The sequence below is a fragment of the Camelus dromedarius genome, chromosome 28 (assembly GCF_036321535.1).
Source record: "Camelus dromedarius isolate mCamDro1 chromosome 28, mCamDro1.pat, whole genome shotgun sequence".
Classification (NCBI taxonomy): Eukaryota; Metazoa; Chordata; class Mammalia; order Artiodactyla; family Camelidae; genus Camelus; species Camelus dromedarius.
The window spans coordinates 14,276,810-14,348,639 of record NC_087463.1 but is presented as its reverse complement, the minus strand read 5'-3'; the positions used below and the strand labels follow the sequence as shown (position 1 = coordinate 14,348,639).

Below are 71,830 nucleotides of genomic sequence, written 5' to 3'. Positions count from 1 at the left end.
AAAAGCAATGAAACAGGAAAAGAGGTATGTGTGTGACTCTTGGATCTCTTGTCATCTTGGAATCTGGGTAAAGGCCTAGGAAAGGTACCTAGATTTCTACCGAAGAGCCGGGTTTCTGGAGGAGCTGACCTAGAAGCCACGTGGTAGAGCACGGACTCAAATTCTTCCCTCTTTCCCTATTTTTCCTTCTCTCATTTTAGTCACCTTTAAAACCATAAAGCAACCAACAGTTTGGAAAAAAGGATTCAAGCCCCACAGGCCAGCATGTGAAAGTTAAAAAGTGTTTTTAACACCCAAAATTAACACCTCTGAGGTCAGGGCTGAAAATGAGAAAATAGCCCAAACTGACATCCTGAGAACAAAAACCAATTGAGAGAAAAGATACTGGCACTTGTTCTTACTGACTTTGGGGGAAGGGTAGTTTCTCTAGTTAGAAGTCATTGACCAAGAAAGAACCTATAGTGCCTGCACCAATAAAATGTTAGTCTGGGTAGAAATATGAGAATAGGAAGGAGGAACAAAATGACCAGGCTCTTTCTCTGCAGCCCAGGAAACCTCCTTCTTGGAGAAAAGCAGAGGATGAAGGAGAGAACTAACTGGAATGCTGGGCAACCCCTAATCATCTTTGCCCAGGAAATTCTTTGGCATCTGAGACCAGGGAGAAGGGACTGAACTCCTCTAGGATTGAGGGGGAAAATAAGAGTTGGTGGTTGGAGATAAGGATTAAAAGAGAGACCAGCCCTGAGATTATGCCCGTATCATCTCAGTCCCAGCCTGCCAAACTTAGACGTTCTTTGTCATTTTTTGTCCGGGGGAAGGTTGTCTTCTTGTTTCAGGAATTCCAGTTTGCCAGGTGTCTTATAACCTTTCATGGGAAGAAGTTTGCTTGCCCCATGTAGACTTGTGTAACACAAAACCACATAGTGAAGAAAAGAAATAGTATTCTGGCTGCAAGGAAGTATCCGTTAATGGTATGAATACCTATTCAACAGCTAAATAGTCTTCGAATAGTTAACCTTGCTTCCCAGGCAGCAGGTTTCCTGTCATAATCTGAAAAAATCTTTCCTAGACAGAAACTGGACTCTTAAACTGAAGGCCAAATTCGGTCAAATCAAGGGAGATGGGGAGAACCCCCTCAAGTTGGACAGCTTTTTGAATAGGGCTTTCCAACAGAGAGAGAGTAGGCAATGATGTGCTATGTTCTTGGTTGGCTCAATAGCTGTGGTTCAGCCTGTCCTCTAAGAAGGATCAATGTGCATGGTCCCTGAGAGAGGAGCCAGGCACAGAGAGGCCCCGGGGTTTCCCTTTCTCTTCTATTGGCCAGATCAAAGAACTGGGAATAGCCAAAATCTAAACTAGGAACAAAACAACAGAAAAACCCATCCATACCTTTCTTCGTTTGCCAAATAATTGTTTGCAAAAGTTATAGATGGAATAGCTAAACCGGTATGCAGAGGGAGAGTGGTAAGGGGGATTCTGATTTGAAAGAGCCCCACCGGATTGGAGTCAAGATGGAGGCAGACACCCTGCAGTGATGGTGCAGGCAAAGCCAACCAGCTGGGCCACCACCACCTTGGCTGGCGGAGCCCAGCTTGAGGACAGGTGAGTGGCTGGTGAGTGACAGAAGATTCAGGATTGCTATTTTCTCTTCCTTGCCTCTCCTGTGAGAATCGGGGTCTGCCTTCATGCTGGCACGTGCTTTAGGCCAGGGATCTCAGAGACGTGTTGGGGCCAAGAGAGGGTGAGGCTAGAAAGTTTGGGCTCAGCTCTCTTCAAAGCTGATCATTACAGAGATCTCTTCCTAGAGTGAAGATCTGCCTTCTCGTCCATGACCTTCCATTTCCCAGGCCAGGCCCACGTTTCCCCGTGAGAGCAGGAGTGGAATCCAGGCCAAGCTGAGGGAATTCCATAGTTCTGTGTCTCCAAGGAAAAGGACATTCACTGGCACAAAGCATTGAGTAAAAACCCTTTAATAACAAAATAACATTCACGATGGAGCTACTTCAGTTGTCTGGAAAACTCAGCTTACACTTGATTCAACATATCACTTTCCACAAAGTTTAAAAAAAAAAAAAAGACATAAAATGGCATAACAAAATATACCTTGAGTTTCATAAGACAAGTCTTCTTGGCAAATCCTAGTGAGCCAGACCCATGCGTCTCTCGTAATAAAAAGTGTTGGGCACACTCATGTCTCAGACAATCCTCTGTTTACTCTGGATCGAAAATACATTGGAACTTTGCAGAGTTTACAATATCTGCACCAGGAGGAATAGTGTGTGGGTTTGTGAGTGTGAGGGGAACATTACTGAAACAAACATTGATTTGGTTTATGGCGGAAGAACACATAAAGCTTTCTGGAAGATTAAACACTATTACAATCATGAACTTTCTTACAAAAGCCGACTTAAAATTCTTGTATCCATTCCCATCTTTGGCAGATTAATAAGAGGAGAAATAAAAAAGACTATATATTACAAAGCTTTCATGATCACAATCTACTTTATAAGGCCAAATAAAAACATGTACCTTTGTATTATTAATGAAAGCATGTTCCCAATATATCCTTATTGACAGGGAACAGGAATGCTCTCCTCTGGGTGATTTCCAATATTTTGCAGAGCAGTCTGCAGCTTTCCCGCCACGGCTTCCTAAGCTGTACTCCCATGCAAAATAAAGAGTGCTTGGTCGCTGACTTGGCTTTATGTCAAACATGTTGATTTGGGAAATAGGTATGAAACTTGAGATTGGGTCTCAGAACCCAAAGTTCAGAAAGAACAAGTCTGTCCAATCCACTGCAAGTGAAAGATACTTTTTGAGATATAGAGGCTTCAGAGAATTAGGGGGTTTAAACAAAGATCGTTTTCCTAAACTGGGTTTCAAAACTTCTTATACCCTCTTTAGGACAGACGTAACATTGATGGGCAGGAAAGAGTAAGTGAGCATCATCTCTCACTCTGGGGAGGAAAAACCATGATATGGCTGCACAGCTGATGTTTTGGGGAATGGCCATCTACTTTTGCCCAAATCACTGGAATAGTTGGTGGAGTCGCCCAAGAGAATGCACCAAAAAACCCAGAGAATAATTATTGATGTTGATGCTGTTTGAGTTTCTACTGGGAGAGGCTAAAACTGGATGAATTTGCATCTCCATAGACACGGCTGAGGTCACGAACATAAAGCCAAAATGACTCTTTTTAGTGGAAATTAAAAATGCAACGTTGTTTCCCAATGCTTGTTTCCAAACCCCTCTTGCACGGAGTGATACAGCTGGGTTATGCGGGTCCCAGTAGTGGAATGCAGGTTGCTGAACCCCAACGTGGAAGGACCTTTCTCATCAAATTTGAACTCGATTTAAAACTGACTCATTTTGAAATCCCAACAGAGGTCAAGGTATTTTCGAGGTGCGGTATCTCCCAATAAAACCAATATTACCACTGTCTGAGGCTGAACTGTGTACATTTTCACAGTTTAATGTATACACAACTGTTCCACAACCGCTAATGAACAATTGGCACCCATGCATAAATCAAGTCCATTGAACCAAAGGAGAAGATCTAGTTCAAAATGAAAAATGTTGCTATTAAGACCACAATGCATCACACTGCTAAACTTTTAGCCTCATGCATAAAATTATAGCACTGATTGGCAGTTGCTAATTATAATACTACACTGTTAACACAGAACAATTAATTGTTCAGACCAAGTAGCACAAATGTAGAAAATAATCATTTTTTTTCAACAGAGCAAATGAACACAGATTGTTTCTTCAGCAAAATATGAAACTGTAAACTTTGGGCTCATTCTGCAACTTTCCCCAATCCAGAATAAATAAAATCCAAAGAGGGAAAAAAAAAAAAGAACATACATTTTTTTTTCAAGCGCACCTTTTCGTCTATTACAAAAGCACAACCTAAAACGTATAAAGCTTTTTTTTCTTTTTTCTTTTTTAAATCACAGTTACCAAAAGAAACAGTGAATAATTTATTACATACGCTATAATAACATTACTCTAAACACTATTATCTATGAGGTATATCTGAGAAAATTCGGTAAGGAATTGCGCGGTCTGCATTGCCAACATGCCCAGGTTCATATTAAAGCTTTGGAACCGTGAAGAACTAGAAAAGGGAGAAGAACAGGGGAGGCAGGAGGAGACATAGAGAAAGAACCTTTGGTATTAGTACAAATCTTGTTCTTTGCAGGGTTGCGTTGCAAAGCACCACAGTACAATAAGCCCACCAGTTTACTGTATGGAGGCCCAGTTGAAGCTGAGGTATTCACAGGAAGGATTAAAAAAAGCACAGAGAGGTCCAGACTGGCTAAATCGTTGCTTTGGTTCAAGCAAGGCACTCGTCCCGTGGTTACGTCACACTTTGCACGTGAAGCATGAGGCTGAGGGGGGATTGCTGAGGAAGGGGGGGTCTGCCAACCGGGGATGTTTTCTGTGTTCAGGCTGCCACTGATCTCTCTAGGCTCCCTCTTCTAGGGGTGGGTGCTCGGAAGGCTGCTGAAGGTGGTGTTTGCTTAGAGAGGAGCACCCCGCTGCTCAGTGACCAGATCTTCTTTGCTGTGTTTCCCAGGTATTCTGAGAATTCTATTTCCAATAGGAATTTGGGAAGAAAACCAAAGCAATTTGCTGTTTGGAAGGCTGGCCTTACACGTTTGCCTGGTGTAGAGGGAAGATGGAGCTCTGAGCCTGTTTGGATGGGAAAGGACTTTCACATGTCAGTGTGGTATGGAAACTACAGAGAGGGGATAAGTTTGTCCATTTATCTTCTAAATCCCTCTACTAGCTGCACTCTGTCTAGGCCCGGACCAGATGAGGTTTTTTTTTTTTCACGTTACTTTCATGTTTATTAATCCTTCCATGGAGGAATCACTATCCACTCTTTTTTTTTTTTGGAGCAGATGAGTTGATTGGTCTTTTCCCTTCTTGGCTTCTTTGTCTAAATGGTCTCTTAAAAAAGCTCAAAGAGAACACATGTGAAATGCAAAATACTAGTACTTAGTAAAGAATTACGCAGACTAGAGGCTGATCTTTACATATGTCTGAATCCATTTGCTGAGAATGATTCATTGGCTAACAGACAAATCACTCTTGAAGAATGAATCTTAACAGTGATTTAATCATTTGATGGACTCAGGAGAAACTTAAAAAAAGACCAATTAATCTCACGAGTAAGAAGGGAAGAGAGAAGCAACTTATAAATAATCACTTCTTAAACTGGCGTTATCTATTCCTCTGAAATTTGGGGGACATCTTTTGTTTACAATGAATACTTTTTCAGCATCCAAGGCTTAGGTATCTCTTAGAGATACAGAATAGATATTGATACAGAGTTGATATAAAAACGATATATCAACGTGTGCAAGTCAAATGGAAAAGGAAAAAGCCAAACAGCTTAAATGTCACATGTGCAAGCGGTGATCAAATTCCCCTTCTCTCTTACTGACCTAAACGTATCCATAATAATTAAACTCAACAGACCAAGAATGAACTTTCTCTTCTAGCTGAATTAAAAGTTTATATAGACAACACTCTGGAGCGGGGAGGTTCAACAGTGATCACACTAGACCACTGTGTACTTCCATGGCGAAAACCCCTCCATGAGCCCTAACGTAGCAAGGCTGGCCACCTTTACAAGCAACTGATCATATGTGGCTTTTTGTTGGGGTTCTAACTAGGCAGGCACTGAAATGCCTGTGACTCTTTTTACAGAGTGGAAATGTTAAGTGACAAGCCCCAGGCCCTCCTCACTGCTAAAGGATTGCTACCTTCTTCTTTGCCAAACTGTGGCTCATCTCGGCAGCACTGAGCAATGGGTACAGCACTAGAGTGGAAGGTAGGAGGCTTGTCTGGGCTTTGTCTCTAGAGTTACTTGCCTTGTATAACTGTTTCACTCCTCCAGGCTTCCAGGGGTTGGACTGAAAGACTCCTAAGGTCCCTTCCAGCTCTGCTATTCAATGATTAGAATTTCTATGAGCCAATCATTGGAAATCTTGACTATGATAGCTCCAAAGCGGGGACAGAGGTCGGGGCGAGGACTGAAGGCCACTTCCAACCAGGCTTCTTCACCAATTTGGAATTGGAATTTAAGGAATCCAATTACGGCAGCATCTGAACATGCATCCTGAATGTGTGGAGGGGACAGCAAACAAATGAGAGAAACACAGAAAATATCCCTTTCCAATTAGCAGCCACCGTCACAGAGAGAACGATTTCTTTGGGGTATCTGAGCTGTGGCTGTACATACCGTATGTCAGAGAGAACAGTTAAAATTATAAAAGAGCACAAGCAAAATGCAGACCGCACAGAGAAAGAAATCTTTGGTATCTTTGGTGTCATCAACACGATTAAAATTACAAATGGAAAAAGTCAGTGAGGTAGCCTTCTTTGGTTCTCACTAGAAATAGAAAGTTTTTCCTTTTTTTTTTCTTTTTTCTGCTTTTTTTTTTTTCCTTTTTTGTTTTGTTGTTTTACACACACACAGAGTTCATTCTTGGAAGCAGCTAGTGTCAGGGTTTCTCTCTTTTTGCTGTTCTGATTTTTTTTTAAATTTATTTTTCCAGTTTCTGTATAGAAGCCCCGAAATCCAGGCTGGTGAAGCAGGGTCTCGGCTTAACGTTTTCTGAATGCAGAAAGGTTCAGGTTGAATGGTCACTGCTTGTCCACAAACTTTGCTCTGTTGTTCTGACAGCAAACAAACTGTAGCGCTCTCTGTTGTTTTAAATAAAAAATATAAACTCTATAGTGCACCTTTAGCAGATGCTGAATAAGTTAAATAAATAAGTTACAATATGAAGGCTCTGAGGGCCCCATAATTAAAAGGTGAAACTCGCCTGGTACCAGGTGGGGCTGGGAACTTAAATAATTTAATAACTGTTATTTAAACTATTTTCAAAGTTAATTCAAGAAGGTAAAATATCTTGCTTTTTTTTTTTTTTTGTAACCTGTATTTCTTCCCTGTCTGTAACAGAATTTCACTGCTTTATAAAGCAAACTAAGCCTCAAGGGAATGCTAAAAGGGACTTTGCATCTCTGATGCACCACTGGTCTAGCTTTGATAAATAAGGACAAAGAATTAAAATCAAAGGAAATATGATTAAATAATTACCAAAATCCTATACACTTGTGTGCTAAAAACTAATTTAAATAAGTTAATTACATACTTAGCTTGTTGGGTCATAACCCAAAGGGGTAAGAAAAAAAGAAAGTTTGACTGTCTTCATTTTCTGATGGACAAAATGTACAGCCTCTTTCAATAGTCAATGAAAATAAAGCAGGGAATTATAACCTCTAAACTTTCTCACGTTCATGGAGACCATTTAAATGTGACAAGCATGAAAGAAAATTACCACTTTCCCCCTCTAGCTAGCACAGCCCCACAATTCCATGTCACCATTGTCTTAACCCTGGAAACCAGAGCCCACTTATTCCTCACTAGTTTGCGCTTTGCTTTGCTATGTTTTCCTACTATTTCTTTTTTTTTTTTTTTTTTTTTGGTGTGTGTCCTTTTTCAGGTCTTTGGATTCAGCTTTAGTTATGACAGATCCAGAATAAAGCTATTCAACCGAAGTCCTCAAGCACATATGTCAATCTTACACGGATGATTAACTAATAGCCAAGGTTTCTTGAAAGTTGAGTTTATCTTGGATGTGCCCAAATGAAAATAATTCTGAATAGACAGAATGAGGATGCTGGGGTACTTTTTTCTTTTTCCTGCACTTTAGTTTTCAATGTTACAATAAATAATAAAAACAATGTACATTGTAGAAGTACCACATACATGCTAAAATGATTGTTTAAAATTTATTTATTGTAACAGATGACAGTATGTATGTATGTATGGAGGTGTCTGTGCACGTGTCTGTGCAGTCTAGACACTCACGGGTGATATGAGTTGCTTTGGGGACATCCATGAGAATACATGCTGAAAGATGTATCTACACCTCTACACATCCAAGCTGACAGACTGTATAAGATTCAGGCAAACTCATCTACCAAGGTTTCTGCTGTGTGGAACGCCTGCTGCTAAAGACAGAGCAGAGTGGAAGACTTCCACAGAATGGACAGACCTGTAGCGATGAATTTTTTTTTTTGCTATACACATTTTCCCCACTAAAAAGGGGTTAGCTGGTTAATTCCAGTCAACCAAGCTCAAAAACCTGTACGGAAAGCTTAGGCTCTAGCTTTAATTTGCCTCAGACTTTCAGAGACTTTTTGGTATCTGAGAACAATGAACACTTCTGGGTCCCATGGGATTCATGCAATAGCCCATCAGCCTCAATCGTAAGTTTCTTGTCTACCTGTGTGAGGCCTTCTGCTATTTTAATAATTATTTTTATATTTTATAACCCATTCTGAGACTTTCTAAAACAAATAAACAAACCCTCTCCCTTCCCCCTGCCCCTGGAAAGAAACACATTGCAGGTAGAAAATAGACATGGGACGTCCATATTTAAAGCCGTCGTTAACTTACGACATTGACACAGAAAAGTCGGGTGCACCTTCTTCCTCTAGCACGGATTTTGTGGCCTTATTTGAAAACAAGAATCTCCTGTTGTTTTAGAGGTGACCTGGTCTTAGCTAAATGTACAACATTATTAAGCTCTCCAGTCTTACAGGTAAATGTCGGAACATTACAGGCACACCAGCTCCACCCCTTCTCTGTCTACCATCTTCCACTCTCTCTTCCTGGTTAGGCTAACAAGTCTGGATCACGAGGCAGCAGCAGCAAAAACAACAACAAAAAGTCAGCTCTGATCCGTTAGGAGTCGTGACAGTTATTGTCACAGTCCTTGTGTCTGGGCTTTGGGGTCAACCTTGACCACATGCATCAGCCCTTTTTCTCTACTTTTTCATATACTCCATTGTTCTTCAACAACATTGGAACCCAGCAGATTCTTTTTCTATTTTGAAAGGTTCATACTATACAACCTCCTGAAAATCAAGAGTTCACCGCAAAGGTATACTGTCACGACACTTCGGTAACGGTGATCAGACAGACACTTCTGTAATTCTAAAAGCATTTCAGAAGTGGGCAAGTGCCCCCCTGCGCCAGGTGGTGGTGATATTAAAAAAAAAAAAATCAACTTTAATTTATGGGCATAAATTTAATTTATCTATGCTGGGTAAAATGGTTGATTATCTAAAAGGGATTTATGTTTGTCTTTGAAATACGTTGTCTGACTTACAAAAATGCGTGTGTGTGTGCGGTATCAGATTTACCTCCCTAATTCTGATTTTATTTTAGCTAGAAATAATGATTAGCTTGAATTTCCTAAGCCCACAATTGCCAAGCGCCTGTGGGGAAAGAGATGCTGTAGAGGAGACGCTTTGATTTCTCCAGACAAAAGCGTCAGGCTGGGGCCTTCTTGGCTCATCTCGCCTGCGCCGTTAAGGGGTTCAACCTACACACTATTTAACATTTTGGAAAAGCCTTTAAATACCATGGACAAGTTTTTATTGTTCTTGCTGTTTTCTTTTCCAAAAGAAATATATTGGCTCTTTTTTTTTTTTTAATAAAAACTTCCTAGAATGAACGAAGTATATTTCTAGTACCAAAATCACATTGAAAATAAAAATAAAGCAAGCCTATTTCCCTAAAGAAACAAAGAAAAGTATTTCCCACTCATTGGCCTTTGGATTTCTGTTGTCTCAAGAATGGGAATTTTGTGCAGCTTCCATTTTCATGTTTTATTTTAATTACTGTCACTCTGAAAATGAAATTGATTTCAGAGCAGCAGTATTTTGTTAAACAAAAAAGTAATACAACTCAAATTCTGAATAATTCTCAATGCTTGGCATTGAAACCAAAATAAAACCAAAAACTTTAAAAAAAAATGTATGTTTTTAATCAAGGAAAAAAAAAAGAATGGGAATTTTGGTTTGGAACTGCCCCTGCACACTGCCCTTTTCATTGCTTGTGGCTGAGGCATGCCTGGAATTTTTTTTTTTTGGATTGAGAAAATGGATCCTGAATAATAACCAGTCCAAACAGTTATTTTTTTTTCCCCTGACATTATTAACTGAAAATAAGTTTTTAAAATGCTTGAAGGAAACTTACTGGGTCAAATTCCACTACCTTTCAGTTTGCAGGGTTTGTTTTTTCCTTCCCAATTTTTAACAAATTGAAATTCTGTAGAGCTTCACTTTTTGAAACAGAAAGATATAGGTACACACACGTATTTATATATGTATGTAGAGAATTTTTAAGAAGCAAGCACTTCTCTCTAGTAGCGCATTACCTAGTATGAGACATTTATCAGAAGTCCTTGGAAGGAAGTTCTTGCCTTTCTACATTATGACATCTTCCTCTGGTCACCAGGAACCCTGAGGGCGTGTGTGTGACTATACCTGGTTTGACCAGTGTTGAAATCTCAGGCCACAAAGACAGCCTCTTTTGGTTTAGACATCTTCATAGGATGCCAGAGCCCGAAATGCTGAGATTAAGCTGCCAAAGAATCACCAACCAATATAATCTTGAGAAGAACAACCATTTCCCTTGGGCCACACGTCACAAGGATTCATTTAGAAAGAGACAAGATGAAATTCATTTTTATCAACCGAGAGGCATGTTCCCCTGCTGAAATATGCTCTTCTCTTAGTCATTTGACAGAGACAAAGGGACACAGGACAAAGCCAAGGAATATCCCCAAATAGTATGAATTACAAAAGCCATGGAAAATCACTTCCTTTCATGGCTCCATGGCTGCTGCCCCTGCAAAGGGAGACCCCACGTGGTGGGAGCAAGGAGGTGGCACCATGGACAGTGGGGCTCCCAAAGGCAGGATGCTAGGATTCTCCCCAAACCCTGCTTTATGTTTTCTCTCTAGGATTGAGACACCCCCACCCCCAACAGCACTGCCTCACCCCAGTGCCAGCTGTGGATGCACACAGGCTTGTCTGAACAAATTGGTAATTACTACCCTGAGAAAACCTGATCAACTCATTGCAGCAGGAGTTGGACTTCCCCTCTGAGAAGTCCCTTTGGTGGATCTACTCAATGAGGGGGATCTGGGAACACCCCAATGGGACAGGGCAGTTCCTGGAGAACAGATTCTGGGCTGGCCTCATCTCTGTAACGGGTGGGAACAGACCACTGAGCTTTCCCAGCAGTTACAGAAGAGGAGCACCCCACTGACCATGGCCCAGGTCTGGTGGATGGACCTCACTCACCACCTAGATCATGCTTGAGGCATAGAATAGAGATGACTCAAAATACAAATAAAACTCATTTGTACCATGGATCCATTTATCAACAGGTTAAATGCTGAAAGGCTTGAACTTGACTTTCAACCATCTCCAGGGATTTTCACAGAAATCTGAATACTCCAAATCATCCGCAGCAGCAAACGTACTCTGGGATGGCATGAGAAATGAGCAGAATTCTGAACTGGGTACTTAATAGATGAAGCACTTGACAAAAACAAGACATGAATTTGGACAGCAATAATTTGGGGTTATCACCAATGTCAAGCTGAATCTATATATGTATTCATATATATTATATATATCTTTCTTTAGAAATGCAACTTTACAGCTGATTTTTAAAAAGCTAATAGAAAAGTAGAAACTGACAATTATTTTTACATGTTTCTCCCCACCCCCAAACGAAGCGCTGTTAGGATGTAGCAATCACATGAAGATGAGGCTGTCAATTCCTCTATAAATTCTTTGGTTCTGTGGCTCGGGAGAGGATGTGTCACCAAGACCCCTACCCCTGACCCTCAACCCCCCTTCCCTCCCCTGATGCTGAGACTTTGAACATAGAAGGAACCAAGACTAAGGGTTAAGCAAAGAACATTCAAGGGACAATATTATTCCCCACACTCTGCGGAGCAGAAAGAGAATGGTTCAGTTTCCCAACACCTTAAACTTGGAGTCCACGGAACCTTTTGAGAGATTCCATGTTGGGTAGAAAGCCATAAAACAAAATTAAAGGAAAACAATAAAATCAAATAAATGACCCTTTCCTTTCGTTGCTCAGAAACAAAATTGATTACCTTTACACAGATCAATGGCGCTATTAGTATTTAAGCCAGGCAAGAGGAGATAATGAACTGAAACAAAAGGTGTGAGAAATCCTCATCTTTGGTATTGTAGCTGTTGAGGTTTCTGTTGCTCTGTTCCGTGTTCTTTTGAAAAACTGCATAGGCACAAATTAAAGACAATCTTCAACTTTAAGATTACCGCGTGAGTTGTCAAATGAAGCAGCAGCCACGGAGGCCTTTCCTCATTCCTATTCCTGTCTCAACCCTTTCTTTAAAATCTGCTTCCAAAAAATGTCCCAGAGGTCTGTTTGAACACAGTGTGTTTCGCTGTTTTTCCGTTTCTGGTTTTTTTTTTTTCCTGGCGTGCTTCCTTCTTGTTGGTGGTGATTTTCATTGATTTATGTATTTACTTATTTACTCATTTTAATGGGACAGTTTTGTTTGTTGCAGAAGTAGGTGCAGAAAAAGTTTCTTTGGTTTCGATTAAGTAATTCATTAAAAAAAGTCAGTCTCAAGTGTCTGTAAAGAATCATTGCAGCGTTTGGCTTGCTTTGAACACCCCTGTGGTGCCCACCTGGGGCCATTCACTGGTAAATATGCACATGGTGACCCTTGCAATCTCCCAGGGTTCTGTGGGTGCTCTTCCGCTTGTTGTGGGAAGGTGACAGCCAGGAACTACTCGCTGGGTGGCTTGGCGAACGTCTTTGGCATAGCCGGTCCGCTCAGCCCAATGGTGAGCCAAATGCAAGAGCTGAATGCCATTTGGAGTTGCAGAGGCTTTCTGACTTCTAGAAGTAATCACAGTATTTTTAGGCTAGAAAATGGCAAGTAGTAAATGTCTTTGGTTTGCAGTATCCTGCTTCTTTGGTGTGCTGCGTTTTCTCCAGATTTAGTCAGCTGTTTTGCTAGGATGATTCAACAATGGAAGAGATTCAGGACTACATGACAGTGATGAGTAACACATATGGCGGTTTGAATGACTTCTTTCTTCCTTGCTAGGAAACACTGAAAACACCCCTACCAATGGGATGGACAAGGGAACAACCCAAATCTGAAAGAATGAGAATGTATTATGTGGTGGTCATAATGTACAGTAGGAGCGACCAGGTGATGGGTAACCAAGAAGGATACATTAATGATCTAAAATAATCTAGATCTTTTAAAATGCTGCATTTGCTCCATGTACCGTAACAGTTAAGTTGGCCTCCTGAGTGTGCGTCTGCATTATGTACAAACAGAATTTGTAGCAAACGGCAAAATGTGCTTGAAGCCATATTCCTAATGATTCCCTAATGACTTCCCAACTGGCGTCTTGAAAATCCAGATGCAGTGAATCCAGAACCTTCCTTACTTCTCTGTTTATCTTCGTTGTGCTTGATACTTTGAGCTCAAGTGAACTGATCTGTTGTTTTGTTTTTTTTTTTTTTGATGGATCCAAGACATGTGAGATTTCCAGGAGGTAAGAAAAAGGAAATAGTAAATGAGATCAACTTAAAGCTTTCTAAACCATTCAATGAAAAAGATGCCTGAGTTGGAAAAACAGGTCCTTGGACTTTTTTTTTAACTTCCATATTTAAAACTTGTGCTCAGTAATTGTCCTTCTGATTTTTTTTTTTTTTAATGTTATGGCTGCGAATGTTGGTGTACTATGGTATGATGAGGCTAAGCACTTGGAAAGCAAATGAGGTCATTCTTGTTGCTAGAGTCTCCTCTTATTTGTAGCTTCTTGGGAGCCCAAACTCAAGAGTCCTTACACAGGCCAAAGTCCCACTATTACTCACAGGAACTCCGACTGCAAGAGGTTAACAGGACCCAAAGTGGGACTGTTGACGTTCTAAGCAATCTTAAGCTTGGCTGACACCACAATGAAATTCACTTGCTCCAGGAAGGCCCCATTTGGGTTTCTGGGGTACTTAGCATGCTCACTCAGAGGACAGTGTCCGGTTCCAAGAGACTAATTTTCAGCTTGCACTTGGACTCCATAGCCATTAAAAACAAACAAACAAAAAAGAACACCTGGTCTATGATTACAGCTAGAATAGAAGTTTTCTTTTCAAGAGAATTGTGCTTTCAAATCACCAGTGAAGGGCCCCAGCTAAGAATCCGGTGTCTTTTTCCTTTGTGTTTTCTTTTGGTATCTGTTGTCCTCATTTGGAGGTGACTTGTGCCCAACTGAGAGTCCTTCCATCACGCTTTGGTACAAGTGCTGGAGGTGGACGAGGAGCCCCCTGTGCTCAGATCGTCCTGCCACTTCTCCAGGCTGCGGCGCCGGGCATTCATGAAGAAGTTGCTGACAGTTGTGAGCTCCAGGCCCAGCTGCTGGGAAATGGTGATCTGCATCTCTTTGGACGGGCGTTTGTTCTCCTTGAAGATGGCAAAGAGTGTTCGGCGCTGGAGGTCGGTGAACACCAGGCGGGATTTCTTCTGGGAATTGTTCCTGTCTTTATTTGGTTCTTGCTCTTTGCGTTTGCACGCTGGAAAGGGAAGAGAAGAGAGAGTCAGTGCAAGTCTGAGGACCAGCACCCGGGAAGGTGAGCCATTGAGAACATTGACAGAGTCGTACCAGGGGATGTAAACCGTTAAACTTTATTGTGCAAATTGCCCAGCTGTCAATAACCAGCCTTCCCAGTTCATCTCAGGGTGATGGAAGGCGTCGTTAGTGGGGGAAGGGAGAGAGGAGGAAACAGCAGGGCTGTTTTACACAGTTTCGTTTTGAATCAAACGTGGTTGCTTTTTTTTCACCCCCGACCCCCCAGCACACCCTGAAAACGCTTTATCTCTGAAATCAGGTGCTGTGAAGGGAGCGATGACTTCCCCAGGGCAAGCCTGGTTAGGCAGTTCCTCTTTCATAGTCACCATCTAGAATTGTTTACAGCTGAGCAGAAATTACTTTCTGGAGTCAAAGCTTGAAAGTGCGTAATTTTTCAAAATCAAAGTTTCCACTCATGTGATTCAAATAATTGTTAACAGGATGAAATCAGAAGTGACAGAACAATGGTATCATCTCGACCCAAATCCCCATCTTCCAGACTTTTGAAAAATCAAAAAATAAAATCAAACAGAGAGGGAAAGACTATGAAAAAATTGGTTTAAACAATTCTAATTTGGCTGGAATTATACTAACTTATACTTAAGTGAAGCCAGGGCTGAGGGTCACCGGAAGAACCCAAATTTACAATGACAGGATCTTGAGGCCCTAGATATGTCAATCAGTAGATGCAGTCTCTGATTTCATAGGTGGGTGTCCACATCTGGGTTGACATATGCAGCCAGGATGTTAATTTATGTGTCACTACCTCTGTCATACCCCACAAGTTCCTAGAAGGCAGGGACCAGGTCTGTGTGACATCCCCAACCGGCTTCTTTTTGGAGACATGGACTTAAATGAATGCTTGGGATGCTGATGACAAGTGGTGCCTTGACTCTTTCAGGGAATCTGCATACTTCACAGACAGAGTGGGTCTCAGAAGAGTGACTTGTAAGGGTTAAATAATACAGTGCATACAAATCACGAATTTGAACATGAGAACACGTGTTCAAACCGCCAGAAAGAAATCCCAGCTCTTCCAGGGGTGTTGTGCAGCCTCGACAGAGCTGATCTGGGAAAGGCGAGGAGGGAGCAGAGGCCTGGCTTTGAGCATCCTTCCCTGAATCAAATCCTACTGGACGTTCTGGCTCCAGGTTGACAATCTCTTTGTACTCAACTGACACTCCCCCAAGACCAGCTGTCTGGGGTGCCACCCGGAAGCCTTTTCATACTTCTCAAAGCCCTGGTTTGTGAGTTTTGCTTCTGAGCTTTGGGTCAGGCCACTTTCTACTCTTTGCCTTTTGTAGGGAGCATCAGGTAGAGAGGGGCTGACACAGGTTGAGTATATGCATATGATTTAAGGGACAAATGTTAAAGGTTTAATGTTCAGCAACCTGCAGAGAAAGAACAGATCAATAGATCCTGTTTGTGCCTTCCCAACAGCTTTCCAAAGCCACCAGATTCTACACCAAGAAATGCAAAGTAGTAGCCTGTGGTCTGCAAATGTACGGCACGTCCCAAAGCCCAGAACAACGAGGCAGCAGGGATATAACCCGCCCGGGGTCCTGACAGCTGGCAGTTGCCATCCCATGATTCTTACACACAATAGCGGGTTGGTCAGGAGCTGAAGGAAAATAAAAACAAGAGGGCAAACGCCTGCTGTGAAAGTCCAAGAAAAAAGAGACAGATTGGATGATGTCTGGAAGCTGGTATGAAGGTGTGAACCTCAGAATTGCTGTCAAGGTGCGAGGAAGCCAGCTATTCCCATAGGTGCAGAGTGTAAATGCTTTCAGTGTCAGAACATTACACGGCACAGTCAAATACCCATGTCAGAACAGCTGGGAAATGCCAAGGAGCTCCCTACCGCCTGGGGATGCATGTTAGGTTTCTAACCCACCAGACAGCGTTCATCACTGGTGTGGGTGCAGGGAGATTCTGGCGGGTCCCAGCCACTCAAGGGAAGTTCTGCCCATGGAGGGTGTGAGGTCAGCCCGGGCTCCTGCAGGCTTCTTCTCCCCCCTCTTCTAGAAGAAAGCAGGGAGGGTGTGTAATGGGGCACAGGTGTGTTGCTGGATGGGAGGTTGGGGTGAGGACATGGAAAGCCCTCAGCCATTCTTGACCTTCCTTCCTCTCTTGGGAAGTGGTCCCTACGTGGGTCCCTACTTGGAGGGTGGAGAGCTCATTTCCATTTCAAAACCTAGGAGAAATCCTTTGTTTACCTACAGTGAGGCCACCTATTGAGCCTACCTGTGCCTTTTCCCAGTTTTGGGACAGGAACAATATCAACTCGGATGGAGAACGCTGCCTGTCTCCTGTGGACCACGACCAGGGACAAGCAGGTATACACAGACAGACGCATCTGTGATTAGCAACAGCGGTGACAGCCACTGCTTAAGACTAGCAAGGTCCTTTTTTCAACTCAAATTTTTCAAACCACCGGGTTCCCAGGGTGAAATAATAAGCTCTGGTTCAAGGCACAAGTGCCGGCGCCACCTGCCTTCCCCTCCCCGCCCCCTGAGATCATGAGACGCCAACTCACCTTCTCCCTGGTGGCCACTCTCAGAGGGTCAGAAACAGGACAAAGAAAGTGCCTCTCCGAGGATGTGCCACTTTCCTGGAGCTGATCTTTCTAAACCAGAAGAGAGAGAAGAATTTCTCTCCACCACTGGCCTTTCCCCCTGCTCCCTCCATGGCCAGGCTGCTCCCGGGTGTTCCCAGCAGCCCAGCTGCCCCCAGGCGCCCGGTAACCGGCCACAGCTCTGTCCAACGCCTGCCCACATGGAGACATGCAGTCAGGCGTGTGGTGAGGCTGTAAAGCCAGAAGTCATTCCCATCAGGAGGGCGTTCCAAGGGAGGTGAGACAGAGCAAGGGGCAGTACCAGGGACTTGGGGAAAATATTAATGAGGCCACGAAAAGCGCTGCATCATCTGGGGCTTTCCTTTCACACACAGCCTTGGTGCCAACCACAAAGGTCAGGGACTGTAGTTTCTCTGAAAAGAGTCACTTTTTCTCACCCCTAATTTTCCTTCCTGGGACAAACGTCTTTGGTATTTGCATGCCAAGGGGTGGAGGACTGTGCAGGCAGGAGGGGAAGGCAGGCAGTGTGGGAGGGAGCAGCAAGCGGGACAGGCACAGGGCCACCAGCTGCCAGCTGCCAGCCCACGGGCCTTGCTTTTCTCCTCGGTCTTCCCTGGGAGGGCCCGTGCCTGGACACAGGTGGAGCGACCTCAGCTGTGAGCACCTGCAGGGTCAGGGCGACAGTAACCAGCTGGTTCTGTGAGGCAGATCCAGGTGGGGGGCCACCTGGAACCACACTTCACCTTGATGCTCAGTCCCACAGGTGCAGTGACTTCAGCCCTTCAAGGCACCTGCACATCTTCCACTGCCCATAACTTGACCCTCACCACTGAGTCACAGAAAGGCAGGGTTCCTGTTGGGTCTGGGGGCTGGAGGCCCACAAGGCGAGCTTGAGAGGCAGCTGAGGTCTGCACCCCCGTCAGTGCCTTCCTTTCACAACCTCCTTGTGAGGAACGAGGGGCCGAGCTGTGGATTCCCATTTGACAGTCGGTGAAGGTCCAGTGACTTATTTAGGGTGACACAATGAGACGCAGACCTGGAAACCCCTTCTCAGCCTCTCTGGGTCCTAAGGAGCCCGGGAGGTAAGGGGCACCCAACAGTGGGTCAGACTCCTCGGTCCTCCCTCCTCTGGGGCTGAAACTCCCACCTGTTGGGATTCTGCCCTACAAATTCAGGTCCCTCAGGAGCAACCTTTGCTGTAGTGGGCTGAAACGCTCCCACCTGTTTTTGGAGAATCTGGCTCCATCTCATGATTTGCTACAGAATTATGAGTACTGGAGGGGTCCTGCACACCTGCCTGAATTGACAGGAAAAGAAAACGTCTTGTGTAAATGAATTACAGGCCTCAGACTTGAAACAAAAGATTCTGTAGTTTGTTTGTTTGTTTCTGAGGCAACTGATGAGGGAGAAGATGAAAATGGACGAGGGCAGGGCGGTTTCCATCGGGCCCGAGGTCAAACCCAGCTCTGCCACTCACCAGCCGCAAGGCCTGGGTCTGATCACCGCGCCTCCCCCTCCCTCACGCTGACGGGACCAGAAACGATTGCCGGTCCGTTCCATCCTTCTCACCGATTTGCCTTCCTCTGCCTGGCACCATTTTACTGACTTTTCCAAACCAAAGGCAAATGCTGTCTTCTCAGTGACACCTCTCATTGCTCCTGAGAGGTCAGAAGAATGAAAGAAATTGCCAGCTGTTCCCTGCAAGCTGTTCTTGGATGCGACCCACTCTGCCTCTCAAGTCCTGTGCTGGGCCGGCACCTCCTGGGGGATGATTGCCCCACCTGCCTAGTGGGATGTGGAATTGGGGCTGCTCTTGCCTTCCAGACTAGAAGCTTCAGGGTTAGGGAGGGGTGTCTTTACCCTCCTGGACCGCCTCACAGGGGTCATCAATAATCTGCTGGTGAAGGTGGTCCAAGTAGGAGCCGGGCAGGGCAAGTGTGGGACGGTCTGGTCTCCGGCGTCTGGAAACCCCGGCCTCCTTTGGCTTGTCCTCTCATCTCTGACCTTTTAGATCTGATTTTTAAACTGCCATTTCTCGTTTCCTCTCAACTTGTTGTCTCTTTCTCATGACTCTGGGTCTGTCCCAGTCCTCCAGGAATCCGCAGCCCTTTCCGTTTCTGCCCCAAGGTCCCCTTCCTTTCCTCCCCAAGTGCCCACGCTGCCTCTCCCCCACAGCCCGACATCAGCTCCCGTGTCCTCCAGGGTAGCCCTGGGGTCCTGCGGAAGCAAACTCTTCCTTCCAACCCTCCTCCCCAGAAACCTCAGGAGGCCAAAGGGAGGTCCTTGCAGAGGCCTGTGCGAGGGTGAGGGGCTGAGCCCCTGCAGAGGAGGGGAATTCTGGCTCCACCAGCACAGCCCCGATGCCCGCAGATGCTGGCAGCTGGGCCGGGGGGGCCAACCCCAAAGAGGTATCTGGAAGAAGCACGGGTCTCAGGTGCAGGCAGAGAAGGACGCTTCTCGATGTGGTTTCCGAGAGCCCTGGAAGGCCAGCTCCACTCCCCACCCCCACCTGTTCCCCTCCTGTGCTGGTTGAGGCCGAGGGCCGCCTGCTTCAGTTTAATCAGGTCAGTGGAAGGCTTAACCCCTGCCAAACTGACTGCCTCCCTTCCCCTCGGGAAGAGGGCCTTTAAATCCTCCTCCAAGGTCATTCTGCACCTCAGTACAAATGAAAAACAGCTGTGAGCACAGGCTTGGCGAGGAGTGAGAGGAGGGAACTGAGGCTTCCAGGAAGCAGGTGCCCCCAAAGAAGCAGAGTGGCCCCACCAATGGGAAATGAGGCAGACTAACTGCAAAACTGGCCCCAATTCTTCCCCTCCTGCCACCTCCACCCCCTGCAACGACACTCCGCAGCTCCTCCCACAAGATGGAGTTTGTCTGCCTTCCCTGGATCTGGGCTAGTCTGGTGATCTGCTTTGGCCAGCTCAATGTGGCAGAGGTGACAGCTTATGCCTCAAGAAGCCGTGGGTTTCGTTCATGCTCTTGGAGCTCTGCCTGGCCACCTCCTGACAAGGCCAGGCCAGCCTGGCTCAGCCCGCCTCTGCGGCCCCGGCAGCCGACAGCAGCGAGCCTAGCCGAGACCCCTGGAGCGGGGCCAGGGTCAGCAGAACTGCCCGGCTGACCCACAGAGTCTTGAGCAAAAATGAATGTTTATATTTGCATATTCAAGAGCATTGAATGCCGCTGGTTTTGTGGTTCCAGGCACGTGGCATCTCTGTGGAGACAGAAAACCAAGAAAGACGCAAAGACAAACCAACCGTTGCCTTCCTGCCCCGGTGGTGAGTCAAATGTAGGGCAAGAAATCTTAGCGTGAAGTCAAAACCTGGTTTCAAATTCCATGTTGGCCACTCATCAGCTGCATGACCTTGAGCCTCAATTTCTTCATCTATAAAATGGGGATATGAAAGCAAAACAGCCCGGACACCAAGGTGCTAGCTGTAATTCTTGGCACACAGTAGGCGCTCAGTAAATGTAAATATCCTTCCTTCCTTCTTAGAAAGAGAAGAAAGAAGGTGGTGGATGAGAAAGTGAGGTTAAAGAATCCTTAGTTTGAAGTGATTTGCCAAGACTTACTCAACAGGAGAGGAGCTGCCCAGAGGGCTTATGGCAAATAAAAGGTTAAAGATTTTTGTTTTCTTTGTGAAGTTGTCTCAGAGCCAATTCCCAGCCTCACAGAAAAGGTAAGACTATGATGCGTTTTTACGTATGTGTCAGAGATCCTAATAGGTTTTGGACCACTGGTGTTTCCTAACATCACTAATTTATGTCCAAATACATTCTCCCTATGATGGGTATTGTTAGCCCCTCATAAATAATGCAGACGTGCTCTGTTCTCCTTGCGTTCAGTAAATACTTTCCCTGAATAGTTCAATGTGATCTTGCCAGGGCACCGGGTGGGGGCGGGGAAGGAAGTCATCGGGGTGTGCACTGTCAGCGTGGTCACTTAACCTCCAAGTACAAGGGTTTGAAAACAATGCTGAGGGAGAATCATTTCCATCCTTCGGCTCGAGAGCACGAAGCTGCCCTCTTCCCAGGGCTTGTGCAAAGAGGGAGAGTGACCCCTCCAGCAAGGAGGGCACCCGCGCAGGGGCTGGAGTTGAATCCCCAGTACCTCAATAAAACAAAGAAACACATAAAAAAACACAAGAGTAAGTTCATATTTGTACCTCTAGTCTTTTTCCAAGAAGCCAGTGAGGTTTCGAGGTAAGAAGAAATCAACTCCCTTTTCTTCCCTGGTCTGAAGAGGTGGCCCTTTGTTACTGTCAGGATGGCAAGCCCCTGGGAGACGTGATCACGGTGTCCAGGAGGGCCCCCTTCCTCTGGAACTAATTTGCATATTCAAGAGCACTGAAAATAATCACAGCATCCCTTGCATTCAAATAGGGAAGCAAGAATAGAAGAGTAACATACTCTGATAGTACATATTCAACGTTCAGGAAGCCATCAATACCGATAAATCCTAGCAATGCAGGCTTCTCCGGCCAGCAAAGAGATAGGTGCTGGCACATTGCTACAGGGACACGGAGATGAGGCGTCTGATACACAAGACTTGGGGCTTAGGCTCTAAGCATTGGCCACTAAGGGCCAGAGGGTGGCAGGGGCACTGCTCACTCACCTGGGAGGCGGGCGAGCTTGATGAAAGGGGAGGGGCTACAAAGGACAAGATCTTTTCATCATCATTTGATTATCTTGTGCTCTCTGCAATTTGGAAACGATACACAGTTTGCAGCTAGATGCTCTGCATTTTTCCCTGACCTATTATCAAAGACCACCTGGGTCCAGATGACCACGGAGCCAGGACGGCGACCTTCGCCCCAGAGAGCTAAACTCTAGCTTCCCTCTCATTTCTCCGAACATCCCTGACCTAAGTCAGATGAGAAACTTTAATGGCTTTGGATCCAGGTTGGGACATGGCTTTCCTCACGGACCAGATGCCAGTCCACTCAGGCAGCGGAGCCAGTGACATCCAGATCAACGTCCATTTGGGCGGCCAAGAGCGGAGACAGGGAGGCCGTGCTGCACAAGTGGACTTGCAGTCATTCTCGGTCTGGGGTTTTATCCTTCCTTTCACCCCCTTCTCACCGGACTTCCCTGCCGAGAAAAGCCTCTAAACTACTTGGCAAATTATTCTGGACAGCCAAGGTGCTCTGGGCCGAACAACCCACGTGCCAGTGAGATAGCTCCTGCCTGGCTCGTTAGAGCAAATACTCCAGGCACAGAAAGCAGGAGCAGGAGCGAAAGAGGAGAGAGAGGGAGGAGAGAGGAGTGAGAAAAAAACTGAGCAAGGGACCTCGCTTGTGTGAGCACACACCCCTCATCCTGGAGACTCTGGAAGGGGTCATGTCTAAAGTGCAGAGAAGCCAGGAGCCCCAGGAAGCCTGGCGTTGCCTGCGAGCGCTCGAGCCCCGCCTGGGGCTTCACTTCCGACCTGGGGCACGGCTCTGCCCACCTGGGCATCCCTGCAGTGGTGCCGTCTTCCTTCCATTTGGGAAATAGGGCTGATAAATGACGACTCTGCGCTTCCTCTATGCCCCGCCCCTGCCTTCACCTGGGCGTTGGGAGGGCTGTAAGCAGGTTGGTCGTGACAAATGTGACAGCAACTCCCCCACGTCTGCTCGTTGTCACGTGAAAGGCAGCCAGCCAGCCACCATTCCCCGTGCCTGAAAGACATTCTCTGAAGAAACAAGTTTCATTTCCTACCCCTATTTTTCTCTTCAATACAAAGTCACTGAAGGGGACTCAGGAAATGGGGTCCTTAAATGTCTGACAACTTGTTTATACAGAGGCCCCGTGTGGCCCCAGAGGGCGAACTCCGGGGGGGGGGTTGCCGGGCCTCTGCCCCCCTCTGCCCCTCGCTCCTCCAGCCATCCGGCCCAGCAGGCTCTGCCTGTGGCTGGGGCTCGCCCACCAAGCGTGGATGTACCTTCTCCTCTGCTTCCTGTTCTGCAGAAACTCTGGGAGTGAAAGGGGAGCCCCAAGGAATAGGTTTCTAACAGTAGATGTTCCAGGCCAACAGGTAAAACCACTGAGTCCTAGAATGGCAGGACTTCAGCGACTGTTTAGTCCTCTCCTTTATTTTAGATACACAAGAGTCCAGACTCTTAGAGGTGGTGATTTGCACAACATTGACCACAGTGAGTCAGTGACAGAGCCCTGAGAACCCAGATTCCCTCACTTCTAGTCCAGTGGGTCTTTTATTTCCCTCTAGGCTATTAGAATAAATCTTCAGGGGGCACCCAGCCTTTGAAATCACAATTTCTGATCATCTATCCCCACTGTGAAGAAGCAGGGCAAAGAGAGATCCTTAGTTCTGCTGCATAGCTGCCTTCCTGCAAGCTATCCAAGAAGTCATGAGTTGCTAAAACAAATATTTAATTCCGGATAGAACCATTTTGTTTAAATTGGTTAGGAGGATCTAGTACAGCCTCTCCTAACTTCCCACTAAAATCATCTCAAAGACCCAGAATAAAAGATAAAACTCACCAAACAGCTAGGTCTACACTCAACCTGCATGGGGGCATTTCTGAGGAATTCTCACCTAAGCACAAGGCCCATGGAACTGGATTGAAAACATAATACCTGAGTCCTCCAGCTGTTCAGAAATTCAAATTAAGCAGCTGTCATTCAATTTGATCGGAGATGCCTTGAAGTAGCCAGAGTGCCATCCACTCCCCTGTGCTTACTCACTGAGAACTTCAACTCTCAGAAAACAACTGGGCAAAAAAACTGAGGATGGGATGGGTAGATGACAGACAATAATGGTGGTAGATCACACCCTGGGAGGTGTAGTTTCCAAAGAGTGCTCCAAGGGAGTGTAAGGACAGGAGGCCGTGGCACGTGGCATTTGGGGGAACTGATGCCCAGCAGTGGGAATGCTGGCTCCCATGGTAATTCTATTTTTAATTTTTTAATAAACTGCCATATTCTTTTCATAGCAGCTATACCATTTTACATTCCCACCTAACAGTGCACAAGGTCTCCAATTTCTCCACATCCAACACTTCCTGGGTTTTTTGATAGCACCATCCCAATGGGTGTGAGGACAAATAAACTTTTAATGAAAAGATCTGGCCAGCAGAGGTCTGAGAGAGAACCAGACTTCCAGAGTCTAGCCAGTGCCCAGCCACATATCTGCTAAAACTGAAGAAAATTTGTTTTTCTTATTCCTTCCCAAGTACAAGTTCTCAGGGCAGATTTCTCATAGCGCTACCCTGTCCTTAACTCAGCTTCCAGAAGAGGCTAAAGTGATGTTCACCTCCCACCAGGAACTCCGCCCCCTCTGCTGCCCTGGACCCCTTCCAGAGGACCAGTCTTCAGTGCAGGCTTCCCTCTCTCCCTGCATCCAAAGGGCAGGGGCGAGGGTGCAGCTGTAACCAGACCCCATCAGAGCCGCCGGAGATGCGCCTGTGGATCAGAACTAATGGCATTAGGCGATCACTCAGGGAATAGAGCTGCAATTACCCCTTGGATGCTTTCTCCAAGATGACCACATGCAGAACACCAAGAGGGGAGAGAGTAATGAATCACCAAGTGAATTAACTGAAAGCCGCTCTAATTAGTGTTATAATTTTTCATGAAAACACTAATGAATATGAAATAATGTGGCCATGAAACCACTAGGACAATTAATGCCTCGGAGTAATTTGGGGTCAGGAAAGGATTCTAGAGACTGTTTAAATACGACTTGTGCGTTGAGAATTCAGAGGCCCACGGCTTCAAAATCTTACATTAGCAAATAAGTTGCCACTTCAGGAAAAGCAACAGTAGGGTGTCTGTAGGTTTTCTTCCTTTCTTTCTTTTCTGGTTAAGGCTTCTGGCTTTGGGAATAAAAATGATGGCATGAACCAAAACAGGAGCTCTTCAGGGACTAAGATGAGAACCAAAAGGACCTGGGAAATGAGAAAGAGGCAGGGGCCAGACATACTAAAACCAGAAAAGAGGAGACAGTACTCTGCACTTTTAGGCTCACGACCACCTGGATGTCTGAAAAAACAACTTGCTGATATGACTCCCAAACCTGCAGTTGTGATGGAGATACAAGACAAGCGGAGCCTTGTGGGCTGAGCTGCAATTTTTATGCGTAACATTGTACAATCCTATCAAATGGAGCATTTGTGCTCAACACAGACCACACTTACAAAATGGACTTCATCCCAACATAAGTCAGTAAGGATTCAGCAGTATCTGCTGCATACACAGCAGACTTAGCAAAATGCTCGTAATTGTTAAGAGAGCATTAAAGGACACAGGGGTCGGGGAGGCGGGTGGTGATGGTAGGAGGGAATAGCACTGCTGCATGTTTGGCCGGTTTGCAGGGGGAGGATCCAAAGACCATCGTGGTGTCTGGCAACCTCTCTCAGCACAAATTCCACTGGTGAAAATGACATCGATTATGCTGAAGAACAGATGTGTCCATGTGGAATGGGGTATGAAGGAAATAAGAGGTAAAAGTGGCAGGTGCCGTGCTAAACACTTCATGGTATCTCATTTAACCTGCACACCAACCAGATGATGTTAGCATCAGCCTTCTCCCCATTCTACAGAGGAGGCAGCTGAGGCTCTTTGAGGTTAATGACTTGCATTGAGGTCACATACCGAGTAACTGGTTGTAGCTGGGACCCAAACTGGATATATCCACCCCTGAAGCTCATGCTATCAATGACAACGCCAAGCAATACTCTTGATACTTAAAAATTATGGAAGAGTTGGTGACTCAGGCCAAATTCCTGCTTATGTACAGAGAAGTGACAGAGTTTTGGAACTATTTTCTTAAATATATATTAAAGCAGCGCTTATGAAATGCCAGCTTTCCAACTACAGCTCGAGTATCACAGGTTTCCCTCCCAGAACTGAACGAGATGGCTGTGCCAAGGAGACCCAGGATAAAAGATGAGGAGGGTCTGTTTTTCTTGTCTTCAGTGGCAGAGTGGGTGGAGCTGAGAGATAAGGCCTTTCTCCTGGGTCTTGCTTCCAAAGATACAAAACATCTGGAATCATATCTCTTCCCCTGGGAATGAATCCTTGGACAACTCAACCTATTTGCTTTCAAACTCAATCTGGAATTCCACCCGCCTCCGCTATGCAAATAAGACTTTTGTCTGTACAGGAAGCAAGCTGCCCTGAGCTGGACTGTGAACTTATAAATAAGAGTCCTAAGACCCCAGCTAATCTATGGAAGAAGTTACAGATTTTGTTCACTATGCTCAGAATCCGAATACATCAGCCTGCCAAACTGCAGGCACAAAAACACGAGGACTTTTTGGAATTACAGGGTGAACAAGTTCCGTCACCAAGAACAGCCTGTTATGAATAGCAGGAGTCCACGTTTTGCCTGCTAAGGGTGTCATTTCTTCACATCCATGGGAAGTATACGCACTGGCCACTGATTCATAGGATGCCGTTTCATATGTACGCAGAACGGATCCAGCTAAACAAAGTTATCTGCCCAATGGAACTCAAAAATATTTCTCAATTTAATTTTAAACAGACCTCGATGTGAAGGAAATTTAATTAGGTACGTAATATAGAACACAATGAAATGTCCATCAAAATTGCTTCCAAAGGTTTAAAATGTTTTCCCTTTCAGACAATGTAGTTAGAGCGGCTGAGATATCTATGTTAGTACAATGTCTTGAAAAGTGGGCCTGGGAAATCAATGTGATCACCTCTCTGAATTAAGTATGCGCAAATGAGAGCAACTGAGATCCATATAAATCAGCTCAAGTAGCCCTCTGTGTACCAGACCATTAGGGGACAAGCAGGGAAGAAGGAAGATGCAAATAAACACATTATCTGAGGCATACTCACTAATGGAAGGCATCTCTTAACACCCACATTAAGAACCAAGACAAAACCAGCAAGTATTTTTAACACTGCTTATGATTAAAAAAAAAAAAAACAAAACCAGCTTGCCCCAGATGTAGAACCTAAGGTTAAACAAAACAAAACAAAACAAAACACCTCAACAAACCTTTGACATTGTTAGAGTCACAAATGAGTAAATCTCTTGGTCTTTTTGCTATCACCTCCAAATTGCTTCTATACTCATTGGCAAAATGAATGAAGTGCTCATATTGTTTGGACTTTGTTGGCACAGAGTAATGGAGATCTGGATTGGATGGCTTAACCTCTGTAGGCAACAGATTTGGACTTTTGTTTCTCAGGTGTTTGGTGATGATTTCAGTAGAAAAAAATAGAGAAGTTTAGAATGAAGTCTTTTTTTTTTTTTTTTTTGAGTAAAGGTAGACTTATTCAGAGAGATACATACTGCATAGAGTGTAGGCTGTTTCAAAAGGCAAGAGAAAGGCTACGAGGTGTGGGGGTTGAGTGCTCAGATTAGAGTGAAAGTAGGTACACACTCCATAGACAGGGTGCGGGCATCTCCGAAGATGATGGAGCAAGAGGCGGCCAGGCGAGGTGCTGCCAGTTTCTACGGGCTTGGTAGCTTCACACACCTACAGGTGGGACCACAGAACGAAGTCTTTTTCAAAAATACATGTAGAGCTACATGTGGTGGTCTGGTGGGGCTGGAAGGGACCTCCTGTTAGGATATCAGAGCCGGTGACCCTGGGCTTCACCTGCATTGACTGAGCGCCCACTACGTGTTAGGCACTGTGCGGGCACTAAAGGGACGATGAAGGAGAGCCTGCTGTCACCTAGAGGGCAGGTCAGGCATGTCCACAGATCTTCACGGTACAAAGAAACACTGCTCCTGACAAGCTGGGCATAGTCTGTTAGCTGTATAAAGTATGAAATAATAAAAGGTTTTGAAATACTTCCATATTTATTTTCTATTTGTTGCCGTATTTGTTTTCCTATCCTATCACAACCATAGGAATGGCTTCCTGCAAGAATGGAAGTGAGCTAAAATATGTGGTAGGAGGTAGATAGCCAAAGAACAAACCAGCCCCAACTCCCAACTCCAATTCACCCTTTCCTGGACCCAGGCTCCTTGCCATGGAACCTAGTAGTGCCTTCCCATTCTGTCCCTAGGCTCAGCCACGTGACTTGCTTTCACCAATGGAACATTATAGTGCATTTTATTGCCTGTGCATCACCCCATGAGGACATATTCAGGCTACCCCTGGAGAGGATGAGAAACATGGAGCAGAGCTACCCACAGACACATGATCTAGCCAGCCAAACCAGAGGCATGGGCAATTCCAGCTGGGACCAGCCTAGATCAGCTGAATCCCACAAACATGTGGGAAAAGAATGTTTATTGCTGAATGCCATGAGTTTTGGAGTGGTTTGTTACTTAGCATTATTATGGCAACAGGTAACTGATACATAGCACATAACAGAAGTTGAATAAAATCTATACTTTATTTTCTTTCTCTCTTTCTCCCCAATATCCAAGGCCATCTTGTCCCTCAGGTCACCACTCTAGGCAAGGGATTCTATGGGGAAGTCCTGAAGACAGTTCATCAGCCTGGTAACCTGACAGTGACTCTATACAGATCATCTCTAATATTTATATCATTCTCCAAGGTGGACATGTTATTCCCATTTTATAAAGGAGGAAACAGAGACTCAGAAATTAAATTAGAGCCAGTAAATGGCAGAGTTAGAATGAGTACTCACAGCTATCTGACTCTAAAGCCAAAGACCATTCATTCCACTGTGCTACCCTGCAACTGCTTCTGTAAGGTCAGCTCTGAGAGAGGTGGGGAGAAAGAAATGCTTGGTGCCTCCGACCCCTTCCCAGCTGCCTCAGAGAGACGGATCTAGGTCATGTAGACAGTGCTCCCAAGACCTGCTGTAGTCTCCCTCTCTTCTTAGTGTGCGGCTCCTCTGTCATCTCAGGTAGGGATGTTCATATCCTGGGGACTACTAGAGCTCTAAGGAGGCAGAACACTTGGGGTCCTGACTCACTGTGGCTTACAGTAGAAAAGCCCACCTATCTCTGCTGCAGATTTTTCTCCCCTCCCCCCAAATCCAATCACCTACCTATGTCCTATTTGGTCTTTAACCTGACTTCCCAGAATCTGTCTATGGAAGCCCAAGTCCCATTCTCTAGGTGGAGAACGGGTCAGGGATGGTGAACTCAGCAGTACTGACTCCTCCAGGTCCCATCTGATTCCTTTGGGAGGATGGCAGAGGAGGAAGATGAGGCACCAGGCAGAAAGGAAAAAAGGAGTGTGTGGTCTTTGGTGCCAGCCACCAACAGGCCATGGTACCCCAGGCAGAGAAGAGGGCAGCTTCTGACTGGGGGGGGTCTCAGGATCTTCAGAGAGACCTCAGAGTTGCCTCCTGCTTTGCCCAACCCTGCCTCTCTCTACCTCCGTGTCAATGGAAACTTGGTTTAGCTAAGCAAGGCACACAAATGACAGTCACTTAAGTCAACTGCTTACCAACCATACTTAATTATCACGTAGCATTCATGCATGATAGCAATGCGTTCAATTAAAGGCATTAAAAAGTGGTCTGGAATGTTTTAACATTTTGTTCATATATGAATGGTCTTCCTAGTTTGTTACTCATGTGCCATGAATATCAAAACATAACTGTAAACAAAAATCTCCAGGCAATATATTATTTCCACATAAGACATACAACAAATTATCTCAGTGTCAGTTTCTCACTAAAGTTAAGATAATAGCAGAACCTCTTTTCACTCAATCTTATATAGATATTGTAAACATGTGGATTTATACACTCAAATCTTAAAATTCCAGTAAAATCAAAGGTAAAAAAAAGCTAGTTAATTTTTCCCATGCTTAATTACTTAGTTCAATACTGTGTAGGCAGAACTGTGTATATCCCTGAAAATTTTTGAACTACTGGGTTTCAAAGACCTCCAGTAACTTTATGTTCTCATTTGCGAAAAGACAAAGAAATGAGAAAGAAAAAGGATAAACTTATAAAAATGTTGACCTCTGGCTTTTTTCCTTACAGGTAAATCTAAGTCAACAACAATCTAAGAATTTTCAGTATATCAAGTAATTGCCATTTATATGCAAATTTGGTTTACTGATAATTAAGCTGACTTAAAACAGTCCCTGTGATTCGCTGATGTGTTTGCAGGCTCAAATGTCCCAAAATGGGTAACATTTTCAGCTGTATGTGGAAGCAGAACCACCTTTGTTATTTACCAAGCCATCATGAACATTGTTTTCACCATACTAAGCTTATATATCACTTCAGGTTAACATAGGAATCCATTTCTGTCAACAATCAAAGAATTTACAAAAAAGAATACATTCTGCTTTTTAAAGAGTAGAGGCTAGAAAAGGATGCCAGAAGTAAGGAAACATACACGATCTATTTCCCCCCAACCCAGAGTGACTGAAATTAGGAGAGTCCAGGAGTGCATCAAATGACTCAGTTGGAAAAAAAGCCCACTGTGGGTTCAGCCATGGACCAGCAGCTGTGGGAGGCACAAAGGATACAGTGTCTTCCCTCCAGAGCCACAGGAAAGGGATACAGAAGAGACCCAGAGAGTGGTGTAAGACCACAGCTAAAAAGCTGCTATGTAGTTTGAAACGGATGATTGCAACCACAGTTGAGGAAAGGAAAAAAAAAAAGAATGGGCTAGAGTTTGCTGGGGACATTCAGAGAAGGAGGACCTGAGGTGGCCAGGAAGGATGGGGAGGAACTGAAGAGGGCCAGGTAAGACATTCCAGGTAGGAAGAAGAGAGTGTGCAGAGACACGGACATGGTGAGGAGGGCAACATATCAGCAGAATGCCAAGGAGAACTACCTGATTCGAGCAGGTTACCTTGAAGACTAGAGTCAACTGGTAAAACGGGTCAGTAGTCTGGTGTTCAGTGATCATCAGTTCACATCCTTTGCCTCATTGGCAATAATCTGAAACTTTGATTCGGACTTAACCCCACTTCAAGATTTCCTTTGAAACTCATAGATACTTGTAGTATCTTAGCTTAGGAAGAAAATGACATTAATGAGAACTTGATATTGTGAAATATGAAGTACTGCCCCAAAATGATGCACCAACACTGATGCTTCTTTTTCAACTGCCATCTACTAACCTGGGGGAGTAAAATGGGCAGAAACAGTGTCATATAAAAGTATTTATTAGTCTACTCACAGATATTTATTGGCTGCCATCATATGCTAAATCCAATCTTTGGTCTCATGGAATTTACAATCTGACTGGCGGGGCATTGACAAGTAAGCACGTGATATCTATCTGTGTTCTATGTGAAATGGGAGCGGTAATCCAAGGAGATCCCAATTTAGCAGACCAGAGAAGACTTTCTAGAGGCAAAGACCTCTAAGCCAAGACCTGAAGTTAAGTTAAAGTTAGTGGAGTGAAGGACAAAGTGTTCCAGGCCAAAGGAATGGCCTGGTGTGTCTGAGGAGCTGGAAGAAGCACAGCGTGTCTGGAGCCCACAAAGAACAGGCAGACTGATGTGAGATGAGGCAAGAGGTGAGCAGGGGTTAGTCTACACAGTGGCTAGTACACCCTGCTCAAGGATCTGGACCTCCTCCAACGGTCAAAGGGAGCTTACAAAGAGTTTTTAAACAAGAGTATAATGGGTTCCAGAAAAATCACTCTGGCTTAAGGTTGGAAAATGGATGGGAGAAGGCAAGACTGAAAATGGGAAGACCAGTCAGGAGGCTGTTTCAATTGGTGATGCCCCCAAGGAGGGCAGCAGCAGAAGGGATGGAAGCAGATATATAGTAGGTATAATCCACATGGCTGGGATGGTTGACTCGTAGGGGAAAAGGAAAGAGTCTGAGTTGATTCCTGGTTTCTGGTTTGAGACTCTGTGTACAAGGTGATGTTACTGAAGGAGAGAGAGAATAAACAAAGAGACTCATATTTGGTGATGGTGGTGATGGGGGCTGTGGGATAAGGAAAATGAGATAACTTTAAGATAGACTGAGTTTGTGGACACTCAGGCAATGATGTCCAGATGCAGAAGGAAATAGGGACCTGGAACTCGGGAGAGATATCAGGGCTGGAGAGAGACCCAGAAGCCCTCAGCATAGAGAGATGACAACCAAATGTATGCACTCTTCCAGGGTGAGTATGTTGAGCGAATAAAAAAACAGCCTAGGCCTGAATGCTGAGTTGGATGGACAGAGCAAGAGAAGCCCAGAAAGGAGACTGAGTAGGAGTAGGCAGAATGCCAAAAAGAAAAATAAGAGAGTACAGTATTTCAGAAGTCAGGGGAAGAAAGGGAGTGGGGAGGGTGGTCAGTAGTGTGTCACATGCTGTGGAGAGGCCAAGCTAAGAGTGAGAAGAACCCACTGGATTTAGCTACAAAGATCTCAACAGTGTGACACTGGTAAGAGCAGGTTTAGTAAGCAGGAGTGGCTGGAACCAGACAGCAAAGGGCTGGGACTGAAGAGGGAGGCAAGAAACAGACACTGAGTTATAGCAACTCTTCCTAGAAGTGAAAGGAGGGAAGAGCTAAAGCTAGAACAGGTGTTGATGGAACATTAAAAAAAGAGAGTCTGGAGCACAAATTTTCTGATGGGAAAAAGCTAATGAAGAAAAGGAGGCTATAAGCACAGGAAAGGAAGGGGTCCTGAGAAGACAGGAGAGGCAAGGCCCAGAATGAGGTTGAGGAATCAGTTTTCAACAGGAAGAATTCCTCTTCCCTTTCAGAAGAATGAAAAAAAAAAAAAAAAAAAAAAGATGAGAAGAGTTAAACATTGAGAGTGACTAAAGAATTCATTCTTGTGCCTTGAATGTGAACTGATATGAACTCTGCTATATATTAGGAGGCATCTGAATCTAAGATTTAAAAAAAAAAAGATTAGATTTGGGAATCTGTTGCACTGTTTCAGAAAAGCAAAAAATTCTTTTACCCTACACTTTTTTTTTTTTTAGTATTTATTGTCAAAGAAGACTATAAAAGAGGTCCTGTTTATAGTGCAGTTTTAACAAAATACCTTTGAAAGCCACTAGAAAGGACATGCATTTAGTGTAAGCCTTGCAGAATGGACTGCTTTATTTTAATAAGATGCAGTGATGCATATAAAGTAGGCTTTAAAAAAAAAGGCTTTGCTTACTGTCAAATCCATGTTTTACTGGGAAAGGTTTTGATAGTGTAACCCAAAAACTACTAGGAAATACATGTCTGCAAATTGGAAGATCCTATGACTTGAGGAAACTGCTCTAATCAGTGTTTATCAAGTAGATTTAAAACCCGTTCTTAGATCTTATTCAAATATGTTTCTGCTCATTTAGAGAGCAAAATTTTAGATATTTAGACACAGAAAACAATTTTTTTTTTAACACTAAGAGTGAATGCTCTACCAGATTTAATTGTTTGAGGCTGGATTTTCTTTTCACCCAAGAGCCACTTGGATTTTAAAGATGAATTGTCACAGGGAAGAAAATCTCATTTATCATACCCTTGACTTTCTTTTTAAGGGGATACACTTGTCTGTTTCTATGCTTCACCTCCCTCAGAACCACTTTAGTAGTAAATTAGGCTTGAACTAAAGTTCCTTGATATAAAGCAAAAGTTTTACATTTTAATTAGCTTTGGGAAGTCAAGGACCATTTTACTAGAAACCTAAAGAGATGTAAGTTGTGCCCAACCACAGACCAAAAGGACCCACCTGCCTCCTCTCTCTCGAATAAAAACACAAATAAAGCAGAGCAACTGACTGAAAATGGCCAGTCAGGGGTCAGCGCCTAATGTCAGCTCTCACCCTGGCCAGGGTCATATGACTCTTTTGTGTGGCCTTGAGGAGGTGACTCAACCCTTGGCCCACAGAAGCTGTGAAGAGGTTCCTCTTAAAAAGATAACTCTCAAGAAATCAAACGCACTTTCTGGATTTATTGGCGGTAGTGATGGCTCTCCCAGCAATATTACTGCTAATATAATGTGAGATCTTGCTTAATATAATGAAAACCATGTTATCAAAAATCATGAGCATATACATGGGGAGAAAAAAAACCTGTTTTTGGATATCTGTGTAGGACAACCAGACCACAAACCTTGAAAGGAAATCCTAAATCTAAAATACTGTGTTAAGAGTCGCAATTGGCGGCTGCAGAAGCCAGGAACATCAAGGAAAACAGTTCAACTCCTCCTCCCCTCAACAGAGGTAATGTTCTTCCTCTTTGAAAGGAAAGGGTCGTTGAGCATCTTTTGTCCTCTCACCGCCGTAGCCTCCTCTCCTTTTATTATCGCTGACCTCACACAGAGAACCGAAGCCACGCGCTGATAGTGGAAAATATGAGGCCCCTTTCTGTCTGGAACTCCGAGATTTAGAGAGCTGGAGCTACTGATCAGGGTCTTGCCCGGATTTAACCCGGTAGAGGACCCATCTCCCTTCTCTGGGTTGAGATGTAAACTCGCTCGGACCATAGCTAGGGCGCGCTGGCTCTTGGGGCGCTCCGTGGCGCTGTTCGTGGTGCTGAAGCCTGCGCCGGGGCGCGGAGGCAGCAACCCACCCACAGGCGCTCTGCTGCCAGGGGCTCCGGGGACCGGATAGATGTGAGGCGAGTCTGGAAACAGCTGCCACCCACAGAGCTACATCCAGCTTCACAGTTTGGCCCCAAGTGTAGCTCACTGGCTTACTTCTTTTCAATTGCAAAACGGCTGGTTCATTCTCTTCCCAGGAGATTTCACAGAGCCCACCTCTGGCTCACTGATCCAGCACATTTCTTTCCTAATGTCTTTCCTGCTCATACGAATTCTCTCCCACCCCCCTCTCTTTTGTACAGTATTTTGCCTTAGCAGAGCACCTTACACTTGGCACAGCCCTCACTGGCACCATCAATTGAGCCATTTCTCTTACACACAAAACCAATCCCCATCCCTTCCAAGGATTTTTTTTTTTTTCTTTCTCTGCCCTCCTCTCCCAAGCACTTTCCAACTAAGCAGGAGACTATTACCTCAATGTGCAGGGTGGATGAATAACCTTACCCATCATAGCAAAACTGCTGATTTCTCCTTGGCAACGAAATAGAAGAGGCAGAGGTTAGAGTCCTGAAGGACCAGGAAAAAGCCCCTTAAGAAATTTTTAGGAAAATATACATAATGGTCAGGAGGGTGGGGAATGGAAACAAAGATACTAGGAACAAAGTGAAGGAAGGGGCTTGGAACTTAGAGGTGCAAGGCTTACTGCAGTTAGAAGACTCCCGGCAGGTGGCACTCTAGTTCAAGGTGCTCTTGATAGAAGCCTTGATTGTGCTCTTGGCTCCACCTCAAACCTTTTTTCTGCTAAACAATCCCTCCTCACCCCCCTTCCCCCCAGCCACGTTTGGAAGTCTGTCTTCCTCTTGATCTAAGCATGTATTCAGACTATATTCCTGCTAAAAAGCACCGTTTGCACAATTCTATTTACTGTAATACACAATGTTGAAGGGAACATAAATGGGAAAGAGAGGGTCAGTGGGAGAACTGTTTTTTTTCATGTGTGATTGATGTTGCTCAGATCAAAACTGTGTAATCATCAATAACATGATTCAGCAATTGGGAAATACAAACACGTTGTGCAAGGGCATGCTTTGGTCAAAGCCCTGGAGGAGCCCATGGGTCTGGGCCAAGCTTGGGGAGGGCGATGCCAGCAGGATGCTTTCTTCCACCCACCAGGGCAGAGCTGGCTGTGCCTACAGCCTGACTTGCGTGACCTTTGGCTTTTGCAACACACATGCGGATGGGCCAGGGTTAATGGCACTTCGCAGGGAGCTCCAATTGAGTAAACAAAAATGCCTTGCCCTGTTCTAATGGAGCACATTATTCTGAAGCCTAAGCCTTCATCCAGGCCCCTGCAGCTGCTCTGCAGGTCAGTGCTACCAATAAAGCAATTAGCCAATGAGAAAACCCTTCTTCCCCGAGGGGGACTCTGGGGTTTTGTTGCAGTTGCTGTACTTTGCTTTGGGTTTTTAAACAAGCAATCCAAGTTGATCTGAGCCTCTTACATCAGACTCTAGGATGAGGACAGTGAAATTGTGTGTTTGCTGAGTGTGATATTTTAAGGGACTGGTCCCTTGTTCAGCACAGACTGGCGAGCTCACTGCTTCCTGTTCAATTAACCTGAACCATAGCTGAACTCTGCCCTTTGAACTCACTCAGCAGATAAATACATTAGCTCACCTAAGGAATCATTAATATTTTTCAATCACATAAAACAAACATGAATGTCTGAACAAAACCCAAGAGACAGCCAATTAGGAATAGCACATGGAACATGTTGAAAAAAATCACAAATGAATGTTATTTACAGAACAAAAAGGGCCAAGAAAGAAAAAATGGATCATGCCAACAGTTCTGGAAACAAAGAGGACTTTCATGTTCATATCTGCAAACATGAGGGATATCGAACAATATTTAGCAATTCCTGTTTCATCTACACTGCTCTATAAGAAAAGTTGTACCTTACTCTTGGTCTAGTTTCTACCCACATCTGTCAGAACACATAACTCCAAGCCCCTCTCTCTTCTAAAGTAACTTCAGTGTCCTTGCTTATATACAGAGTCTAGACTATAGCGTTTCTGGGGACAATTCTATTCCTAATTTACTACAAATGAACTAAAATAATTTTTGTGGAAGTAGTACTGCTTTTAAGTGAACCAGCCTAAACGAACCAAGCCAGTGGCTTGATTTAAATAATTTTGCAGTAGAAAATGATATTCCTGAGATGTTGCTACTCTAGCATGTAAACAGATTTTGTTTTGTGGAGAGGGAGGGGGAGGGAGAGAGAGAGAGAGAGAGAGAGAGAGAGAGAGAGAGAGAGAGAGAGAGAGAGAGAGAGAGAGATGCTAAATGCATCTATTTTGTCCTTATCTCCACATGTCATCTTTGAAGAATGAGAAAAACATCCCCAACTGAGTCATTACACATTTCAGTTTGATTCAATTTCACTTCCCACAATTCTGCCTCCTGACTCCTCCCCTCCTACCCCCTTTTCATTTTTGTTTGGTTTGGAGTGTGGGCTTAATGCCCAGCTATCCTAGATGAGAACACTTAAAGGAGTATCACAAGCACTGAGGGTAAATCTATTGAACGAGGGTCTTTAACTATGTGGTTTCCTTAAAGGGAAAGGTTGGATCAATAGGATCAATATGAAAGGTTTCCCTGGCCCTGCATAAAAGGGTAAGGGCTTCTCTTTTCACTGGTTTAACTTTACTCTCTGACAAATGCAAATCAATGGATCTGTGTTTACAACAGATTCCCTAACAGACCCAACTTGGGTAAAGCCCAGAGCCTCACCATGGGGGTGGGGAGTCCAAGCTTGTCTCGGGGGATGCTCTAGGGCAGAGCTTAGAGCTCAAGGTCCTGGAGGATGGAGTGGGCTTGCTGCCTCCCCCCATCTCCCGAGGATCCTGCTGCTGCCGCCTGTGGTCTCTCCAAAGAGGACTGAAATAAATGGAGTGCCAAACAGGTTCCTCCAAGGATGTCTCAACCCAACATAAATATAAAGCCCAAATTCCTAGGATCTGGTGAGCCAGTCAACCTTGTTTCCTACCAATATAGATTTGGGAGGTTGACTACACAGAGGATGCTGGAGTGGGATACCTACAATTGGAGCAGCCCAAGTGTTTGAGCTCTAGAATGCTCCTTCTGCCCTCTCTCAGGCAGTAACTGGCTCTCTTAGCTATTACCAGGGAAACCACTAAAACTGTGGGTTCTTTCCCCCTTAATTTTACCTTTCCCTTTAAAAATGTGATGCTTTCCAGAAATTACATGGCTTCAAGTCAATACCAGTTACAGAGAAATTATTTTTCTTCCTGCAGGAGAAAGTATATGTATATTTGATTACACGAGCCAAAGTCCAATGCTGATTAAATTACGTTGGAGGTGTGCTTCCAACCCAAACAAAGTCTGCTTTCTACAGAAGAGTAATGGATCTTCAAATGGCGAAAGAGGCGCCAAGGTGGAATGCAGAGCCTCCCTTCCCTCTGGGACAATTTGTGTGGGACAGTTTTTCAATAACAAATGTCCACAGCTTCTAGGAATCCTGCTCCTCCAGTGAGACTAGCTCTGTCTGCAGAGCCCCTAGCCTACCTCCCTGCCTCGCCCATCTGTACCTTGTCATGCATCAGATGGGCTGAGTTATCCAATCAAACTCCCTAGCTCCTCCCTCTCGGGCCCTACAAAGACCTATGCACATTTCTCAGCGTCATTGCCTGGAGTGAGTCTTGGAAATGAAAAAAGCCTTTCCTGAAAGCACTGGAGTGTGTTATAGGAGGATGGACTGGGTGACGAGCGGTGATGATGGGCCTGGCCCACCTTGAGCAGGCCCTGTACCTGATAGCATAAATGACTGCTGGGCTCTGACACAATGGTCTCCTCCTACCAAGAAAAGTATCCCCTTGGAGGAAGCAACTTTCCCTGGGTCAGGAAAAGCACAAGTTTCTGAGATGGTTGGGGATGAGGATAATCCAGAGTCTGTAGATGATGTTTAAGGCCCAGGGTTCCTCAATATTCACCCTTTTCCCCAGGGCCCTTTATCCAGACAATTATTTCTATTTATTCCCTCCTCATTTCCCTTCCTTTGGCAAGAACCCAGAAACTAAATCTCTCTGCTTCTCCTCGGAGGTTTTCATTCCTCCAGGGATACCCTGACATGATACCACTTTTCCTCAAGACAGTTTCTGCCAACACCAGCCACCAGCGTAGTGTGGTGGGGTCCAGGACTTTCTTCCTGAGAACTCTTCAACTCCCTTCCTCTGTTCTTCTTTAGAAACAGGTTCAAAAGGCCAGAAAACCAAGAGGTGACCCTAAAGTGAAGTTCTGGGTTGAAGACAGCAGGAGAGGCAGCCTCTTTTTCTCTCAGGGTTCAGGCCTGAGGCTCTGGAAGGTAAAGCCCCACCAGGGGCCCTCTTTATCTCTGGGCAGACCTGTGTCTCAAGAGGGAAGTGGGGCCTCTCTCCTTTTGGAAACACAGAGAATCCCGGGGAAGCCCATTTCCCCCTCTGCCCCACCCTCACCGCACCGTTCACCAGGAATCCAGCCCTGTTTGGGGATTTTAAGGTGGGGGTGGGGAAGAGTCTAAGACTCCACGCTCCAAAAGCCGACTCACCCCTCCCAGAACCTAAAGACCCTTCAAATGGGCATGTGAGAAGCGGCCAGCTGTCCTTCTCACCAGAAGGAAACCATTCACCCTTTTTGGTTTCTGTATCTGATCACCTGACCTAGTTCACTGCAGTTTTCAGGATGGGGTAGGGCTCATTCTGACCAGCAATCAAGGAGCTGTATCAAACCTCCTTTCTTTAAGGAAACCCACTGGTGGGAAGATGACCCCCCTCTCCAGGGAGTGGGGAACAGAAAGAAATAACTGCTTACCCTTTGCCACAAGTCAAAGCAGAACAATGAAAGATATGATTTTCCCCCCTTTCACCTTTCCTTCCTCCTTTTTCTCATTTCGTTCTTGGGGGAGGAATTTTCCCTCCTGATTCAGAACTTCTCTTGAAGGAAAAGCTTAGTTTTCTCAAATTGGAGAATTTATAATTTTAAAAAACCCAAACAATTTAGTTCTCATCCTACCCCCATCACCGCCCCAGCTCTTTCATTCTTTCATTCATTCAGTGTTCCTTCTGGGAGAATAAGCCAGGTGGCAAAGGGAGCGGCTGGCAGAGTGTGGAGGTCTCCCTGCCGGCTGGCAGGAAGGAAAAGCTTTGAAGTTTCTTTTCCAGTCGATTCAGGTGTCTCAGAGAAAACCTCTCTGAGTCCTCGTTCTGAGGGGACGTTCTCTCCGCCTTGTGGGAAGAGGACGGTCCCCCCAGTCTGGTTTTCTTATCTTTCTGCCCCAGCTGGGGTAAGAAACAAAATTCTTCCCTGGTTGACCCAATTAGACCAGAGCAGAGCAGGCTACTCTGAGGGATGAAGCCCCAGCCATCATCACTTGGGCCTCATTTAATTGTCCAACTAATGCATCGCTGTAGAAAGTCTGCGAATGGGAACATTTAAAGCGATTGTTCTTTTTTAGCGAAAACAAATACGGATGGAGGGGATCCGCGGGTCCGAAAGCTGCGAGGTTAGTAGGCAGCTTTAGAAACATGGCTTCTATGTCATACCAAGAGAAGACCAAATTTCCTGGCTAGTTTCAGTGGAAGAAGATGAGTTGCCCTGGGCCCTGTTAGACCAGACGCGGGCCACATGGGGAGCAGGTGAAGGCCCCTCGAGAACCAGAGGAATGGGAGGCCTCAGGCGCCGTCCCCCGCACCGCCTGCGCGATGCCAACCACCCGGAGAGTCCGCAGCGGGGGCGCAGAAAGCGGCCTGCGCGCGCGGGGATTGAGGGAGACGGCTGGCAGCCCTGCGACAGGAGAAAGCCTCGGGTGGGATGTAGCGGGCCCGGGCCGCGCGGGAGCGGCGCAGCGGCCCGACCCGAGAACCCACCTGGAGCTGGGGAAGCTGCGCGACAGAAGAGCCGCGGAGAGCAGCAGCTCTGCGGAGAGCAGCGCCGCGGAGAGCTGCGCGGCAAGAGCGCCGGGGAGGAGCTGGCGAGCGCTCTGCTGGGAAGAGGGCGCCGTCGGGCTTACTGGAAACGCGCCGGATCAGGTTCCAGATCAATGAAATCTGGGTCCACACGTTTACGTTATTGTTGCCAGCATTAATGCTCTTTTAATCTTCTAAACATTATCAGCATCGATCTCCCTCCATATACACATTTGTTTGAGAAAGTGACATAACCACACGGTGGAAAGCCTGGAATAAAAATAAGTGCGCAGCCTCTCGCACCGAGGGCGCCCGCCGGCCTGGGCTACTTCTCGCGCTCAGGTTCACTACCCTCCCTCGCATCCAGCCTGCTCGGCCTCGCTCCCGCCCACTCTAATGCAAGTTAGGAAGGTGTTCTCAAGGCACCTGGGACTTGACTAAGCAGGGACTTGACTAAGCAGGGACTTGACTAAGCAAGGACTGTAGCGAGCTTTTCAATTCTTAATCCGACCTGCCAGCGGGCGGAAACACCGTGTGTTCTGTACCGGCGTGGGCTACAATCGCCTCTCCAGATCGGATCCCGAACTGTCGGGAGAGACTGGCTGAGCCGGGCCGGAAGCCAGACCAATGGAAGGGGAAAAGAGTGGTGGGCTCTACAGATGAGGCCCCGGCCCTCGGCACTCGGCCCTCGCCCTTAGGTTTAGCGCGGCCTGAGGATTTCCCCTGGCGCCAAAAGGAAATGCGCACGCACGTGGTGCCCCTGGCAGGGGCCGCTGCGTACTGCCCTGGCCACTCTCCGCCGCCGCGGACATCAGGTGGCCCAGACGACATCTCGTTGGGTTGGTTAAGGGCCCACCGCTGTCTCACAGTGTTGGCCCCAGATTGGCCGCTGAGAGCAGTTGTCTGGAGAAGGCCGGGCGTCTGTCTGTCAGGCTCACCGGAGGCAGAAACCTCGGCAGGGTATGTTGTCGGGGGCTCTGCTTTGTCTTGCGGGCGTAGGAGGAAACCACTCTCGCTATCGGGCCTGGATCTTCCTCCGCAAGACGCCCATCCAGTTTCTTGCCTGAGTTCTCTCCGTCCCTCCTAGTTCGTGTTTGTGCTTGGTTCAGAGTCTTCTTGGGCTCAAAGCCTTAGAGGGTTTGTGCTCCAACCAAGGGAGTTTGTCGTTGCCGCTTCCTGCCCTTCGAGAACCAGCCCTGGGGACCGACAAAGAGGCCCAACCCGGCGCGGTTGCAACCACTTGCTGCCCTCACCACCCTTTAGGAATGAAGTGTGTACTTGGAGCCCATTTCTCCTAAATCTAATGTTGGAGCAATCTGAGTTTCCCCGACATCTTCTCCGTTACCCTTTGAAATGCTATCCGGGGCTGTGGATACGCCGAGGCGGTGGGCAAGGAAGAAAGCCGCGGAATGTGGCTGGGAGAGGAGACGAAGGACCACTTCTATTGTGACCGAGTGTACTTCTCCTAAGGGTGAGGTTGCCGATGCTGTCCCAAATCAGACATCTTAATTCTGCGGTGCCTCAAACTCCTATCTGCTTAGGCCTCTGGGGGCCCCGAAATGAGAAAGAGAAAGGGGGGGAAAAGGAGACAGAGATAGATAGAGATAGATGGACCTGGTCTCGGTGAGATGAGGGGGCCAGCCGGTCTCTGCGAGGCGTGTACCTGGGAGTCAGGTACAGCAGTCCTGTGGGTTAAACTAGGCTTGTTTAACCCTGGGAGCCTAATGGCGTGCTCCCTCAGCAGCATCCGGCGGGATTCCGATCGATACTCCTAGAGGAGAAGGCCTCAGCTTTTCTTCTCCATTTGCTTCTGTCTCCTAGCGCTTCTGAGCACATAATACCTACTTACCAGTCCCAGCTTCTGCGTCAGTGTCTGAAGAGACTGATCTACTGACCCCAAACTGAAAAGACTCCTATGTAATAATAACCACTCAACACACTTGTAGTTGCTGATAAAATGGCCAGATAAAAAGGCTAAAGCTCTTGTCCCTTTTCAACTCGGGGTAATAAAACAGACACATATTTGAATACTTGAGCAAAGCAGGGTCCTTGGCAGGAAATTCCCACTTGCTGAAGGAGGCTTTCAGTCTCCCGCTGAGGGGGCTTTCGTGCTCCTGCTCTGAAAAGCCCCGGTGCTGCCCAAGGCCAGCCTCTGAGGAGTGACCCTGGGAGTCTCCCATGGTGGGTGGTGGGACCGGGGACCCCCTGCTCAGGTGATGCCACACTCTCCCTCACCCCAACAATGCTTGAGGCCATTGTAAAAGCTGTTGTAAAAGTGCATCAGACCAGCTAATAGGCAAAGCATTACTTTCCACATCACTTTCAGACACACACAGGCAAAAGGCACCTGTTTTTAAAAAGCTCCGTCCTTTGCCCGGCAGGCGTGAGGGGGCGGCAGTGATCTGAGATGGGCTGGAGTTGAATAGCTGTCATCCTGCCTTCAACTGTACTCCAGCCCCACTTCCCCAAGACCAACTGCTAAATTTCTTAAGGCTGCCTGTACCCAGAAATCCAGCTCTCGCTAGAACTCACCTGAGAGGAACCAAGAACGTTTTCCGGAGCCTAAGACAAAGGGGTACTACATTGTTCAGAATTGTCAGTAAGCTTCCAGTTTATTTTTCACTGCTCCTCTCTATTCACTGCTTAATCTTTGCTAGGAACCAAAAGCAATCAGAGAAAACTGCAGAAGATGAAGAGTAAGCTAAATTTGGAGAAAGATAAAGGTGGTTTCTAAATCCATGCAAAACTATCTGGAGCCCCAGATTTGGGGAAGCTCTGAGGGGAAAACTAGTTTTCTTTACCTTTTCAGATCAACACTGCGAGATTACTGACTCGAGATTGGAATCCTCCAACAGTGGGCAAAGGCGGAGTCTGTCAGAGTGGAAACGCCCCCTCCTCAAGCCTGGGCGAACACGCTGCCTGTCACAGCCCCAGCCCTGTCGGGCGTCGGTAGAATGCACCTCATAAGCCAGGCTCAGCGGTGCGAGGAAAGCCCCGGGGAGCCAGAGAGGAAGCCTGAGCTCGCCTCTCCAGAAGCGCGTTGTGTGCCACAGGCTCGCAGCCGCGCGAGACCCCACTGTCCGCGCCAGTGTAAATCACTGCCACCACGACTTGTCCCCCAGATAACCTGACGATCTGAAGAGGTAGCCCCAGTCCAAAAGAAGCTGCCCATCCTGGCTTGCAGTCGGGCACGTGAGTCCTCCCCAGTGGGGCGCCTGGACACTTTGCCCTTCTCGGCCCGCGGCTGGGTCCTGGGGGCAGCGCAAATGCCACGCGCACCGCGCTGGGTCTGTGCGCAGAAAAGCGCCCAACTGTGTGCCAGTCACAGCCACGGCTGCGTCTTTCTCGCTCCCGCCGCCCACACAGGTTTCTGCGCTCCTAGAACAATAGAGGGCTGTACCTCGCGGCTCGGCCGCTAGAGGAGGCACAAAGAGCCAAGCCCGCTCCAGAACAATATAGCCGGCGCGTCGCCCAGTCCCCTCCCGCCGGCCGCCGGCCCTCCCCGCCGCCGAGCTAAGCGCACGATCAACGTCCGCTTAACGCAAAGGCGGAGCCTGTAGCCCACGGCCAAGATGCGTTAACTAACCTGCATCTTAATTTGTCAGCACCGCTTCCCGCGAGCTCCTAGCCTATCCCGGAGGCCAACCAAACCTCGGCAAATCCCAGCAAACGCTGGGAGCGGGGCAAGGGCGGCCGGCGAGTAAGGCAGGGAGCTCTCCACACTCGTTTCTCCTCTCTTGTCCTCCCAAAGAGGTAAATGTGGCATTCCCGACCTTCATCCTTGCACCTTCCCCTCACTGTGGGCAGTGACACGGGACTGGCCCAAGCCCGCTTTCCGTCAGAAAGTGCCCCCGCTAATGTCAAGGCCAGAGATGGGCTCGGAAGCGCTGTTGTAGCCTGGCTACACGTTCTCCGCCTGGGCGAGCTGTGACTCTTGTCAGTGACCAAAGAAGTTTGCCTCATATGGTGGGTCGGAGGAGAGCAGAAAGATCTTTTTCCCTTCTGTAGAGCAAAGCACCCCCCACCCCTCCACCGCAACTACCTCCACATAGGGAGACTAGGCAGCCTGGTAAACTGAAGTGTATTGTCTAAGCAAGAGTTCAAGAGCACAGGATTTTGAATAAGGGCAATCCCCCATCTCTGTGAATCCTGGAAAGAGAAGCTCCTAGCTGACACCGCATACCCCCATTTCGCCTCCCACAACTGGATACGCGGTTGGAAAGAGGGCAGAGTTGGCACGTCGAGCAGAGTGCGAGTGAAATGGGGGCGGGGGTCGGCCAATGAAGCTCGGGAGACAAGGAGGTAGGAAGGAAGAGAAGTAAAGAAAAAGGTGAAGGGGAAAAAAGGGAGAAAAGAAGAAAGACAAAGAGAAAAACGAAACGGAAGAAGAAATATAGTACAGAAAAAATAAGAACTGTGGAGGAGAGAGGAGCAGAGAACCAAGAGAAGTGGCTAGGCGCGCTCACCCGGGGCCACAGGCACCCCGGAGCCCTCTCCCTGCAACCTAACTCCAGGCGACCCTCTGAGCTTACCTGCCAGGCGTAAGGCAGACATGCGCTGGAACTCGGGCTCCTGCAGCCACTTCCACATCCTGCGGAAGGTCTCCCTGCCAGATTTGAGTTTACTCCACGGTTTCGGGTTCCGGAGCAGGTCGGAGAGAGTCCCCTGAGACCGGCACAACACCCTCTGCGCGAAGATCGCCTGTGGGATGCTGTAGCGCTTCAGCTCGGCGGTGATGCGCTGGGCCACCTCTTTGGTGTTGATCTCCTCCAGCTGGCCTGATGTGGCCACTTGCGATCCCGAAGAGGACGAGGGTGGCCTCTCGCGGCTGGGCGCCAGCACAGGCCCATGGGACTGAGCGTGGCCCGGGTGGTGGAGGCCGTTGAGGTGCGACATCATGGCCGCGGGCGGGGTGCCCAGGCCGCGGGACAGGTGTTGCTCACCGCGGGTCAGCATGGCAGTGTGGTGCGCGTCGAAGTTGGGGCTGAGCATTTTGTCGTGGCCAGGGGGCCCGTAGTTAGGCAGGCTCTGCTGCGCGTTGTGGAGGCCGCCCAGCCCATTGCCCAGCGGTGTGGCGGCCAGCGGGGACAGGCTCTGGCTCATGCCAGGCATCTCCTTGTAGGGACTGTAGAGGTTGTTCATGGCCGGAAGCCCGCGCTCGTCGCGCATGAGAGTGAAGCTGCCGCTGACGTTGCCTGACAGGCGCTGGTGGTGGTGGTGGTGGTGGTGGTGCGGGTGGTGGTGCGGGTGCGGGTGGTGGAACTTGTCCGAAACGGTGGAGATGGGCGGCAGTGGCTGGAGCGGTGTCAGCGTGGTGTAGGTGTTGCTCATGCCCATGCCGGGCGGGGACGAGTCGCAGGACATACTCATGGCGTGATGGAGCGGGATGGAGAGCTCGGGCCGGTAGTCGCCGCCGTCCAGGATCGAGGCCATGCTAGTGACCATGGCCGAGCGCGACGCCGCCGCCGCTGCCGCTGCCGCCGTGCCCAGCTCCTGGTGCGCCGTTGGCGGCGGCGGCGGCGGCGGCGGCGGCGGCGGGCCCCGCAGCGAGCCTGCCGCGCCGCGGCCCGCGTGGTGGGGGCTAGGGCTGGCCAGCAGCTCCTGCTCATGGCCCGGGCCCCCGCCGCCGCCCCCGCCGCCCCCGCCGCCGCCCCCGCCGCTGCCGCCGCCGGCCGGCCCGTGCAAAGTGCCCAGACTTTCCATTGTCAGCTCCGGGTTCATGGCGCAGCCTTCTAGGTCTTTGGTGAGGCATCGATAGGCGTTGTAGGCAGCCTTCATTCAGTCCATCGGGGCCCGGGGGCGGCGGGGGCGGCGGGGGCGGCCGGCGGGCTGGCGAGGCGCGCGTGGCGGAGCTCGGCCGCGGGAGCGAGGGGGGGCGCGGGAGTGCGTGAGTGTGTGGAAGAGGAGCGTGAGTGGGGGTGTGCGCCCCAGGCTGCGAACGGGCGGGCGCGCCCGGGGTGGGGGCGGGGTGGGGGCGGACGGGGCGTGCGTGCGGGAGAGGGGAGGGGGCAGGGAAGGAGGAAGGGATCACCGGGCCCCGCCGCTCGGGCCGGCGCGCTGCCTCGCCATGTCCGAGCCCGCTCCGGCGCCGACGTCTTCTGTTTGGGTGAGCGGGAGCTGTCCAGAAGGGCTCTGCCGCTCGCCGGGGCAGCCAACCTACCCTCCCGTACCCGGGGCGGGGTAGTGCCCGATGGGCGCCGCGAGCAGCCACTCCGCGGCCGTGGCTTCCCTCGGGGGCGGGCCTCCTGCGCTCAACTGCCAATGGCTGGTGAGGGGGCGCGGCCGCACGTTTCATGTTTGGCTGACGGCTCTGTGCTTTTTTTTTTTTTATTCCTCCTTTGCTACAGGAATCAAACGTCAAGGAGAGGGAGGGAGGGGAAGAGTGGGTAGTGGGGAGAGAGGGGATAGTACGAGCGAGGGAGAGAAATTACATTAAAGATGCTGCTCTGTCTCTCCGGAGCTGCTGCGATCTGGGGAAAAGGGCATTTGCTTCAGTTCCCTTCGCTTCACCCCAAAGCTTTTCTGGAAGCTAGTAAGCCAGGAGGAAAAGACTCCAGCTACATGCTGGTATAAAAACAAACACAAATCTTCTAACAAGCCACTGCCCAAGGGTCCGTAGCTGGGAGCCAGTAGTTTAGCCTTTTAAAATACAGGCGCTAATGTATTCTAATGCAGGGTAAATTCCCGAGACTGGGGAGTGCATAATCCACAGAGCGAAGCGAACTCCAGCGCCCTCGCCGCCAGCGAGCTTCGGCCGGCAGACGCAAGCCCACCCGCGGTGCGGGCCGCGGTAATGCATGCAAAGTTAACACAATAACATCATTTAATTACCCAGCAAGCCCATAAATCTCTCAGTTATGAGCCTTCAGAAGGGCCCTGCTAGATTGCAAAACAAAATTAGAACTCCAAGAGCTGCGGTTTCAAGGTGACCAAGTGCTTGCCGCGCGAGCGAATTGGAAAGAAGAGGTGGGGTTGGAGGGGGGGCAGTGCACATCATGGTTGTTGCAGATGCCAGTAGTGAACAAACTTCTGGGGGCAGGGAGTATGTAAACCGTCCAGGTCGTTACCCGAGCGGATCTCCTCTCTCTCTCTCTCTCTCTCCTCTCTCCCTCCCCCTTCCTCCCTCCCTCCCTCCTCCCTCCTTACCTCTCTCTCTCTTTCCCTTTCCCCCCTCGCCTACCCCCTTTCTAGAATCACCGGAGAGGAATGCCCCAGGTTAGACTGTGGGTAGATGACACGGAGCCGATATCTATACGTCCAAATCTTGTTTCCGAGAAGACCAGACCTCTGGCGAGTTTCAGAAACCGCAGCTTGCTTGAAAAGTGCACCTTCATCTACCCACGATTTGCGTTGTTTAGTAAACCGGGTCTGCGACTGGGAGTGGAACTGGGGTAGAGAGAAGGTGGGGATTTCTGCGGCCCGGGTAGGAGTGGAGAGGTCGTTGAAGAGAGCCACTCGGCATTGAAAGCCTTACAAGTAACAGATTCTGCCAAAGCAGGTTGCGCTCTGTTTGCCTCCGAAGATTCAAGCTAGCTGAGGTTGCGCAGATGTTGCCTTTGTTTAAAGAGACAGTAATTAAGGACAGGGTGGACATAAGTTTGAGAAGCGTGACCTATTTTCTTTTGATCAGCTGTCAAAAGAAGAGCAGGGGGTCTCCTTAAGACAGCCCCCTCCAACCACTTACAGCTGTTAGAGAAAACTTGATAAGAAAACAAGGACACAGTCTGGAATATGCCTTCCTGGCGCTAGAGAAAGATTTAATTTATTTGGAAAACAGTTCTTAGTCTCGGTGACCTTTTATGGCTGCCCTCCTCTCTCTTCTAGCTACAGAGCAAAAAAAAAAAAAAAAAATCCACCTCTACTACCGCATCATCCTGCCACATGAATGTACGGTGACACTATTTATAGATCAACTTTATTGAGCTCAGGCCAATACCTTGCCAATTATTCTTTCAAATAGCTTCTTCTCTATGATATCAAAGCCTGTATAAGAAAGTGGACGATCCCCTGCTTTGCTAGACATACTTTTCTAGCTTCTCATGTCTTTAATGTCACAATACTAGACAGGTAAAATCACTGTTTTCTGTTTCTCTAACATTCCTCTCTCCCTCACCCTCTCCTACTGTCTCTCTACCACTCCGCACCTTAAATATGGTGGCTGGACATTTGAGATAACTTGAAACAGTTAGTGTATGAAATACACGCCGAGTTGAACAAAAGTTCACAAGAGTGCAACCTCCTGTTGGTCCAGGAGTGCTCAGAAACTGAAATAGGGCAGGAGACGAGCAAGGCAGGGGAAGAGTCTGTCTGATGTGCCCCAGTGCTGAATGAAGGCTGCCTCCTCTGCCCTGGCTTCAGGCTCAAGGAGTTGCCAGTGACCCCTGGCTGGGACATTGGGGTAGGCAGTACCTCCTATAGAAATCTAGGCATATAAATTGCCATTTAAATAATTTTTCAAAATGATAAACTCATTTACCAGGCCACCAAGATAAATCTGCTCCTAGATATTGCATCTTGGTGTGCCTGGGAGCAGTCACGTGCTGGGGAGTTGAAAGGTGAGTTGCATATTCTCGCTGCCCTGCTTCCTCCCTCCCTCCTCCCTCCCTTCCCCCTTCCCTCGATCAATATTGGCGATCTCAGGGAAATCATGAAATCGTATTGGCTTCTTTGTGTATAATTTCATTGGGCTAGATTAAAGCAGATTTTCCACGTTGTTTTTCTAACAGTGGTTTGAGGTTTTATATTTCAGCCTAAATCCTATTTAAAAGAAAAATTAATGTGCTTGTTTAGTCAGCATCCTAATGTTTTCTGAATTAGGTTTGCACGTTTTCATCCTTTCTTTCTAAACAGGAAAAAATATTTAGTATCTACTTGAAGAAAAATGTAAGAATATCAGTACTAATAAGATTTTCAAATATGTTTTGAAATGTCTTTGCTTTTTTTTCTACAGTTCTTCAAGAAAATAAAAAGGAGGAGTTGCTTTTTAACTGCCCCTTGTTTAGCACACATGCTCTAACCTTCAGAAGTTCTGGTACTCAGAATTTTTTTCTTTTAATTTGAAGTTACACTCCTATTCCCTCTGACCGTGTAGAAGTGTGATAGTGGGAGTGCTCCTTCACGACTATCAGAATCGCGACAGACAGTTTCACCAGCCATTATACCAGAAGCAGGATATTCGTTTCTTAGAATACCACATCGGCAGCTCCAATTTTCTTCACGATCAGACACTTAAGTGGGTCTAAAGAAGCCTGTGAGTAAAAATGCAGCTTCGGCAACAAATGTAAGCTGTTGTACTGTAAAAGAAAACAAATCTGAATTTGAGTTAGCAAGGGCAGGAAGAGGCTGGAAATTTTTACTGTCGGAGCTTTTCATACGTGTTTTAACGTGAATTTTTTTTTTTTTAGGCTCTGAGAGGGAGAGAGAGGAGAACGTTCAATTAAAACAGAGACTCTATAAATTATTCACAGAAAAAAAAATAAACAGACCACAAGTAAACCCAATCTGGATATGGGGCCCAACCAGCTCTGTTTTCACTAAACAACAGTAACCTTAGCCCAAAACCCAGGAAGAGGGGGGCTGCTTATTTCCACCCAAATGTTCAAAATCCTGAAGGTTTTGTGTTGGGCAGAACACATTTGTGCTGCAACTAGGTTTATCAGAGCATTACAAAAAGACATAATGGTGGGTTGATTTGGACTATTTTATTTTTGTCCTTCCCCAAACCATCTGGCGTGTGAGTGTAGGGGTATTGATCAGGATCTGTGAGCTGCAGACCCCATGCCAATCCATAGCGTTTCTGGCAATCAGCGTCGCCTATGAATTGCAGCTGTCTGTGCAGCTCCTGAACACAGAAATCTTCAAAAAATAGTCCCCCCCTTATCAAACACATCTTCCGTTCAGGGGTAAGTCAATATCATTTCTTTGTCATTCCGTGAGCCAGGATTATGCAGGAGAAAGTTTTTGTTGTCTGTCGTAGCTGCTGCTGTGCATCCCCCCCACCTTTTTTTTTAAAGGAAGGAGAGCAATTTTCTAGCTATTGAATGGTAATGGTTTTCCAGAAAGGCCTCAAGCGTTTGTATGAATCGGACAACAAATGGTATTTCAATATTGTGGGGGAATTTTAAGACTAGGGAGAAATTCTTATGTTGCTATACACAAATAAAAATAGTGATTATAGAGGGTTCCTTTTAATGACGGAGAATTTTCTCCCCCATTCTCGGAGCCCCAGGTGATGAAGACACCGCAAGTCTGTGATTACACTTGCAGATGGACGGTGGGTGCTGGTGGCGGAAAAGGAGCCTTCCGAGCTGTGGCTCTGTTTGATATCTCCATTAGCTGCAGTTTTCTGCTGCCTGAAAGATCGTGCTGGTCGAGCATAGGCAGAAGAAAACTAAATTTCAAGCCCAGCCCCACTAACTCCCTTCTGTCTCTCAGCTCAGAAATTCACCGACACTTCTCAGATTCCAGGTGAATCAAGGAAAGTTAAAACAAAAAAAGTTTGCTAGGTAGTGAGGCCGAATATGTTCTTTTCGCCTGCTTCTGGCTCTGCGTGGATGTCGTTAAAATCGAAAACGCCGTGTTACTTAGAAGAGCTGGCCCAGGACTGCCCTTAACTTCTCGACGGACAAAGGGCACTTTGCGCCAGGATCGGGGAAGCGGTGGAGTTTGTTAGCGTTCATCCCACCCTCAGCTAGCCTCTTAGGGAAAGAAAAACGAAGCTCCCAGAGCCCTCCCCGCCGAGGGGAGCGTTCTATTGGAGCCAGCCCCGCACCTGGATTCGAAGGTGGGGAGCAGCGCCGAGGCGCGAACCCAGCGGGAGCCTGGGCCAAATCCACCCAACCTCAGTAGTCCGGGCACGGGGAGTGGGCGGGCTTGGGGGAGGGGAGGGATGGAGCGAAAGAGCACTGGCACCTGCTCCTGGGGCGGTGAGTCTGGAGAGGCAGCGGCAGTCGGAATCCCAGCTCCGCAGAGCGAAGCTTCGTGCGTGTCCACCTGCCTAGTTTTAAAGAAAGCTTAGGACTAGGTCGGCCGACCTTGATCGTCCCCCTCCACTCCCACAGATAGGGGACTGAGGGAGTTTTGTGTTTTCAGGGACACAGACACGTACACGTTTCTGTCCTCCTCTCTCCCTGCCCTCTCTGGGGTCTCCGGCCCCCTCGTGGGAGGAGTCTGCGCAGAAGTCGGTGCCCCGGGCCTCGTATCTGGACTGGAGGTGACTGTTGCCAGGGATGGGTGCCAGGGTTTTAGCCCCTGCCAGAGAACTTTTCTTCCTTCGAATTCGGGGCCCACAACAGAACCCTCTCTGGAGGCCCCTTCCAGTTGTTTCTGATGCTGCTACCACAATAGGAGCTGGTGGGAGAACAATGAAAATGAAACTCAAAAAAAGTGAAGAGAAATTTGAGATTCGAACCTGTGAAGATCAGAGGGCTGCTGCTTCTTTTTCGGTGGGAGTAGTGGGGCGGGGCGTGGGGCCGCGAACATGGTTTCACAACTACGAAGCTTTCCTGCACCCACAAAAGAAAGTTGAGATCTTTAAGAAAGCAACTTAGACTGAAAACGATGAGGAATTTTCTTAACGGCCTTCAGTTTCTGTCCCGTTATCTCTCTCTACAAAGCCCTGAAGTCTTTATTTTGTGGATCTGCAGTCTCATTTTCTTTTTACAGTGGGTTTCCAAAAGTACAATTCAAGTATACTTAAAGTTCTCCTCTCCTCCAGTTGTCACCCCACAAAAGAAAAACTGGCGTGAGGTCCTTTTGTTCAGGTCAACTTGTGCGTGAAATCTTTTTGTTGTCCTTTCAAAAGGACGGCAAAAAGTTGCAGTTGATTTTAAAAAGGACAAATTTAACTCTCTGAAAGTGGAGCTGTTTTCAAGTTGCTTTCAGACACTAAGCACGGGCGTTGCTTTTTATTACCTTAAAACGATCATTTATTTGCTCTGGATATAACCATTTCCCCCCCAAATTGTTTAGACATTAACGCAAATACCTGGCACTTTCCCTCTCTATGAAAATGGGAGCAAGAGTTAAAAATCTTTCTGCATAACTTCAATTGCCTAGTTACCGTTGAATTAAAAAAATGTACTTACAGAGTATTAAAAAAGTTGGCCAGGTTTTAAACTTGAGAAATACTATTTTCGATTTCAAAAGATGTTTCTGTTGGAAAACTAAGAAAACTAACCGAGGGGTTTAACATATATATGCGAATGAGAGCACTTCTTTAAAAAAAAAAACCACATGATGTATTTATTCTTTTAGATTCCTCCGGTATCAGCTTCCAAATATATTAAATAAATAAGTGAATCTGAGCTGATCTTTCAAGGTAATACGATAAAAAATATAATAGAAACCACACTCGGTTTATTTTAGGAGCATCTTTGGAATATCGCTTCGATGCCACTTTTGAGAAATTTCGAACTGTTTCTCTTCTAAACGGGTTAAGAAAAACCAACTCTGGCCGACCGCAGGGTTCAGGGGCGGCCGTTCGGTAAGTGTGGGGGCCGTGCTCGTTCGAGGAGCGGAAGACGGTCCCCGCGGGCCACGCGACCCAGCCCCGGGGCCGCGCCTGGCCCGGGCACAGGTGGTTTGGCTGCTTCTAAAAAAGCCAGGCTCCGAGGGCGTCCCGCCGCCGGGGTTTGGAGAGCGATGCCGGCGGCGCTCCTGACTCCGGGGAGACCTGTTGGCCACAAGGAAGCCGTGTTTGCGCCGACCGGCCGGCGCGCCGCGGAGGCCTTCGTCGAGGCCGCGGGCGCCAGTGGCCACCAGTGGCCACGAGCGGCTTCCCTGGTCCGCCGCGCCCTCGAGTTGCCCTGGTCCAGCCCTCCCGGCCCCACCGAGCCCGGCGGCCCCGGGGCCCGCGCCCAGCCGCTTCTCGAGGACGGGGCCGCGCGGTCCCACGGCTCAGGGGCGGAGGGAGCCGGCGGGAGCCGGCCGGGATTGATGTCTAAATCAATGCCGTTTCTAGGCGCTTCTCTGTGCTCCTCTCCATCTTCCTCAAAGGCAGATCGCTTCTCGAGGGTGCATTTCTTCTCCCTTCGCAAAGTCAGCGAGAGGAGGGAGTCCGCGCGAAACCGAAACCGCAGCCCCATGCGAGGCCCCTGACTGGTGGGGGATCTGAAACGTGGAGGGAAATTGCGGAACTGGTAGCCGGGCCTCGGCGGAGCCTGCTCGTCCCTCCTCATCCCCGGTTCTCCCCAGGCTGACACCCTGCTTGTTCCCCACAGCGGAGCTCCTGCTTCCCTCGGCCGCCCCGACAAGGGCCGCACAGTCAGCCGAGACACAGGGCGAGGCCTGGCCCCTGTCCTCTCTCCCAGCTCCCAACTGGGCCCCCAATTTGACAGGATCTGAAGAAGAGACCCCTAGTCTCGGACGCCAAACCCGGCCCTGCTCAGGCAGGCCTGGCTGCTTCTGATTTAATTCACTGATGAATTAGACAGCTGCAATTGTGAAAAATCAGCGGACACTATTGATTCCCGGAATGAGCAGAGGGTGGGGAGGCCGCGGGGCGCGGGGGAAGGGAGGGGAGTCGGCTCCGGCCCTCGGGTGACCCTCGATCCGGTGGCCTCGCCCGGCCCCGGCCCCCCGCGGAGCACGCGGCCGGGTCCGGCCACCAAGATTCAAGCTCCCCTCCACGCTCTAGGCCCGGCGGGGCGCGGGTGGCGCCTGACGTAGCCTCTTGAGGAGAAGGGGAACTGGGGTTCCCCGGGGGGCCCCCGCGCCAGCGCCAGGGAAGCATCCCTCCCCTGCCCTTTGTTTCCTTGACGGGAACTGAAAACTGAAAACAAAGGGCAGGGGAGAGATGCTCCCCTGGCGCTGGCGGCCCCCCCCCCCCCCCGGGGAAAACCCAGGCCCCACGCGGCTCCCGGGCCAGGCGCCCGCGTCCTGGAGGCGGAAGGGCGGGCTAGGGGCGCTTCCGGTCCCGCACGCTGCGGCGAGGGGGCCGAGTGCGGCCGCTGCCGGGCTCCAGGCCCCGCCTGGCGACGGTCCCGGGCTCCTAGGGCCGCGCGGTCCCCGACCCGCCGCCGTGCGACAGGCGGCCGGGCCCCCGGACACCGGCTGCTCGCACAGGCCGCCGTCCTCGTGGGCAGGGCGAACCACACTCGATGGACAATGGTGAGTTCCCGCCGCCGCCGCCCCGCCGCCGCCAGAGCAACAAGTCCAGGCGGCCCTGGGGCAGGAGCACCCTGAGGGCAGGCGGTGGATGCCCGTTTCCTCTCCTTTGTCCCAAACTGAGTCAGAAATGCGTGCCCTGAGGAGGAATGTCTGGGTGTCGTCAGCCAAGAAGTGGAAAATACATGCTAAAGAAGCCATGGTGGTTATAATTGAAACAAAAATGTAGAAGGATTTGATGTATTCAGATAGCGTACGAGAAGCACCCCCCTCCTTTTTTTGGTATCGGTATCAGAAAAGCACTGGCAGCCCGGTAGTGTTTTGGGGAATTTTACATTTTATGCCCGCGTCTTTGGCCGTCTTAAAGCCATGTGGCTCTCCATTACGATTTGAAATTATATTTTATACGACATTTTATAGGCATCACAAATTATACAGGAAATACGTAAGCAATGTAGAGCAAAAGTCTTAAAGGTATAAAGCTCCTCATTCCCAATATTTTCCTCTTTCTTTCTAAAACTACTCTTAAGTATTTCTATCTTCCTTTGTTGGAGGAATGTGTTCTTCAGACTTTATCCCGGAAAGACTTGAGCACTGGCTCCCTGGAGATCAAATATAGAGTTAGAAAGGGACCTCTCATTACATTGCCTGCTTCATAATCCATGGGCTGAGTATAGGTCACTGAACACAAAATGGCCTTTCGTCTCTTGCTTACTGAGATGGTTTAATGGATTTTGTAATGGTTTTCCAACTATCAGACTAGAGAAACCTGGTTTGCGGGCATTGTGTTCACATAAACCAAATGCAGTGCGCTTTGTCAAATACTTTACCTTATCAGCACAAATCAGTAACAAGCTATGGAATTTCATAGGACAATTTTGAAACATCGTGTTTTGAAACACCAAGTTTCAAACATGGCCAGTCATTTTCAATGTGAAAGTCCTTAAAATTTTCCATTTAAGGGCTCGGTGAAGGTTCTGAAAATCCTTTAAATAATATTCTATATACATCTGCTACAAAACGATGATATTTGATCTGGTGGCAGTTTTTAGTATTAGTCTCCTCACCATTTTTTTTTTTAAGTAGAGGATTTGGGGTAGGGGAATGAATTACGGTGCATGTCTACCTACAGTAAAGTAGAGGTGGGATGAGTGGAAACATGTTTAAGGATTCACTAACCAACCAAGATTCATATTCATATTCATATCAAGATTCATATCAAACCAAGATTACCTAGTTTCATATGATTAAAGCAAAGATTTTTGTGTTGTGAAAGGACATAATTTTTGCCTTCGAAGATGCCATTCCCTCAGTGATGAAGTGTGTCAACCCCCAGTGCACCTGGTGAGTGCCAGCTCATATCTGAAGTTTCATTTTTATAGTTCTTTTTGAAGCTATTTGTATATCAGAGTTATTCTGGGAAATTTTTAAAAATTCCTTTTATTTTCATACTTTAGTTTTCCCAGCTCTTACTCAGAATCATTTTTAGAGTTCTCACTTAATAAATTACTCGTTGCTTAAATGATACCACTGGTAGTGGTAACTAACAACACATGATATTATAACACACTTGGGGAAATTATGACTAACCCTAGTTTAGGTTTTAAAAAATTCCTTTTTTTTTTTACTTGACTCTTGCATCAGAAAGAACTTGCCGTGGTTAAATATTGTAATTTAATTCTTGGGACATGAATAGGGCAGCAACCAGGTACAATGATCAGAATATGAAAGAGTTCTTGGAAACTATAAAGTGTCATATGGAAACTTAGGCTGATGGTCAATTGATTCATTAATTTATTTGTTCATTTAAGAAATATTTATTGAATGCCTACTATGTGCCTGTTAGATAATGGTTTTGGTTGCAAGCAAGAGAAGCTGTTTTAAATTAACTTAAGTAGAAAAGAACTTCCCTGGAATGAACCAGGTAGCTCACAGGAGCAACAGGAATGCAGGAGATGCAATTTGGAAAGCAAGCAGCAACCAAGACAGAACGTAGCAGAGTCAGGGCCATGCCATTCAGGAGACGGGTCAGGCAGCCTCTGTTCCTGCTGCCAAGAGCAACTTCTAAGCTTCTCCCTATGTTTTCATGTTGCTTCTACAAGAGCCAGTTGCGGGGTGTCCTCTCCTAACACATATATCGGGCTCCCAGCTGCCAGAGGGTGAAAAGGAGGGGGCACTGCATTCTACCTATACTGAACACTTTAGGGAGTCACTTGAAAATAAGCAGATTTGAATAGTGGGCAGCGAAGAAAAAACTTCCCAGAAAGCAAACAAAAAGCATCCAGAAATATGTGACCATTTAGGTGCTGGGAATAGAACAATGAACAAGTTAGATGTGGTTCCTGCTCTCATGAAACTTATATCTTCGTGGAGTGATGATGATGACTGTTTATTTTTTGTATAAAGGAGGAAAAACAAGTTATTCAGCTCCCATCTCAAAGTAATGGGCTCAGGTTTCCCTCTATTTTTTTCTCTTGTTCTCTTTTGGGTATGATTGGATGTTGGTCAGGAGAAGTTAGAAATTACCAATTAAGGAGGTGCTGTGTTTGCTAGTGCACCACCCTCAATCTTAGGGTCAAGGGTGTGGTGGAAACAAGCTCTGGATCTGGAGGTAGAGCCCTGCATTCCAGTCCCAATCCTATTATTCTGTGTGTTTGGAGCTCCCTCCTCCTAAAGAGGCTCTCCAAAGTCTTTCCCACACTCCAAGTCTAATTTAATATGGATCCCTTTTATCAGTAGGGTCTTTTTTTTTTTTAATTGAATACTTTATATAACATTTATTCACTGCAACATATTAGGATAAAGGATTGGATTAGGATTTCCAATTTATTACTACTATTAATTTTTATTGCAGTGACTGGGTTAATTTCCTGAGGGCTTTTTTTTTTAAAGATACCCTAAGTCAAGTTCCAAGTATTTTTGAGGCTAGTAGTCTTAAAAAGCAATTTTTTTAAATTGAAGTATAGTTGGTTTACAGTATTGTGTTAATTTCAGGGGTACAGCGAAGTGATTCAGTTATACATGTATATCTGTATTCTTTTTTTTCCAATTCTTTTCCATTATAATTTATTACAAGATATTGAATGCAGTTCTTTGTGCTATACAGTAAGTCCTTGTGTATCTATTTTATGAATGATAGTGTGCATCTGTTAATCGCATACTCCCAATTTATCCCTGTCCCCCCTGCCCCTGTGGTAAGCATACATTTATTTTCTATGTCTGTGAGTCTGTTTCTGTTTTGTAAATCGTTCATTTGTACTATTTGTTTTTAGATTCCACATATATGTGATATCATATAATATTTGTCTTTCTCTGACTTGCTTCACTTAATGTGATCAACTCTAGGTCTGTCCATGTTACTGCAAATGACATTATTTCATTCTTAAAAAGCTACTTCTCATGGGATAACTTTATAATGATTAACTTCATATTCCAAAAGCATTCAGGATTCTCTTTTAAAAAAAATGAATTTTCTTTTAGTTCTAATTCCAAGTGGTGTCATTCAGGGAGTGAGTTCTGGGTTTCTTGGTTCCTATCTGTGTCTAATTTACAGACCAAGAAAGGCAGAAGGACCAGAAGACAGAGAATGAAAGAACAGAAACTGTCATGATTTAAAGTGATTAGTGAGACCAGAATTACTTTAGAGTTAAGTGATTTTTTTGGAATTTATTACACAGTTTTGACTGAAGGACTTCTTCTGAAGGAAATTTTAAGTTTCATGTGAAAAAATTATTTGACAGGGCTAAATCCTTGTTTAAACCCTGTGTTTTCAAAGTGGAACCATAGCAATATTTACTATATCATCTAAGTGTCCTGACTGGAGAGATTTGGGAACAGTTTCAAGGGTCATGTTTGACATTAGGTTTGTTACACAATGTAGGCAAACAGCAGCAACCCTGGATATTTTGTATTCTTGGTATTCTAAAAAAACTGAGTATCAATCAATGCACACGTTTTAAACCAGGGTCACTTGCCTTGTAAATGAACCCTCTGTATGGACCCGTTTTAAAAGTGAATAATCCCTTGGAAAACCAATTAATCATTAAATAAGTAAATAAATAAGCTTAAAATATTGATTTCTCTGTGTTGGGGTTGCTTATAGTAGTGGGTGGTTGGGGTGGGGTGGGTGGAGTGAAATGGGCAGTGGAAGTATTTACATCTGTGGGGGTTTGTTGGTCCATAACAGGGTAAGATTTATTTCCTTGGTTTACTCTCCCCTTCTCTATGATAATTCAAACCCTACCATCTTTTACTACCGTGTTTGTAAACTTTCTGGGTGATAGCAACTGTAAGAAATGGATTTTATGTTGCAGCCCTAGTATACATTTCAGGAAGGAAGGCATCTTTTAAAATGCCCTTTTGTAACCAAACTTAAATTTGAGATTAATTACTAAAGTATAGAGCCTTGTCTGATGGTTCTGAGCTGTGTTATTTTCTTCTCTGTGTATCATTTGTTTTTCTTGCTGCTCATTCAGTACATGTCGTCTAGAACTTGGTGTTGTTATTTGTTCATTGGCTGTTTGAGGTAGTGAGCACTTGAGGATGCCTTCCTGGAGGGAAGCCTCTAGTGGGTTGCCACAGGGCTTTTGATCCTATCTTGTTCAATATTTTTTATTAAAATCTTCACTGAAGTTTAGAAGGCGTGCTCATCAAATTTGTAGGCGACCCAGGGCCAGCAGTCATAGCTAATATACTGAAAGTCAAACTCAAGATTCAAAATGAAATATGAATGTTAGAATGAAAACCAACACAATGCATTGACCAAAGACCAATATAAGAGCCCTTTACTGAGGCTGAAAATATAAGTCAAAGGAGGCTCCTGGATTACGATAACAATGCATGTGCAAAGATGGGGGTGTTAATTTAATATACATACAAAATGATACAAAAGTATTATGCTAAATAAAAGAGCTAATGTAATTTTAGGTTGCATTAATAGAAATACGGCATATAGCTTACAAAGAAGGTAACAGTGCCCTGTACCCTGAATTGGAGGTTTATCTGGCTCTAGCTACCTCATTTTAATGTAGATATTGATAAATTGGAGATTAGCATGAGCTCTCAGGATGTCAGGGAAGAGAAAATCATACTTTATGTGGAAGAGTTAGAGCAAATGTTTAGAAGCAAATGGTGTACCTGACTGCCACTTCAAATGTTTGCCTAGCTGTCATGTGGCAGAGGGGCGGAGTAATTTTTCGTGATCCCCAGGGCAGTTAGGACCAAAGGGTAAAAGTGACAGAGGATCTGACTTTGATCCTAATAATTAAGGATGCCCAAGAGTACAGGAAAGTTGCCCCATGAAAAGTGAATTCTTTTTCCATAGCATATTCTGCAAAAGCTGAGTGACTGTCTGATTAGGATGCTATTAGTAGGGACCAGTTGAATTGGGCTGCAGGTTGAAATAGATGATCGTTGTAGTTGAATTCCAGAATTTGCTGGATTAATTATTTAAATATATCATGAATGATTTTAAGATATAAATTAATATTAATACTCAAGCTTGTAAGAACTTCTTTTTTTATTTTCATTTTTCTAATTTTATTTTTTAATTGAAGTGTAGTTGATTTACAATGTTAGTTTCAGGTGTACAGCAAAGCAAATCAGTTATACATATACATACACACATATATATATACACATTTTTTCAGATTATTTTCTATTATATGTTATTACAAGAAATTGAACATAGTTCCCTGTGCTATACAGTGAGTCTTTGTTGTTTATCTATTTTAAATATAGTAATGTGTAGCTGTTAATTCCAAACTCCTAATTTATCCCTCCTCTGGCTTTTCCCTTTTGGTGACCATAGTTTGTTTTCTATGTCCTTGGTTTTTTTCTGGTTTGTAAATAAGACTTGTATCTTTTTTTTTTTTCACATTCCACATATAAGTGATACCATACAATATTTGTCTTTCTCTGTCTGACTTACTTCATTTAATATGGTAATCTCTAGGTCCATCCACGTTGCTGCAAATGGTATTATTTCATTCTTTTTTCACTTTCTTTTGTGAAGTTTATTTCTATTTTTTTCCTTATTTTTGATGCTATTATAAATGGAATTGTTTTCCTAATTTCCTTTTCAGATACGTTGTTGTTAGTGTATAGAAACACAATTGATTTTTGTATGTTGATTTTGTATCTTGTAACTTTACTGAATCTGCTTATCAGTTCCACCAGTTTTTGTAGAGTCTGTAGAGTTTTCTACATTTGTTGATCATGTCATCTGCAAACAGAAAGAGTTCTACTTCTTTCTGATTTGGATGGCTTTTATTTCTTTTTTCTTTTTTTTTTTTTTGACTAATTTCTCTGGCTAGGACTTCCAGTATTATGTTGAATAGGAGAGGTAGGAGTGGGCATCCTTGCCTTGTTCTGGATCTTAGAAGGAAAGCGTTCAGCTTTTCGTTGTTGAGCATGATGTTTGCTGTAGGCTTTTTATAAATGGCTTTTATTGTATTGAGGTAAGTTCCTTCTGTACCTAATTTGTTGAGAGTTTTTAATCATGAAAAGATGTTAAATATTGTCAGATGTTTTTTATGCATCCATTGTGACGACCATGTGATTTTCATGCTTCATCTTGTTAATAGAGTGTATCATGATTGATTTGCATACGTTGAACCATCCTTGTATTCCAGGGATAAATTCTATTTAGCCACAGTGCATGATTTTTTAAATATGCTGTTATACTCAGTTTACTAGTATTTTTTGAGGATTTTTCATCTATGTTCATCAGGAATATTCACCTGTAGTTTTCTTTTCTTGTGGTATCTTTGTCTGGCTTTGGTTTCAGACTGGCCTTATATGATGAGTTTGAAAGTGTTTCTTCTAATTTTTCAATGAATTAGGAAGGCTTGGTATTCTCTTTAAGTGTTTGGTAAAATTCACCTATGAAGTTATCTGGTCCTAGGCTTTTCTATGTTGAAAGTTTAAACATTATTCCTTGAGTCTCTTTATTTGTCATAGGTATGTTCAGACTTTCTGTTTCTTCTTGATTGGGTCTTGGTAGATTGTATGTGTCATAAAACTTCCTCTAGATCGTCCAGTTTGTTGGCATATGGTTGTTAATAATAGTCTCTTATGATCCTTTTTATTTCTGTGGGATCAGTTATAATGTCTCCTCTTTCATTTCTGATTTTATTTATTTTAGTCTCCTCTTTTTTTTTTTTTTTTTTTTTTGCTTGGTTATTTGAGTCTTCTCTTTTTTCTTAGGCTAGCTAAGAGTTTGTTGATTTTGTTTTACTTTTCAAAAACCAACTCTTAGTTTCATCAATTTAAAAACTTTTTCTATAATCAAAATTATACTGTATAGCACAGGGGAATATATACAAGATCTTATGGTAGCTCACAGTGAAAAAAAAGTGACAATGAATATATGTATGTACATGCATAACTGAAAAATTGTGCTCTACACTGGAATTTGACACAACATTGTAAAATGACTATAACTCAATAAAAAAATGTTAAAAAAATAAAGAATTAGGATTTGAGGAATATCAGAAATTTTAATAAATCACTTTGCATAGTTGAGTAAAAAAATGTTTAAAAAAAAAGAAATGATATTGGCAAAAATACAAAGCAAATTTAAGGACTTCAGAAAAAAATGTCTTTCTATTCTCCATTTTATTTCCTTATGCTCTAATAGGTATTATTTTCTTCTTTCTGCTAATTTTGGGCTTAATTTCCTGGGATAAATGTCTAGTAGGGCAGTTGCTGGGTTGAATTGGTAGTTGCATGTTTCATTTTTTCTAGGAAACTGCAAAGTTTTCCCCAGAGTGACTGTACCATTTTACTTTCCCACTAGCAGTGTGTGAGTGACTTTCTTTACATCTTCACCAGCTTAAGTATTGTCATTATAGTTTTAATTTGCATCTCCTTAGTTGCTAATGATGTAGATCTTTTCATGCGCTTATTTGCCTTGTGTATATACACTTCAATGAAATGTCTGTTTATATCTTTTGCCACTTTCTAATTATATTGTTTGTCTTTCACTGTTGAGTTTTAAGAGTTTCTTTTTATATTCTAGATACTAGTCAGATAGGTGGCTTGCAAATAATATTCTCCCAGTCTGGTGCTTACCTTTTCATTCTCTTTCATAGGATCTTTCACGGAGCAAGTATTAATTCTGATGAAGTCCAATTATGAAGTTTTCTTTTTGGGGATCATGTTTTTGATTTCAGGGCTAAGAATGCTTTGCCTAACCCCAGATCTATTTTCTTCTCTCTCTCTTTTTTTCAGTCTGTTAGATACTTGCCAATTTTATTGGTCTGTTTTCAAAGAACTAGCTTTTTTTCAGTGATTTCCTTTGTTGCTTTTCTGTTTTAATTTCATTGACTTCTGCTCTTTATTTCCTTCATTCTGCTTGCTCTGGGTTTATTTTGCTCTTTTTTCAGATTCTTGAGGTATGACCTTAGACTATTTGAAACTTTTCCTGTTTTTTAATGTAAGTATTTAATGCTATGAATTTTCCTTTCAGCACTGCTTTACCTGGTGTTTTGATGCTTTGATATGCTACAAGTTTTGATATGCTGGGTTTTCATTTTCATTCAGTTCTATGTATTTAAAAATTTCCTTTGAGACTTTGGATGGAGTAGTTCTAAGTGTGTTATTTAGTTTAAAAGATTTCTGAGATTTTCTGTTATCACTCTGTTATTGATTTCTAGTTTGATTTCATTGTGGACAAACAACACACTCTACAATTTCAGTTATTTTAAATTGATTGAGGTTTGCTTTATGGCTCAGAATATGGTTTATGTTGGTATATGTTCCATGGATGCTTCAAAAGAATGTGTATTCTGCTGTTGTTAGGTGGTGTGTCTTATCAGTTAAATTCTGATTAGATCATGTTGGTGGGTAATATGTCTTTGCTGATTTTTTGTCTAGTTCTGTGAATTATTATGGCAGTGGTAGTGAGGTCTTCAAATATAATTGTGGATTTGTCTATTTATTATTTTAGCCCTTCCTTCCTTCCAAGCTGGTACAGAGGGGTTGTATCTTAACTTAATTAAGGCCATTTATGACAAACCCACAGCTAATATCATACTTGATGGTGAAAAGCTGAAAGCTTTTCCTGTAAAATCAGGAGTAAGACAAGGATGCTTACTCCTGCCACTTCTATTTAGCATAATATTGGAAGCCCTAGCCACAGCAACCAGACAAGAAAAAGAAATAAAATGCTTCCAAATTAGGAGGAGAGAAGTAAAACCATCACTATTTGCAGATGACATGATTCTGTTGCTTTTCTATACAGTATTAATGAACTACCAGAAAGAGAAAGCAGGAAAACAATGCTGTTTAAAATTGTATCAAAAAGAATGAAATACCTAAGAATAAACTTAGCCAAGGAAGTGAAAGACCTGTATGCTGAAAACTATAAAACATTGATGAAGGAAATTGAAGATAATATAAAAAAATGGAAATATATCCTGTGTCCATGGATTGGAAGAATTAATATTGTTAAAATGTCCATACTACTCAAAGCAACCTACAGATTTAATGTAATCTCTATCAAAATATCCATGACATTTTTCACAGAACTAGAACAAATAATCCTAAAATTTATATGGAACCACAGAAGACCTTGAATAGCCAAAGCAGTCTTGAGAAAAAAAAAAAACCAAAAAAAAAAAACCCCACAAAGCTTGGAGTTATCATGCTACCTGACATCAGACTATACTACAAAGCTACAGTCATCAAACCAGTATGGTATGGGCACAAAAACAAACACATAGATTAATGGAACAGAAATAGAAAGCCCAGAAATAAACCTATGCCCTTATGGCCAACTAATCTATGACAATGAAAGCAAGAATATCCAATGGGGAAAACACAGTCTCTTCAATAAGTGGTGCTGGGAAAACTGGACAGCTACATGTGAAAGAATGAAATTAGAACATTTTCTCACACCACATACAAAAATAAACTAAAAATGGATTAAAGACCTAAATGTAAGACTAGAAATCATAAAACTCCTAGAATAAAACATAGGCATAACACTCTTTGACATAAGTCATAACAATATTTTTTTGAATCTGTTTCAGGTGAAGGAAACAAAAGCAAAAATGAACAAATGGTACTTAACTGAAATTAAAAGCTTTTTCACAGCGAAGAAGCCACTGACAAAACAAAAAGACAACCTACTGAATGGGAGAAAATATTTGCAAGTGATCTGTCCAATAGAGTTAATATCTAAACTATATAAACAGCTCATACATTCAGTATCAAAACCCCCCCAAGCAATCCCATTAAAAAAATGGACAGATAACCTGAACAGACATTTTTCCAAAGAAGACATATGGATGGCCAACAGGCACATGAAAAGATGCTCAGCATTGCTAATCATGAGGGAAATGCAAATCAGAAGCACAATGAGATATCACCTTACACCTGTCACAATGGCTATCATCAAAAAGTCAACAAATAACAAATGTTGGTGAGGATGTGGAGTTAAAAGATAACCCTAGTACGCTGCTGGTGGGAATGTAACCTGGTGCAGCCATTATGGAAAATAGTATGAAAGCTCCTCAAAAAACTAAAAACAGAACTACTATATGATCCAGCAGTTCCACTCCTGTATATATATCAGAAGGAAAAAACCCACTAATTCAAAGAGATACATGCACCTAGTGTTCATAGCAGCATTATTTGCAATAACCAAGAAATGGAAGCAACCTAAGTGTCCATCAACATAGGAATGGATAAAGAAGTGGTATAAATATACAATGAAATATTACTCAGCCATGAAAAAGAATGAAATTTTGCCATTTGCAACAAATTGGATGGACCTGGAAGGTATTATACTTAGTTAATAAGTCAGAGAAATAATAAGTTAATAAGTCAGAGAAAGACAAATAGTGTACATTATCACTTACATGTGGAATCTAAAAAAATAAAACAAACTAGAAACAGATTCACAGATACAGAGAACAAACTAGTGGTTACCAGTGGGAAGAGGACTGGGGGAGAGGTAAATTAAGTCTAGGGGATCAAGAGGTACAGACTACTATGTATAAAATAAGTAAGTTACAAACATATGTTGTATAGCACAGGAAATATAGCCAATATTTTATAATAACTTTAAGTGGAGTATAATCTATAAAAATATTGAATCACTCTATTGTACACTTGAAACATAATATTGTAAATCAACTATACTTTAATTAAAAAAACAAATATCCAGTCTCTATATAGAACAGATGGACTACAAGGTCCTACTGTATAGCACAGGGAACTATATTCAGTACCTTATGGTGGCCTCTAATGAAGGGGAATATGAAAAGGAATAGATAGATAGATAGATAGATAGATAGATAGATAGATAGATAGATGAGTCACTGTGCTGTACACCAGAAGTTGACACAGCATTGTAAGTTGACTATACTTCAATTAAAAATTTTTGAAAAAATACATCTTAAGACAGTACAAAAATCACAGGAAATTAAGCTCTAATAAGGGAGTGACTAAAATAATACAAAAAGAAACAAATGAAATAGGTTTCAGATTTGGCCTTCCAGGACATTTGCTACACCCATTTTGGGGGAAGTTTACATTTATTTTTTCAATCAGAGAAAAGGTCAAGTTAAAGCACATTGGCTTGATGGTGTAGGAGGACTCTGGCTTAGACTTTAGCCTGCCTGGGTGATAACCAAGGTTCTGCCATTGGACCCCATGACCTGTTCATGTCTCATTTGTATCTTTTTTGCCAGGTAGGATTATAATACCCAACTTATTTCGTAGGATTTTAGATCTTGTTAGTGTAAATCAGAAGACTAGGCAGAGATTTGAGCCTAGAGTTATACGTTCTAGCCCTGCCCCCTTTACCAGCTTTACACCGTTAAGCTCCTTATCGTTAAGTGTCTGCCTCCATTTAGGAAACAAGAGGGTTTCCTGCTTGTACTGCTTCCTAGCTTTCTGCGTTAGGAGGGAAGATATAATTATCCCGCTTTATAAATGAGGCATATAAGGATACAGAGAAGCTAAGTCAGTTGTCTAAAGGCACACAGTTTATCGGTTAGGGACAGGACTAGAAATAGTCCACATCTAAACATTTTACAATTAATGCAGAATATGCTTGACAGAGAAGTGATCACCTCATGGTATGATCTGAAGGACTGATGGTTTCTGAGCTTTGTGTTCAGCAGGTACTCTCTCCTTGGCTTGCCATGGCATCTGAAATTTCCATCTCTTCTCATTTCTCTAGGTTCAGCCACTGAAGACCTTGTGGAAAAAGAGGTGCCACGCTGAGAAGGCACCTAAAATCCACCATGGAGACTCCAGCAGTGATGCTTTGTGCTGTTCCAGCACGGAGCAGCTGTGGGAGTGGACCCCCCAGGGATGCTTTCAGGTACTGTCCGAAAGCCGACTTAAGATACGGCTGCTGGGATTTATAGGAATCAGTGTCCCGACTTAGTCAAGTATGAGTGAATTTTACGAGTCTTTCAGGGTGATATCAATGTAGGTCATTAATGTGAAGAAACATTTTATAATGGGAATGATCGTTAAAATTTTGCAGTTTATTTCCTCTGTAAAATAGAGACCTGACTTTCAAACACCAAGTGCAACTCAGAGTGTTAGGTGGTCATTCTTACAGAGCTATTGTAGTTGTTTCCACGACCGACCGCCAGTGGCTGCTTCTGCCTCGGGCTTAGTCCTGCGGAGAGGAGCCAGTGCTGAACAAAGTTCCCCGCCTGGCCTCTGGAGTGGTCATTTACATGGAGGTGGGGTGGAGGGAAATTCCACGTTTCACAAAGGGGGATGGGTTCTAGAAATTAGTGTGTGTTAGGAAGGCATAAGACGGAAGTAAGTTTGAGATAACTCTCGGAAAGAAAGCTGATTCATAGACTGGGGTACTAACACAGTTAAAGAGAAGGAGATGAGGGGTAAGGACAAAAGGTAGCCCTACTTACAGGAAGGGAATACCGAGTTTAGGGCTGTTTAAAGATGAGATTAAATGAAATGGATTGGATTGATGGAGTTGGATTGATCATCCTGATCTGGCATTTGTTTGAGTGTTTTTTGAATTTTGACCTATGTGTTTCCTTATAATATATATGCCAACACTGAAGTGGTTCAGTGACCCAGGGACCCAAATTCATGGAATCACTTTAAGGAGACAGATAGATGGGTTTCTAACCTTGCAGCTATTTGGCTACATTCAGGTCCCACTTAAGAATATTACCCGGATTTAAGATAATCCTCAGAGGATTTTGGTTCCATTAAAAATTTTGAGCACAGGATAGATATAATCCTTGATTCCTCATTTAATAAAACATAAAGGGGAAGGGGTGCACACACACACTGGTACCCTGAAATAGCAGATGACTAGAAACAACTTGATTGGAATACATTCAGACAAATAGAAATATATTTGAAATCTTTGGGTGACTTTTTCATGTGGTTTGGGGAAATGTAGTTGCCTCTCTCCTTTTGTAGTCTGATGGGAAATCTCTCTTCGACAGGGTATTATAGAAGCATTTATACTTGCCAACATTCATAGGGTGCCAAGGACTGGCATTACTGATTCCTGTCTTGAAAGTCAGGGAAGAGATTTTAAGCATCTACCAAGTGGCGAACACTGCACTAGTTGCTTTGAAGTTAAATGAAGTGGAAGAGAGGGACTCTGTTCTTGTTAAGGAGGCAAGGCCAAGCCTCTGCAAAATATAAAATATTACATATTAAATGTACTGTGTTGTAATCATAATTGCTGGTGTTTTGGTACCATGTTATAGTTTCCAGGTAGTTTTGCAAGCTTCTTTTCATTTGATACTAGTCATACATGGAGTGTTTGTTATGTGTCAGATATCATAAAATATTATGTCATTTAGTGTTTCTAAGAATCCTCATTCTAAGAATTAAGTAGGCTGGTATGAGTAGAGTACCCAGTGCAGTACATGTTGTGAAGGGAAGGTCAACGGGGAGGGGAGACAGGATCAGGATGAACTGGAGGTGGCTCAGATGTCAGAGTCCCTGCAGGCTGGGGCGGGGGGCAGGTACTGAGAGCGTTCAGGATCTCTGAGCCAGCTTGGACTGTCACCCTAAATTCCCTGAGAAATTACAAGGAGGCCCAGAGGCTTGTGCAGAGGGGGTGAGAATGATGGGCAAGACTATTTAAAGGGGTGATCCAGGTGACATATTTACATTCCTCGAATCGCCTCTTTCCCCAGATTCTGTCTGGCACGCAAAGTCCCACGTGCAGATTGGTCAGCGTGACGTCCGCCCTCCTCGCCTGCTCCTTGGTTGGCTCGGACTCTCCTCCTCCTCCCTCCTCCTCTTTCCCAGGACGCCCCCTTTTGGTTTGCCATCCTGCCTCTTCCACTCACCTAAATACTTCTTACTAAGGCCTCCTTTCAGCCTTCTGGGGTGCATCCAGCTCGTGTGAACCCTCTTCCTTCTTACTTTGTACCAAATAGTCAGGTCAGGCCCCAGCTAGCACAAGACAGGTGTCTGCTCACCTTATTTGTGTATTTCTCATTTCTCTGTAGAGAGTTTCTGGACAGTGGCCATCATAGTGCTCCAAAAAGAGGAAAAGATACTGGCTCAACTGGATAGTTAGCATTTGTCTATTTAGACCTTCCAGCAAATTAACAGGGAAGTAAGTCCCTGTGCAGAGAATCCTGATTCATGTTCAGAGTATCTTTGGAGACACATGTTACTTTCCTGAGCCTCAAGTTTTATAAATTGAGAGTACTGGGTATGATCACTAGGGTCCTTGAAGCCACTCTGCACCCCTGCAACAGGGGCAGCTGCAGAAACTGGTCACAAGGCAGCAACAGCAACTTGATGCTGAAAACAGAGTTCAGCCTCACTGAGCAGGCAAACATCTCATGGAGTAAATGTGGTCTAGGCAGACAATCCTGGAAGAGGTGTCTCCTTGGCTAAATCCTACAAGGAATTGAGAATTTGAATTCGTAGGGAAAGCAAACTGGGCTTGTCTTGGATTTGGTTTGCTTAGGGATCGAACACACTGGACGAATGGAAAAGCTACCCCTTTCCCTCTCTTCTCTCTCCTTAAGTCAGGAGAAGTCTAACTTAGAGGAAATGGGGAGGGGTCTGCTCCCTCTGGGCCTTCCTTTTTGCCTGTGCTGACATAGGAAAACCCCGTCTCCCTATTCATCTTCTTCCTCCCTCTCCCCTCAGACTGGCGTTCCCATCCTGCACTTTGTGGTTTTCACTTAACGAATGTTAATGAGATGGCATTGTAATCACCGGATTTTATAAATATCTCATCCACAAATTGGACCACAAAACCCAAATGAGCCAGCTGAGCATCTATATTCCATGAGCCTGTGTTTTCCCCACAGTCTTAACCAAAGGATGTAAAACGTGTTCTTGCTTTGAAGCGGTTCAGGCCCATGGGTGTTAGACGCTGAGGACAACTGCTGTTTGCCTGGCCCTAACTCAAGTGGCTTGTTGGGTATGAGCCTTCCATACAGTCCTGGGTGATGTAAGGGATTTAGGCTTGATCAATTATACCCTTTTCAAGTTAAAGCCAGAAAAATGAGAAATTGATTTTTTTGACGAAACAATATTTTAGAAATTCAGGATATAAAAATGGGATTTGACCTCCCTTATCAAGTCAGCCATCATCATGGTGATTACAGTCTACAATTATGCCATATTTTGTATGTCACGGCCTAACGCGATCAGCTTGTCAGATTTGTTCGGGGAGAGGGTAGAGCCACGATAAAGCATCCAGCTGTGCCTGCTTTGTGGTGTGACGGGGAGGACCTGAAGGATCCATCTTGTTCAGCAAATCTTCTGGAGTGAGCATCCTCAGAGCATCCTCAGACATGGACATCAAATCTGACGATCCTGCTTAATCTCTCTGCGGAGCTCTAATAAGCAAAAGCTATATTGGATGATTTTTCTGGTGTTTCATGCTTTTACCTGATATTTCTTATTTTTACACAGTATACTCCTATATCTATGCCCAATCATAACCATACAATAAGCAAAGAGATGACGTGTGTTGCAGACAGTCTGTTGGCTTACTGAGACTTGAACAGCATTTTGAAGATAGAGCTAAGCTTTACTCACTGCTGTGTCCGCAGCACTGAGCACAAAGCTTGGCCCATGGAAGGGACTTAATTCCTGTTCACCGAACACTTGTAAATAACAGTCTAACCTTGGAACTATCTGAAGACTAGTCCTCAGGCTTTTCCACTGCAGTAATAAGAAAGAAATCCCAATTCTTAAAAATTTGCCGGTAGAAAATGTTGCTTGCTTTGGGTAAGTGACTGTTTAACCAAGGTGATTGGTTAAATCAAACATTCAAATGACCTGGTAAATGAAACAAAAGATAAATATAAATATATGGGAGGAGAACACAAAAGATTTTGTTAAAAACAGCTACTGCCGTACATCTTCGTATCGGGAACCTGAATGACTGTGATTTTGACTTTCTTAACTGTTCCTTCCCAGGTGCTGGGGCTTTGTTTTTCCAATACCATTTATTTAATCACTGGTTTAAAATGTTATTATAATTACATACTGAGTTCTTGGATCTGCTCTCAGAATTTCATTCTAGAACAGAATATATTGACTTTTCTACTCACTCACTAATAATACACTTTTAATTATGGCAGCTTTCTATACGTTTTAATATCTGCCAGAGCTATCATTCATTACTAATTGTTTTTTTAATAATTTTTTTGTTTTTGTTTTTGCATAACTATTTGTTTTTTAGGCTGAAGTGAATAGTCATTTTGTGAAGTTAAGTGGTTTTTTGCTGTTTCTCTGCCTTCTATTCCCAAATTCTGGTTGGAACTTTTAATGGAACTAAGTTAAAATTATTTACTAGATTGTGAGAAAATGGACTAACTTATGATGTTATGTGTCTCAATTTTGTAAATCTCCACTATGGAGGCAACAATGTAGACTATAGCAGGGAAAGAACAAGAGGTACAAATTACTATGTATGAATAAATAAGTTACAAAGATATATTGTATAGCACAGGAATATACCCAATATTTTGTAATAATTTTAAATGGAATATAATCTATACAGTATTGAATTACTATGTTGTTTGCTTGAAACTAATATAATATTGTAAATCAATTATACATCAATAGAAAAAACGAATTCATCAGACACAATAGCAACCCAAGTGTCCGTGGACTGATGAATAGATTAACAAATTGTGGTATTCACATACAATGAAATATTATTCAGCCTTAAAAAGGAAGGGAATTCTGATACATGCTGCAATGTGGATGAACCTTGAGGACATGCTAGTGAAACAAGCTAGTCACAAAAGGACACATATGAGGGATTCTGCTTGCATGAATTATATAGAGGAGTCAAATTCATATTCAG

The 71,830-nt window shown here is 45.1% G+C and overlaps 1 protein-coding gene across 1 annotated transcript; it reads right to left on the bottom strand.

Annotated features, from left to right (window-relative positions):
* Nucleotides 1-11,994: 11,994 nt before the first annotated feature.
* ONECUT2 (one cut homeobox 2) lies at nt 11,995-46,194 on the bottom strand. Its single transcript, XM_010997209.3, has 2 exons — nt 44,949-46,194; nt 11,995-14,471 (listed from the first exon to the last, which is right to left on the bottom strand). Exons 1-2 carry the CDS (start codon nt 46,192-46,194, stop codon nt 14,185-14,187), a joined length of 1,533 nt encoding a protein of 510 aa, XP_010995511.3. The 3' UTR covers nt 11,995-14,184.
* Nucleotides 46,195-71,830: the final 25,636 nt, after the last annotated feature.

What these genes read in the sequence shown, in the direction of transcription:
- ONECUT2 (XM_010997209.3), bottom strand. Translation starts at nt 46,194, where the DNA reads ATGAAGGCTGCCTACAACGCCTATCGATGCCTCACCAAAGACCTAGAA. An exon ending in GTCTGCCTTACGCCTGGCAG is followed by an intron (nt 14,472 to 44,948) that starts GTAAGCTCAGAG and finishes TTCCCTTTCCAG; the next exon opens with CGTGCAAACGCAAAGAGCAA.